This window comes from Coregonus clupeaformis, unplaced genomic scaffold, assembly GCF_020615455.1.
Source record: "Coregonus clupeaformis isolate EN_2021a unplaced genomic scaffold, ASM2061545v1 scaf0272, whole genome shotgun sequence".
Lineage (NCBI taxonomy): Eukaryota > Metazoa > Chordata > Actinopteri > Salmoniformes > Salmonidae > Coregonus > Coregonus clupeaformis.
The window spans coordinates 404,878-476,966 of record NW_025533727.1 but is presented as its reverse complement, the minus strand read 5'-3'; the positions used below and the strand labels follow the sequence as shown (position 1 = coordinate 476,966).

Here is a 72,089-nt window from a genome sequence, read left to right as displayed (position 1 = left end):
CATTTTAACCCACTTAACCACAACATTTCTCCAAGTTGTTACCATAGTTGTAAAGCCCTAGTTATTTCTGAAGATTATTATTCATTGAACGTGATTCATTTTAAGGTCAACCTTGTTGTGTGAACTCAACTCTTTTAATATGGTGAAAATATATTTATAATATATATTTTTCAAAAGGAACATCGAACATCTAATAGTTAAATCATAGTGTAAAAGCAGGTTGTACTCTTTTTGGCCAATTCCTGGTGTTTTTTGGTGGGAAACTAAGTGGGTCGAGCACAACACATCAACCCTGTTACTCATAGATAGACAGGCTAGAAATGTTTAAACATATTTTTGTGAAGCTTGCGTTCAATTGCCCCTCCCTGTTGAACATAACAAGCTTCCATTCCCCCTGTCACAAAGCGATTTATGGCTGATTTAAGAGGAAATCCTCAACCCTGTTACGATCAACCCTGTTACGGTCAACCCTGTTACGATCAACCCTGTTACGGTCAACTCTGTTACGGTCAACCCTGTTACGGTCAACCCTGTTACGATCAACCCTGTTACAATCAACCCTGTTGCTTCATTAGGCACTTAACAGGCACTTACTATAGTCTTTATTTTTTATTTTTTTAGACGTGTTGAGATGTAAAGACGTGTTTCTTATTAAGTTGAACATGTGCTCTTCATGACAGAATGTTAAAATTAGGTGAAATCAAAAAAGTATTTTACACTACCCAAAAGGGACTCGTTTCGTGGAATGACCCAAATGGGTCATTTTCAGACCATGCCAAAGAGATCTGGAAAAAAATGACAAGGAAACAAATTATATGAATCAAATTCAATTAATCAATTTCAGTTGAGCAATGATAAGTGTATCGCCATGTCATTGATATGAACTTTTCAGCACAGCTAATCCTTCAGTGTCCATGGCTAGCCTCTATTGTTTCACCTTAGCTGTTGTAGTTAGTACAGGAGAAAGCCTAGGCTGACTTCATAACCTCTGGATCTATGGAAGCTCAGGTGGATTGGGTCAATATGGCCTCTCTCAACACAGGTTGATGCATCACAGGGGGACAGCATGCTCTGTCATCTCGGAAATACCTCGCTCAGCCCCCCCATTCAATCCCATTCACAGAGATACATGGAGATATTTTTAGTAGTATTGATTTTCACCAGGGACATGGGTATTAGGGTTAAAGGCAGGATAATGAAGCAGAAAAGTGTATTTAAACAATTATTAGGTTTTATGTGATTATTGGGAGAGCTGATTCACTCTCTAAACAGCACTGAATAATGTTTCTAATTCAAACACTGAGAATATAAACATAAAGCATGCCTTTATTTCTTAAATAAATATCGGAGTGACAGTCAATATACTGGCCAAACCTCATCCTAAATTTCCTTTGTTGAAAAAAAGAGATCTGCAAATTGATGTCAGAAATATTTTTTCAGATTTATAGTCCTTTATATTCCTGCCACTGGCCAAAACCCAAGGGTGTAAAAAAAAAAAAGACCAGAGCAATAATGCCTTACTACCGCTAATGGAACCGGAATGTTAAATTATGTAAATGAGTTCTAGAACCCATTAGGAACATGGCCAGTTTTAATAAATTGGGTATCCCGTTCTACTTCTTATCAAGCCAGTTGGCACGGTAATGCATGGGAGAGGTACATTTAATTTAATGTTAATTGCTCTTCGTAATGTTATTCCTGCCTCTGTGACCTAATGAGAGATACCATAATATATTATTACAAGCTCTGGGAAGCCGTTTGGGGTTTTTAATTGGGGACAATAATAAAGTATGTTGGGGACACGTCTATACTAATCTGACAGGCCAATTAGAGGATAGTTTAAGTGGGTTCTCATTGTGTTGTCTGCGGTGTTGGCCTGAATGGCCTGTCCCATTGAAAATTCCTTGTTTGGTTGTTTTTTGACAGGTATTACAGGTATTTGGTCCTCTGTAGCTCAGCTGGTAGAGCACGGCGCTTGTAACGCCAGGGTAGTGGGTTCGATCCCCGGGACCACCCATACGTAAAAATGTATGCACACATGACTGTAAGTCGCTTTGGATAAAAGCGTCTGCTAAATGGCATATTAAGATATTATCTGTTATGATTTTGTGATGAATGAACCCTTGAAATAAGTTCTGAGTTTGGGGTTTGGAAATACATTTTATTTATTTATTATTGGACTGGTGTATTGTACTAAAGCAGACAACACTTTAAAGACTCCTCCTGCTGACAGCATGTCTGCCGGGCTTCATGGTAGATAAGTGTGTGCCCGATGTTGCCCGGTAGCTGCCCACCATTCTGACAACCTGACATCTAAAGGTAGCTACTAAGGCTTTCAGGAAACCATTTTGATTAGTCAACATCACCTTTGAGGAGCAACACTGCAAAACAACTGAACTGTCTGGGCTGGGAGAGAGAGAGAAGTACAGTCCTTAACCCACAACCTAAGCTGCTTTAGTGTGGAGGAGAATGTATGAATGCGTCCCAAATAGTACCATATACCCTTTATAGTGCACAGGGCTCTGGTCAAAAAGTAGTGCACTACGTAGGGGAATAGGGTACCATTTGGGTACACATATCTGTGTTGCTGCTGAAGTGTCATTTAGTCTGCAGATCCTCTTTAGCATAAAGAAAGCGTTGATACATACTGAAGACTATTGCAGTGTGGCTCAGTTTGATAATCTGATGCCTGCAGAACAAACCTTCCGCTGGGATTAAACCATAACACAGCTCTGTAATCTGTAAATCCCTCCGGGGTGGACCAGTCCTCTGGCCGGGGGGCATTTCCTCAAATTCCCAAAGTCCTCGTCCTCCTTGTCTCTGATCCATGGAGTATGGTGGTGGACTTCACATATGTAGGATTTTGGCACTCTCAGTGATGTCACGATGTCTTTCCTTAACTTTCACAAGAAGCAGTCGATTGCCTTTCATCTTTTTCTTACTGTTCACTTGATTCAGAATGTTTTAATGTTCATGGAGGAAAAAGAGTAGATAAGCAATTGGTAGACTGTTAACTTTTCAAAAGTAGCACTTTTAATGCACGAAAAACTCTTTGGGCATGACTTTTCCAAAATCTCTGACCTCATGCTCACTTGTTGAGACTGATTGGAGGCGATGCCTCATACATGAGCTGGGGAGATAGAGAGTTTCTCTTTGTTGGAAAGTTGCCTTTGCAAACCCTCTGTCTGTTCGTCACAGCCCCAGATGTATAAAGCCTATTACAGAGCCCGAATAGAAGTTACACAATTGGTAAACTTTTACTATTTCCAAAAATCTCTGAAACTCTTCTTACTTCTAGACGTTTAACATTTTTGCAGACTCTCTTATCCAGAGCAACTTACAGTAGTGAGTGCTTACACTTCCATACTGGTCCCCTAGTGGGAATCGAACCCACAACCCTGGCGTTGCAAGTGCCATGCTCTACCAACTGAGCTACACAGGACTCAGTTTTTGAGACTACTAGAGAGAGAGAGAGAGAGAGAGAGAGACAGACAGACAGACAGACAGAGAGAGAGAGAGAGAGAGAGAGAGAGAGAGAGAGAGAGAGAGAGAGAGAGAGAGAGAGAGAGAGAGAGAGAGAGAGAGAGAGAGAGAGAGAGAGAGAGAGAGAGAGAGAGAGAGAGAGAGAGAGAGAGAGAGAGAGAGAGAGAGAGAGAGAGAGAGAGAGAGATTGAGAGAGACAGAGAGAGAGAGCGAGAGAGAGAGACAGAGAGAGAGAGAGAGAGAGAGAGAGAGAGAGAGAGAGAGTAGAGATGGCTGGAGAGAGAGAGAGAGAGAGAGAGAGAGAGAGAGAGAGAGAGAGAGAGAGAGAGAGAGAGAGAGAGTAGAGATGGCTGGAGAGAGAGAGAGAGAGAGAGAGAGAGAGAGAGTAGAGATGGCTGGAGAGAGAGAGAGAGAGAGAGAGAGAGAGAGAGAGAGAGAGAGAGAGAGAGAGAGAGAGAGAGAGAGAGAGAGAGAGAGAGAGAGTACAGATGGCTGGAGAGAGAGAGAGAGAGAGAGAGAGAGAGAGAGAGAGAGAGAGAGTAGAGAGAGAGTAGAGAGAGAGAGAGAGAGAGAGAGAGAGAGAGAGAGAGAGAGAGAGAGAGAGAGAGAGAGAGAGTAGAGATGGCTGGAGAGAGATTGAGAGAGGGCAGTAGAAATCTCCATCTAAATATACAGCGAGGGGAAACCATCTCTATTCATTTCAATAAGGCACTCTGAAAACAAACTGAACATACCTGTTATTTGACTTGCATGGAGAAGCCTATATTATTATGGAGTAGCTTGTAGATGTAGTATTAACAAGAAATGAAGATTTTATTTCCTTATTCTGTCTGGACTAGCATTCTGTCATAATGCGACCTGGAATACAACCCTGTATTTCCCCAGTGGATTAGACTAGGTTTCACATTATTGCCAATCCTCCACCTTTCGCTGTGTGTTTTGTTGGAAATGTAAAACCTTGGTAGCAGTGAAGTGTGGTGTCACAATACATCTGGGCGTTTATTGCATGAGGGTATAGGTTTGGTTGGTACAGCTCACAGCCTAAACATCAGGAGGGTATATAAGGGTTGGTTGGTACAGCTCACAGCCTAAACATCAGGAGGGTATATAAGGGTTGGTTGGTACAGATCACAGCCTAAAGATCAGGAGGGTATATAAGGGTTGGTTGGTACAGCTCACAGCCTAAACATCAGGAGGGTATATAAGGGTTGGTTGGTACAGATAACAGCCTAAACATCAGGAGGGTATATAAGGGTTGGTTGGTACAGATAACAGCCTAAACATCAGGAGGCTATATAAGGGTTGGTTGGTACAGATAACAGCCTAAACATCAGGAGGGTATATAAGGGTTGGTTGGTACAGATAACAGCCTAAACATCAGGAGGGTATATAAGAGAGAGAGAGAGAGAGAGAGAGAGAGAGTTCATTTTTGTTACAAAGTTGTCTTTGCGTCTGTTTGTCTGTCTGTCAAAGCCCCATATGTATAAAGCCTCGTTCAGAGCCTGCCTGCCTGATGTTGAGACTTGGCTAGCTCTATAAAGACCTATTGATTTCATGATCCTTGGGCAAAGTAAAACGTCTGCTCTTCGTTGAGGAATTAGAGCCTGCACGTACCGCAGATACTTTCTCTCTCCTCTTCAATCACCAGGAGACTGAGATACCCTGGAGCTGTTAATGTCCATGAGCTGGTGACTTTTAGAGAACGGAAAAGAACAGCGGAAAACTCCTTTTGAAATGTCGATTGTCGAGTGAGTTAGAGAAGACTGGAGTCCGGAGTAGAGTTTCACCACAGACATTAGGTAGAGACGTTTGTCATTTGTAAGAAACTTTGCTTCAGTGTTGCAATACATTCTGCATCGCTCATTTCAGTCTGGTATGGCATATATACGGCATAACGTATTAAACTGATGCTAGAAAGGTCATGTATCACTTTCAGCCAGTAGTTTTGAAAAGTAGCGCTCGCGAGCCAAAAAAACGGGTCCCCGAAAGTTGTGTACAACATCATCCCATTTCATATGAGATGTTACGTCCTGCAAAACAACAACAAAAGTATGTATTATTGTTATATATCTTATTAAATTAACTACTTATATTAATTATCTTATAAGATGACACATTTCTAACATAAACTCTTAAGAATGTATCTGAGTTAAAGTCTCTCTGTATGAGTAGTGCATCTCAACACTTTCTCTTTGTGACTAGTGAGGTGCAATTAAAAGTCAATTAGTCCCTCGTTTAGCCCCGATCGAATTGTACACACTGGCAATTGATTGTAATGGAAATGACTTGACCACTATTTTCATAAGCTGACAGTGTGATGACGCCAATTTAATGGCTGCTCCATTCCCGGTTAATTGTGGTTGGTGATTGGTGGACCTCCGGAGTTCTGACTTCCATACTAATTAACTAATCATTGGCTACTAAATGATGCAACCTGGAATAATTTAATCAGACAGTGTAGAAACAGTGGTCGGATGTAGCAGGAATAGAATGTTGAAGCACTGTTGAAACAGAGTAAAAATATGACATCATTAGTCAGCAAAACTTAGTCCAAATGTGATGTTTGTCCACCACAATAAAGAAGAAAGGTACATCTTTTTCACTACAAAGGAAGCATAAGAGTGTAGAATCAACAACCCAGGTAATGCTAGTATAAACATGTGTTTAGATAGATTTTATGGCACAGAGAGATTTTGTGACATTCCTACACCAAACACTGAGGAAATCTACTGAGGAAATCTGCTGAGGAAATCTACTGAGGAAATCTGCTGAGGAAATCTAATGAGGAAATCTACTGTGGAAATATTATTATGTGATGTGGCGATTCATGAGGATGCCACACCACGAAGGCTTTAACCCCATTTCCACTGTAGATACTCTTATATGACATATAAGAGTCGTCTGAGAGAAGTCTGGCAGAATCTCCCACAAGCTGGTTTGGGAGGATGGCTTTGGATAGGTTATCTGTGCTTTAAGTTGAAGACTGCAGAGATCTCTCTCTCTCTCTCTCTCTCTCTCTCTCTCTCTCTCTCTCTCTCTCTCTCTCTCTCTCTCTCTCTCTCTCTCTCTCTCTCTCTCTCTCTCTCTTAATAGCACCTCACTAGTCACAAAGTGAAAGTGTTGAGATGCACTATTCATACAGAGAGCTAGTTCTGCTTTCAGACTTTCACTTAGATACATTCTTGAGAGAGAGAGAGCGAGAGAGAGAGAGAGAGAGAGAGAGAGAGAGAGAGAGAGAGAGAGAGAGAGAGAGAGAGAGAGAGAGAGAGAGAGAGAGAGAGAGAGAGAGAGAGAAAGAGAGAGATGGAGACATAGAGACATAGCGACATAGAGTTTCTCTTTGTTGGAAAGTTGTCTTTGCGTCTGTTTGTCTGTCTGTCAAAGCCCCATGTGTATAAAGCCTAGTTCAGAGCCTGCCTGCCTGATGTTGAGACTTGGCTAGCTCTATAAAGACCTATTGATTTCATGATCCTTGGGCAAAGTAAAACGTCTGCTCTTCGTTGAGGAATTAGAGCCTGCACGTACTGCAGATACTTTCTCTCTCCTCTTCAATCAGAGAGAGAGAGAGAGAGAGAGAGAGAGAGAGAGAGAGAGAGAGAGAGAGAGAGAGAGAGAGAGAGAGAGAGAGAGAGAGAGAGAGATTTCTCAGACAATACCCTCATGTCTACAGTCATTCCTTTTCAAATATTTGCTGAATGGAATTTATGCACATATTTTAATCCCCAAATAGAATATGAACGAACCCATAGTTTAATAATTAGCATTGTATAATTAGTTAAAATTAAAAGCTAATTATTATGTTGTGCCATTCCTTATTCATTGGTAGTGTATGTAACACACCATTATCAATATCCTACTACCTATTCTGATACACATACTGTAAAATGTTGATTTGAAGAGCAGCGAGAGCTCAAAAGGCATCACTGCAGCTGACGGCTTACTCCAGAAAGCTCTGCTCATGTAAAGTATCGGCTGCTGATATTGGCCCACTGTTTGTTGCACATGAATCCCAATGTTCCATTCAACACCTCCGGCTGCACTGTATTTCCCCTGTCCAGTCTGTAGCTACAGTGTGTTTGAGCGGTAGGGATGTACAGCCGGAGGAATGAATGAATGAATGAAGCTGGTTCTTCTGTTTGATGGTTCCGTAAGGTGATGTTCCCAATCTGTAAATAAAAAAAGACATGCTATAACCTTCATGCTATATTAGCTTTCCTAGATGAGGACCACAGAAAGGAAATCAGTGTGTGAAATTGACCAGAACCCGTCTAACCTATTTCAGCCCAGGGTTCTCCCCTAAGAATATAAGAAGGGTTACTGCAGCAGCTTGTGGACTGGCTGTGCCACGGTGGACTGGCTGTGCCACTGTGTAAAAACAAATAACATACTACTTTATTTGTTATCATTTAAAGCTCTAGATTGCAGGAAATAGCAGTTACAGGTCTTTAAAAAATGCTAAAATTACACCACCTTACTCATCAGCACCACCTTGTTAAAAATCCCTGTGGAGATCCCTGCAGCCATTATTTCAGCCCATATAAACTATTTCAGCCCATATAAACTATTTCAGCCCATATACGTAACCAATTTCAGCCCATATAACCTATTTCAGCCCATATAACCTATTTCAGCTCATATACGTAACCAATTTCAGCCCATATAACCTATTTCAACCCATATAAACTATTTCAACCCATATAAACTATTTCAGCCCATATGAACTATTTCAGCCCATATAACCTATTTCAACCCATATAAACTATTTCAACCCATATAAACTATTTCAGCCCATATAAACTATTTCAGCACATATAACCTATTTCAACCCATATAAACTATTTCAGCCCATATAAACTATTTCAGCCCATATAAACTATTTCAGCCCATATAAACTATTTCAGCCCATATAACCTATTTCAGCCCATATGAACTATTTCAGCCCATATAACCTATTTCAGCCCATATACGTAACCAATTTGTCACGGATACGGCCGAGGCTGCCCCTCCTCCTCGTTCGGGCAGGCTTCGGCGGTCGTCGTCACCGGAGTACTAGCTGCCACCGATTGATGTTTCTGTGTCTCACTAGTTCTGTCTGTATTGTTCACACCTGTTACCCATTAGGCTTATTCGTTTCCCTATATTACCTCTGTTTTCCCTCCTGAGTGTGTGCGTGATTATTCTTGTTACGTCGTCTGTTGAGCTGTTGTTTTTGCTCTTCCCTGCATGGAGGGTTTGCATTATTTACTTGGAGTCGAGTTTAATTTAATTCTCAGTTCTGTGTCCTGCGCCTGATTCCGTTTCCCCACTGCACCCAGACGCTGACAGAATCACGCACCTGTTATCGAGTCAGCAGGCACGCCCGATCCCAGCGCTTCGGTGGAGGAACGCATCCACCAGCACGCGACCATACTGCAGCGACTAGGTTCGCCTCTGGATCAAGTGATCCACACCATGGATCGATGGGAGAGAGTTGGGTTTTCCGCACCTCCTCTTTCGCCGAATTCTCTTCCATCATGGTCCTCAACCCCTGGGTCCAGTGGTCTTCGGCTCTCGCTCCCGAGGGAATACGATGGGACAGCTGCCGGGTGTAAGGGTTTCCTGCTCCAGGTGGAGCTTTACCTGGCCACCATCCACCCGGCTCCCTCGGGATACGAGAGCGTGTCCGCCCTCACCTCCTGTCTGTCGGGCAAAGCCCTGGAATGGGCCAACGCGGAGTGGGGTGGAATAGACGCTGAGTCAGTTCGCTATGAGGATTTTACCCGCCGTTTCCGGGCAGTTTTCGATCATCTGCCTGAGGGGAGAGCGGCGGGGGAGCGTCTGTTTCACCTCAGTCAGGGAAGGAGGAGCGCACAGGAATACGCCCTGGATTTCAGGACACTGGCAGCCAGCGCGGGATGGAACGAGAGGGCCCTGATTGATCACTACCGATGCAGTCTACGGGAGGACGTTCGTCGGGAGCTGGCCTGCAGGGACACTAATCTTAACCTGGACCAGCTGGTAGATTTATCGATCTGGCTGGATAACCTGTTGGCTACCCGCGGACATCCAGATCAGGGTCCGTCCAGTCCATCCCCCAGCACTTCCGAGTCCACACCTATGGAGCTTGGAAGTGCTGATGCGGAGAGGCCGAGCAAGGGGGTGGTCTCCTGCACCAACTGTGGCCGCAGAGGACACACTGCGGGCCGGTGCAGGAGAAGACCCTCATGGAATCGAGGCAGCCGGCAGGGTTCTGGGGGATCATCTCAGGTGAGTAGGCACCCAACTCACCCAGAGCTCCCTGTTGCTCACATGATGATTAATGTTATTTTCCCTGAGTTTTCCCCACATTCCCAGCATAGGGCGCTCGTAGATTCCGGCGCAGCTGGGAATTTTATGGACAGATTGGTTGCACATAGATTAGGGATTCCTATATTGCCGTTAGATGTGCCCTTCCCCATACGTGCCCTAGATAGTCGCCCATTAGGGTCAGGTATGGTTAGGGAGGTCACAGCTCCACTTCGGATGGAGACACAGGGGGGTCATGAAGAGAGAATTAGTCTCTTCCTCATTGATACCCCTGCGTTTCCCGTGGTGCTGGGCCTTCCCTGGCTAGCCACCCATGACCCCAGTATTTCGTGGCAACAGAGGGCTCTTAAGGGATGGTCACCTCAGTGCTCGGGAAGGTGTGTAGGTGTTTCCGTAGGGGCAACCACGGTGGAGAGTCCAAACCATGTCTCCCCAATGAACATTCCCTCAGAATATGCCGATTTGGCTCTCGCCTTCTGTGAAAGGAAGGCGACTCAATTACCACCCCACCGACGAGGGGATTGTGCGATAGATCTCCGTGAGGGTGCTGCACTTCCCAGGAGTCACGTGTATCCTCTGTCACAGGAGGAGACGGTGGCTATGGAGACATATGTCACCGAATCTCTGGGACAAGGATACATTCGGCCCTCCACTTCCCCTGCCTCCTCAAGTTTCTTTTTTGTGAAGAAGAAGGATGGAGGTTTACGCCCGTGCATTGACTATCGAGGTCTAAATCAGATAACCGTAAAATACAGCTATCCTCTTCCTCTCATTGCTAGTATGACGGAGTCATTGCACGGTGCACGCTTCTTCACAAAATTGGACCTCAGGAGCGCGTACAATCTGATCCGTATCCGGGAGGGGGACGAATGGAAGACGGCATTTAGTACCACCTCTGGTCACTATGAGTACCTCGTCATGCCGTACGGGTTGATGAATGCTCCCTCAGTATTTCAATCCTTTGTCGATTAGATTTTCAGGGACCTGCATGGACAGGGTGTAGTGGTGTATATAGATGATATTCTCATATACTCCGCTACACACGACGAGCATGTGTCCCTGGTGCGCAAGGTGCTTGGTAGACTGTTGGAGCATGACCTGTACGTTAAGGCTGAGAAATGTCTGTTCTTCAGACAGTCCATCTCCTTCTTAGGATACCGCTTGTCAGAGTCAGGGGTCGAGAGGGAGTGTGACCGCATTTCAGCCGTGCGTAATTGGCCGACTCCTACCACGGTAAAGGAGGTGCAGCGATTTTTGGGTTTTGCCAACTACTACCGGAGATTTATCCGGGGCTTTGGCCAGGTAGCAGCTCCCATAACCTCTTTGCTAAAGGGCGGATCGGTGCGCCTGCAGTGGTCAGCGGAGGCGAACAGGGCTTTTGGTCAGCTGAAGGCGCTGTTCACCACGGCTCCCGTGCTGGCTCATCCGGATCCGTCCTTGCAATTCATAGTCGAGGTGGACGCGTCCGAGGCGGGATAGGAGCTGTACTGTCTCAGCGCTCGGGTACGCCTCCCAAACTCCGCCCCTGTGCTTTCTTCTCGAAGAAGCTCAGCCCGGCGGAGCAAAACTACGACGTGGGGGATCGGGAGCTGTTAGCTGTTGTGAAAGCTCTTAAGGTGTGGAGACATTGGCTTGAGGGGGCTAAACACCCTTTTCTCATTTTGACTGACCACCGCAATCTGGAGTACATTCGGGCAGCGAGGAGACTGAATCCTCGTCAGGCAAGGTGGGCCATGTTTTTCACGCGTTTTGTGTTCACCCTATCGTATAGACCAGGTTCCCAGAATGCTAAGGCAGACGCTCTGTCCCGGCTATATGACTCAGAGGGTCGGACCAGGGAGCCTACTTCTGGCCATCCTGGCATTGGTCGGAGAGTGCGCTGTCTTAGTGGGAAGTACTGGTGGCCCACCTTAGCTCAGGACGTGAGGGTTTATGTTTCTTCCTGTTCGGTGTGCGCTCAGTGCAAGGCACCTAGACACCTGCCCAGAGGTAAATTACAACCTCTCCCCGTTCCACAGCGGCCGTGGTCACACCTATCGGTGGACTTTGTTACAGATCTTCCTCCATCACAGGGTAACACCACGATCCTGGTCTTTGTGGATCGGTTTTCTAAGTCCTGTCGTCTCATTCTTTTGCCCGGTCTCCCTACTGCCCTACAGACCGCAGAGGCCCTGTTTACACACGTCTTCCGGCACTACGGGGTGCCTGAGGATATAGTGTCTGATCGGGGTCCCCAGTTCACATCGAGGGTCTGGAAGGCGTTTATGGACCATCTGGGGGTCTCGGTCAGCCTGACCTCAGGTTTTCACCCCGAGAGTAATGGGCAGGTGGAAAGAGTAAACCAGGATGTGGGTAGGTTTCTGAGGTCGTATTGCCAGGACCAGCAGGGGGATTGGTCAGTTTACATCCCCTGGGCAGAAATGGCTCAAAATTCCCTCCGCCACTCCTCCACTGACCTGTCTCCCTTTCAGTGTGTACTAGGTTACCAGCCGGTCCTGGCACCGTGGCATCAGAGCCAGATCGAGGCTCCTGCGGTGGATGAATGGTTTCGGCGCTCGGAGGAGACATGGGACGCTGCCCATGAACGCCTGCAAAGGGCGATTAGGAGACATAAGGCGAGTGCCGACCGCCACCGCAGTGAGGCTCCGGTTTATGCACCGGGGGACCGGGTCTGGCTCTCGACCCGAAACCTGCCTCTTCGCCTGCCCTGCCGGAAGCTGGGTCGGCGGTTTGTGGGGCCCTTTAAAGTCCTGAGGAGGTTGAACGAGGTTTGTTACAGCTCCCCCCTGATACCGTATTAACCCCTCGTTCCATGTGTCTCTCCTCAGGCCGGTGGTAGCTGGTCCGCTCCAGGAGTCCGAGGTGCGGGAGGTTCCTCCGCCCCCATTGGACATTGAGGGGGCACCAGCGTACTCGGTCCGTTCCATCATGGATTCGAGGCGTCGGGTTGGAGGCCTGCAGTATCTCGTGGAGTGGGAGGGGTACGGTCCGGAGGAACGGAGCTGGGTTCCCAGGAGGGACATCCTCGATCCTCCTTGTTAAGGGGAGTTCCATCGCCGTCATCCGACTCGCGCCCTGCCCGCGTCCTCCTGGCCGTCCCCGAGGGCGGTGTCGACCCACGGCTGGAGCCGCGGGTCGGGGGGTACTGTCACGGATACGGCCGAGGCTGCCCCTCCTCCTCGTTCGGGCAGGTTTCGGCGGTCGTCGTCAACGGAGTCCTAGCTGCCACCGATCGATGTTTCTGTGTCTCACTAGTTCTGTCTGTATTGTTCACACCTGTTACCCATTAGGCTTATTCGTTTCCCTATATTACCTCTGTTTTCCCTCCTGAGTGTGTGCGTGATTATTATTGTTACGTCGTCTGTTGAGCTGTTGTTTTTGCTCTTCCCTGCGTGGAGGGTTTGCATTATTTACTTGGAGTCGAGTAAAGCCATTTAATTCTCAGTTCTGTGTCCTGCGCCTGATTCCGTTTCCCCACTGAACCCAGACGCTGACACAATTTCAGCCCATATAACCTATTTCAACCCATATAACCTATTTCAGCCCATATACGTCACCAATTTCAGCTCATATAACCTATTTCAACCCATATAAACTATTTCAACCCATATAAACTATTTCAGCCCATATGAACTATTTCAGCCCATATAATATATTTCAACCCATATAAACTATTTCAACCCATATAAACTATTTCAGCCCATATAAACTATTTCAGCCCATATAACCTATTTCAGCCCATATAAACTATTTCAGCCCATATAAACTATTTCAACCCACATAACCTATTTCAGCCCATATAATCTATTTCAGCCCATATGAACTATTTCAGCCCATATAACCTATTTCAGCCCATATAAACAATTTCAGCCCATATAACCTATTTCAGCACATATACGTAACCTATTTCAGCCCATATAACCTATTTCAGCCCATATGAACTATTTCAGCCCATATAAACTATTTCAGCCCATATAACCTATTTCAGCCCATATAAACTATTTCAGCCCATATAACCTACTTCAGCCCATATACGTAACCAATTTCAGCCCATATAACCTATTTCAACCCATATAAACTATTTCAACCCATATAAACTATTTCAGCCCATATTAACTATTTCAGCCCATATAACCAATTTCAGCCTGTATAACCTATTTCAGCCCATATACGTAACCAATTTCAGCCCATATGAACTATTTCAGCCCATATAACCTATTTCAGCCCATATGAACTATTTCAGCCCATATAACCTATTTCAGCCCATATAAACTACTTCAGCCCATATAACCTATTTCAGCCCATATCAACTATTTCAGCCCATATACGTAACCAATTTCAGCCCATATAACCTATTTCAGCCCATATGAACTATTTCAGCCCATATAACCTATTTCAACCCATATAAACTATTTCAACCCACATAACCTATTTCAGCCCATATAAACTACTTCAGCCCATATAACCTATTTCAGCCCATATGAACTATTTCAGCCCATATAAACTATTTCAGCCAATATAACCTATTTCAGCCCATATAAACTATTTCAGCCCATATAACCTATTTCAGCCCATATACGTAACCAATTTCAGCCCATATAACCTATTTCAACCCATATAAACTATTTCAACCAATATAAACTATTTCAGCCCATATGAACTATTTCAGCCCATATAAACTATTTCAGCCCATATAACCTATTTCAGCTCATATAACCTATTGCAGCCCATATACGTATCCAATTTCAGCCCATATAACCTATTTCAGCCCATATGAACTATTTCAGCCCATATAAACTATTTCAGCCCATATAAACTACTTCAGCCCATATAACCTATTTCAGCCCATATCAACTATTTCAGCCCATATAAACTATTTCAGCCAATATAACCTATTTCAGCCCATATAAACTATTTCAGCCCATATAACCTATTTCAGCCCATATACGTAACCAATTTCAGCCCATATAACCGATTTCAACCCATATAAACTATTTCAACCCATATAAACTATTTCAGCCCATATGAACTATTTCAGCCCATATAAACTATTTCAGCCCATATAACCTATTTCAGCCCATATAACCTATTGCAGCCCATATACGTATCCAATTTCAGCCCATATAACCTATTTCAGCCAAGCCCATATAAACTATTTCAGCCCATATAACCTATTTCAGCCCATATAACCTATTTCAGCCCATATCAACTATTTCAGCCCATATCAACTATTTCAGCCCATATAAACTATTTCAACCCACATAACCTATTTCAGCCCATATACGTAACCAATTTCAGCCCATATAACCTATTTCAGCCCATATGAACTATTTCAGCCCATATAAACTATTTCAGCCCATATTAACTATTTCAGCCCATATAACCTATTTCAACCCATATAAACTATTTCAGCCCATATGAACTATTTCAGCCCATATGTCAGAATGCTGTAGGTGGGTGTAGTGGAATCAAGCGCAGGACATCGAAGTATAGTCCAAAAGACTTTAGTGCAATTCCCAACAAGGAAAATCGAACAAACTTGCCCGAAGGCGAAACTACGCACGAAGGCGACAAAACAAAAGGCGCACTAAACATGTGCGTAAACGCTCCAACACAGTGGAGTAAAGCTCAACCGAGCGAATAAGCAATATACAAGCACAACACACGACAGAAATAAATCAATCACACACAACACTAGACAAACACAACGAGAAACTTATAGGACACTAATTACACTAAACGAGAACAGGTGTCACAACAAACAGACAAAAGCAAACGAACATAGAAACATACAACGGTGGCAGCTAGTATTCCGGAGACAACGAACGCCGAAGCCTGCCCGAACAAGGAAGAGAGGCAGCCTCGGCCGAAACCGTGACAGTACCCCCTTGACGCGCGGCTCCAGACGTGCGCCGACTCCGGCCTCGGGACGACCAGGAGGACGCGGAGCAGGGTGCGTCGGGTGCCCACGATGGAATTCCGTCAGGAGAGACGGGTCCAAAATGTCCTTCCTCGGCACTCCAGCACCGTTCCTCCGGACCGCACCCTCCCACTCCACTAGATATTGGAGACCCCCCATCCGACGTCTCGAATCCAAGATGGACCTCACGGAGTACGCCGGTGCCCCCTCGATGTCCAATGGGGGCGGAGGAGTCTCCCTGATCTCACTTTCTTGGAGTGGGCCAGCTACCACCGGCCTGAGAAGAGACACATGGAACGAGGGGTTAATACTTTTATATTCAACAGGTAGTTGTAATTTGTAACACACCTCGTTCAACCTTCTCAGGACTTTAAATGGCCCTACAAACCGCCGACCCAGTTTCCGACAGGGCAGGCGGAGGGGCAGGTTTCTGGTAGAGAGCCAGACTCGATCACCAGGTGCGTACACCGGTCCCTCACTGCGGTGGAGATCGGCGCTCGCCTTATGACGTCGGAGGGCCCGCTGCAGGTGGACGTGTGCAGCGTTCCATGTCTCCTCCGAGCGCTGTGCCCACTCATCCACCGCAGGAGCCTCTTTCTGGCTCTGCTGCCAAGGTGCCAGAACCGGCTGGTAACCCAACACACATTGGAAAGGGGTTAGGTTAGTGGAGGAATGGCGTAGGGAATTCTGGGCCATCTCGGCCCAGGGAACGTACCTTGCCCACTCCTCCGGCCGGTCCTGGCAGTATGTTCTAAGAAACCTACCCACATCCTGGTTCACGCGTTCCACCTGCCCATTACTCTCCGGGTGGTAACCCGGGGTGAGGCTCACCGAGACCCCCCAACCGCTCCATAAAGGCTCTCCAGACCCTGGAGGTAAATTGGGGACCTCGATCAGACACAATATCCTCGGGTACCCCGTAGTGCCGGAACACATGGGTGAATAGTGCTTCGGCAGTTTGCAGGGCGGTAGGAAGGCCCGGCATGGGGAGCAAACGACAGGCCTTAGAAAACCGGTCCACAACGACCAGTATAGTGGTATTCCCCTGTGAAGGAGGAAGGTCAGTAAGGAAATCCACCGAGAGGTGAGACCATGGTCGTTGTGGAACGGGCAGGGGTAGTAACTTACCCCTAGGCAGATGTCTAGGCGCCTTACACTGGGCGCACACCGAGCAGGAGGAAACATAAACCCTCACATCCCTTGCCAACGTGGGCCACCAGTACTTGGCACTAAGACTCTGGCACTGTCCGGCCGATACCAGGGTGTCCAGAGGAGGGTGACGTGTGAGCCCAATAGATCAATCGATCCCGAACCTCGAGCGGAACGTACTTCCGACCTTCCGGGCATTGCGGTGGACTAGGGTCGAGCTCAGCATCGACCTCCCACACTACCGGTGCCACCAGACACGACTCCGGCAGTATGGGAGTGGGCTCCACGGACCTCTCCTCCGTGTCATACCGCCGAGACAGCGCATCTGCCTTACCGTTCTGTGACCCAGGGATGTACGTGATCTTAAATGTAAACCGGGTCAAAAACATATTCCATCTTGCCTGGCGAGGGTTTAGCCTCCTCGCTGCCCGGATGTACTCCAGGTTACGGTGGTCCGTCAAAATGAGGAAAGGGTGTTGAGCCCCCTCAAGCCAGTGCCTCCACACCTTTAGGGCCTGTACCACGGCTAACAGCTCCCTGTCCCCTACGTCATAGTTTCGCTCCGCCGGACTGAGCTTCTTGGAATAAAAAGCACAGGGGCAGAGTTTAGGTGGCGCGCCTGACCGTTGTGAAAGCACGGCTCCTATACCGGCCTCAGACGCGTCCACCTCTACCTGAAATGGCAAAGAGGGATCCGGATGCGCCAGCACCGGGGCCGAGGTAAACAGGTCCTTCAGCCTCCCAAACGCCCTGTCCGCCTCGGCAGACCACTGCAGACGCACCGGACCCCCCTTCAAAAGAGACGTGATGGGAGCTGCCACCTGTCCAAAACCCCGGATAAACCTCCGGTAGTAATTCGCAAACCCCGAAAACTGCTGCACCTCCTTCACAGTGGTTGGTGTTTGCCAATTACGCACAGCTGACACCCGGTCTACCTCCATCTTCACCCCTGACGCAGACAACTGATACCCCAAAAAGGAGACCGACTCCTGGAAAAACAGACACTTCTCTGCCTTAACATACAGGTCGTGCTCCACCAGCCTCCGCAACACTCTGCGCACCAGGGCCACATGCTCGACACGGGTAGGCGAGTACACGAGAATGTCATCTATGTACACAACCACCCCCTGCCCCTGCATGTCCCTGAAGATCTCATCCACGAATGATTGGAAAACTGACGGAGCGTTCATCAACCCGTATGGCATGACAAGATACTCGTAATGGCCCGAGGTGGTACTAAAGGCTGTCTTCCATTCATCGCCTCCCTGATGCGCACCAAGTTGTACGCGCTCCTGAGATCTAATTTAGTGAAGAAACGCGCCCCCATGCAATGACACAGTCATGGTCGCAATCAGCGGGAGTGGATAACTGTACTTCACCCTGATCTGATTGAGACCACGATAATCGATGCACGGGCGTAAACCACCATCCTTTTTCTTCACAAAAAAGAAACTCGAGGACGCAGGGGGAAGTGGAAGGCCGTATGTATCCTTGTCTCAGAGATTCGTCTATGTAAGTCTCCATAGCTTTCTTCTCCTCCTGAGACAGAGGATACACATGGCTCCGTGGGAGCGCAGCTCCTGCCTGGAGGTCTATCGCACAATCTCCCTGCCTATGGGGCGGCAACTGCGTCGCCCTCGACTTACTAAACGCAATAGCCAAATCCCCATACTCAGGGGGAACGTGCAATGCGGGCACCTGGTTTGGACTCTCCACCGAGGTAGCCCCTACGGAAACGCCCAAACATCGACCCACACACTGGGCAGACCACTCCATCAGAGCCCTCTCCTGCCACGAAATAAATGGGTTATGGGTACTCAACCAGGGCATGCCCAGCACCACCGGATACGCAGGCGAGTCGATCAGAAATAGCTGAATCATCTCCTGATGACCCCCCTGCGCACACATCCTAAGTGGCGCAGTGACCTCCCTGATCAAGCCCGCACCCAACGGACGGCTATCTAGGGCATGAACGGGAAAGGGACATCAACAGGGAGAAGGGGAATCCCTAAGGCTAAACAAAACTTCTTATCAACAAAATTCCCAGCCGCGCCTGAATCTACCAGCGCCTTATGCTGGGAATGAGGTGCTACCTGTGGAAAACGCACAGGTATACAGAAATGTGCAACAGAGAGCTCTGGGTGAGTGGGGCGCCTACTCACCTGGAAGGAATCCCCAGTGCGGGACCTGTCGTCCTCTCCCCTAGGAGGCCATCCCCAGCACCTAGCCGCGGTGTGTCCTCCCCCGACCACAGTTGGTGCAGGAGATGGACCCCCTCGTAAGCCGACCCCTCCTCTCTCTAGCGCCAGCGCCCCCGAGCTCCATGGGGAACGGCTCGGGAGGCGCTGGAGGGTGAAATGGACGGACCCCCTCGGAACGTCCGCGGGTAGCTAGCAGGTTATCCAGCCTGATGGACATGTCGACCAACTGGTCGAACGAGAGGCTGGTGTCCCTACAGGCCAGCTCCCGACGGACGTCCTCGCGTAGACTACATCTGTAGTGATCGATGAGAGCCCGCTCATTCCACCCTGCATCCGCCGCTAGAGTACGGAATTCTAGGGCGAACTCCTGGGCACTCCTCTTCCCCTGCCGGAGGAAGACCAGACGCTCCCCCGCCGCTCCCCTCCGGGGATGGTCAAACACCGCCCTGAAGCGGCGGGAGAACTCGTCGTAGGTGATGGTGTCCGCGTCGATCCTCCTCCACTCCGCGTTGGCCCATTCCAACGCCTTCCCGAAAGGCAGGAGATCAGGGCGGACACGCTCTCATGTCCCGAGGGCGCCGGGTGCACGGTGGCCAGGTACAGCTCCACCTGGAGAAGGAATCCCTGACACCCGGCCGCGGTCCCATCGTAGGCTCTCGGGAGCGAGAGTCGAACTCCTCTGGGTTCCGGAGCGGGAATGGGCTGACTGGCCGATGGTGCTGGCAGAGAGGATGGCGGTGGAGGAGTCCCCCAGCCTCGGATGGTGGTGATCACCTCCTGCAGTGCGGACCCCATCTGCAGGATCTGGTCACTCTGTTCACGGACCTTGTCCTCCAGCGTCGCCTGGGCTGCTGCGGCTCCTGCTGATTCCATCTTGAAGGTGTGTGATTCTGTCAGAATGCTGTAGGTGGGTGTAGTGGTGGAATCAAGCGCAGGACACCAAAGTATAGTCCAAAAGACTTTAGTGCAATTCCCAACAAGGAAAATCGAACAAACTTGCCCGAAGGCGAAACTACGTACGAAGGCGACAAAACAAAAGGCGCACTAAACATGTGCGTAAACGCTCCAACACAGTGGAGTAAAGCTCAACCGAGCGAATAAGCAATATACAAGCACAACACACGACAGAAATAAATCAATCACACACAACACTAGACAAACACAACGAGAAACTTATAGGACACTAATTACACTAAACGAGAACAGGTGTCACAACAAACAGACAAAAGCAAACGAACATAGAAACATACAACGGTGGCAGCTAGTATTCCGGAGACAACGAACGCCGAAGCCTGCCCGAACAAGGAAGAGAGGCAGCCTCGGCCGAAACCGTGACACCATATAAACTATTTCAGCCCATATAACCTATTTCAGCCCATATGAACTATTTCAACCCATATAAACTATTTCAGCCCATATAAACTATTTCAGCCCATATAACCTATTTCAGCCCATATAAATTATTTCAGCCCATATAACCTATTTCAGCCCATATAAACTATTTCAGCCCATATAAGCTATTTCAGCCCATATACGTAACCTATTTCAGCCCATAAAAACTATTTCAGCCCATATACGTAACCAATTTCAGCCCACATAATCTATTTCAGCCCATATATGTAACCAATTTCAGCCCAGATAAACTATTTCAGCCCATATAACCTATTTGAGCCCATATACGTAACCAATTTCAGCCCACATAAACTTTTTCAGCCCATGTGAACTATTTCCAGTTATCTCTGTGGCATTGGTCTAATCCCAGATGAAATTTCCTTCCCAGCATGCCATGCTCCATAAATCAATCCAATCGGTGGTCACGGACGACGTTGTTTTTCCTCGGGAATGAAGACATAGTAAAGTTGATTAGGTCTGATGGAAGTGACAAAGCCAGTGGTGCGATGCGGCAGCGGTTGTTGCAGATCGGAGCAGAGAGAGAGAGAGAGAGAGAGAGAGAGAGAGAGAGAGAGAGAGAGAGAGAGAGAGAGAGAGAGAGAGAGAGAGAGAGAGAGAGAGAGAGAGAGAGAGAGAGAGAGAGAGAGAGAGAGAGAGAGAGAGAGAGAGAGAGCGCGCGTCCAAAAAACGGCACCTTATTCCCTATATAGGGTCTGGTCAAAAGTAGTGCACTATGTTGGGAAGAGGGTAGCCGTTTGGGACGCTGACAGGACGTTTTATCAGGGCCAGTATGTTGTGTATAGTGTAATATTTATGACAGGTCCTCGTCCTCTCACAGGTCATTGTGCTATTGGCTGTCTTTTCCTATCAACTTTACACACGTCTGAAATAACCTGGGATATGATGAATGGACTTCATTTTGAATCCCAATTTTTACCAATACAACAAACACTCTGTCTACTACCGTAGATACACTGACGTGTTCTTCGTTGTGGGCGGAAAAGCACCTGCACCTGGAACGGAAGATTTTGTTTTGAGTGGGAGGTTTCGTATGGAAATGTAACTGTAAATTCACCATCTATACTGACTCCACAGTAGCTGAAGACAAGAAAACAAAGATACATATCAAACATAACGAGGTGTTGAAGGCCGATCAACATTTCCTTGGCTTGGTCCTCTATCATACAGCAGATTCCCTTTGACGTGGGAAACTAAAATGAAAACATACAATATCTCAACGGAGCTCAGATCGTTCACTGCTCTACTTTCATTTTTTATTCGTGTCCAGTAGAATTAAATGGCGAAGGCGGTATCTGTCAATGATTTCATTCACTGGGGAAATAATGACGTTTTATTTTCAACCCCGGGCAATACATATGACTTGGTAAGGTCATAAACCAATCGATTCTCTTATTCTTGCTCTGAAAAAAAAAATACACTGAGTGGACAAAACATTAGGAACACATCGTTTCGCCCTCAGAACAGCCTCAGTTCATCGGGGGCATGGACTCTACAAGGTGCAGAAATTGTTCCACATGGATGCTGCTCTTTCAGCTCAGGTTCAAAAGACCTCTGGTCAAAGGACAAGCCCTTTCTCACCACATACAACTTCAGATTTGCTATTATAAAACCCATTTCTGTTTGGTTTTATTGATATGCGGTTTCGGTTCAGTAGCTCTGATGTGCGTCATTAATAGTCTTCCTGTCTGAAACACCCTCCAGGCTTACAGTGTTCCTACCCAGCCACGCTGGACACCATTGATTTTTCCTCAACACTTTGTGTCTGTCACCCATACTTGTAGACAGTGACTGGTTATAGCAGCCAGTTTTCCACCGGCACTGAACAGAACAGAACAGAAAGTCCCAACAGCCCTATAGGATCTAGAATGTGTGGTTGTTGATCGTACAACCAGTTAGGAAGGACAGGGTTGTGTTACATCTGTTTGGATTCATACCGCTATTACTGTGATGTTATTGAAGAGAGCGACATTAAAGAGATGGCCTCTCCGTTCGGGCTGATCTGTGACCCACCAGCACCTCCCCATTGGTCAGAGGGGAATAAGGCAACCTAATTATACTTTATTGACACACACACACACGGATGAACTGTCCATGGAAAGGTAGTGGTTCTGAAACAGGAGAAACAGAGGTAATGAATCCACTGTTACACCATACTATAGCTGATAGTACAAGCAGAGCAACAAGCCTGTTAACAAGAGAAGCACTGGATGAAAACACACATGCATACCTGAACATATTACATATTACACACAACGACAGCGTCCAACCATACTAACTACTATCTACGAAGAACAATGTACACATGTTACACAACTCACTTTGTGCACACGCACACCATCCCACAATAACAGAGTCCAGCTGTTGTTGTGCAGGACAGAAGGTTCCTGCTCTCTCTGTGACTGCTTGAAGGAGACTGAGAGGGGGGAGGCAGGAATTGGGGATCTGGGACCCAAGATGTGATTGGCTGAACCCCGTGGTGCGATAAGGCCCCTGGCAACCATGACCCCCTAGCAAACAATCGGTTTAGCTGGGGACGGAGGTGTGAAGGGCCAGTTTACAAACCATAGCCTAGCCTGCTGGGCTGCAGAGGGGGACCGCAGGAGTTGAAAAGTTACAGAGTTTGTGTCCCTGAGAGAGGGCTGTGAGAATGAGATGTCACCGGCAGGGAATTGGTAACAGCCATTAATCATGATATTGGGATTATAGATCATTCGTAACATATGACAAGAAACCAGCAATCACTCCACATCTCAATCTATCACCTCGGTCGATCACTCCACATCTCAATCTATCACCTCGGGTCAATCACTCCACATCTCAATCTATCACCTCGGGTCAATCACTCCACATCTCAATCTATCACCTCGGGTCAATCACTCCACATCTCAATCTATCACCTCGGGTCAATCACTCCACATCTCAATCTATCACCTCGGGTCAATCACTCCACATCTCAATCTATCACCTCGGTCAATCACTACACATCTCAATCTAATGGATCAGATACTTCTAAATGTATTGTGTAAGCTGAACACATTCCTCTGTTCGATTTCTCCTTAAGTAGAAGGATTGCTTCTTCATCAGGTGTCTTTCTAGACAAACTGGGGTAATAAATATAGATTCAAGTTTTTTCTCCAGCGAAATGTTGCAGCAAATCACCTCAAAGATTTCCCCTCAATCTCCCCATCACCTCGGTCTGTAAGCTTCCCCCATCACCTCCCCCATCATCTCGGACTGTAAGCCTCCCCATCACCTCGGTCTGTAAGCTTCCCCATCACCTCGGTCTGTAAGCTTCCCCATCACCTCAGTCTGTAAGCTTCCCCATCACCTTGGTCTGTAAGCCTCCCCATCAGCTCGGTCTGTAAGCTTCCCCATCACCTCGGTCTGTAAGCTTCCCAATCACCTCGGTCTGTAAGCTTCCCCATTACCTCGGTCTGTAAGCTTCCCAATCACCTCGGTCTGTAAGCTTCCCCATCACCTCGGTCTGTAAGCTTCCCAATCACCTCGGTCTGTAAGCTTCCCCATCACCTCGGTCTGTAAGCTTCCCCATTACCTCGGTCTGTAAGCCTCCCCATCACCTCGGTCTGTAAGCTTCCCCATCACCTCGGTCTGTAAGCCTCCCCATCACCTCGGTCTGTAAGCTTCCCCATCACCTCGGTCTGTAAGCTTCCCCATCACCTCGGTCTGTAAGCTTCCCCATCACCTTGGTCTGTAAGCCTCCCCATCACCTTGGTCTGTAAGCTTCCCCATCACCTCGGTCTGTAAGCTTCCCCATCACCTCGGTCTGTAAGCCTCCCCATCACCTCGGTCTGTAAGCTTCCCAATCACCTCGGTCTGTAAGCCTCCCCCATCACCTCGGTCTGTAAGCTTCCCCATCACCTCGGTCTGTAAGCTTCCCCATCACCTTGGTCTGTAAGCTTCCCCATCACCTCTGTCTGTAAGCAATCAGATAACAACTTTATACTGCAGGATCTGGAACCTACGCTTGTAGATATCCATCCATGAGGATCCTAGCTGTGTTCGTCAAGCACCAAGGAACATTCCTATTTATACTGTATACAGGGAAAGGTGCGAGAGAGAGAGGGGAGGGGAGAGAGAGAGAGGGGGGAGGGGAGAGAGCGGGGGAAAGAGAGTGGGGCGAGATAGAGAGGGTGAAAGGGAGACAGAGAGAGAGACAGAGAGAGAGAGAGAGAGAGCGAGAGAGCGAGAGAGCGAGAGAGAGAGAAGGTGAGAGAGATAGATAACCCACCTCACAAATCACAGATATGTAGGGATGAACAGCTGCTGGCCAAATCCATCTAGAAATTGACTTTCCTTACTTTTTATTTCCAAAGGAATTTAAGGCCTGTTTTCCAGGATGGAACGAGAGGAGACATGCAGGAAGGAACGAGAAATCGCATCCAGGAAGGAACTAGAGGAGCCATCCAGGAAGGAACGAGAGGAGACATCCAGGAAGGAACGAGAGGAGCCATCCAGGAAGGAACGAGAGGAGACATGCAGGAAGGAACGAGAGGAGACATCCAGGAAGGAACTAGAGGAGCCATCCAGGAAGGAACGAGAGGAGACATCCAGGAAGGAACGAGAGGAGCCATCCAGGAAGGAACGAGAGGAGACATCCAGGAAGGAACAAGGGGAGAAATGCAGGAAGGAACGAGAGGAGACATGCAGGAAGGAACGAGAGGAGACATCCAGGAAGGAATGAGAGGAGACATGCAGGAAGGAACGAGAGGAGACATCCAGGAAGGAACGAGAGGAGACATGCAGGAAGGAACGGAAATCGCATCCAGGAAGGAACTAGAGGAGCCATCCAGGAAGGAACGAGAGGAGACATCCAGGAAGGAACGAGAGGAGCCATCCAGGAAGGAACGAGAGGAGACATCCAGGAAGGAACAAGGGGAGAAATGCAGGAAGGAACGAGAGGAGACATGCAGGAAGGAACGAGAGGAGACATCCAGGAAGGAACGAGAGGAGACATCCAGGAAGGAATGAGAGGAGACATGCAGGAAGGAACGAGAGGAGACATCCAGGAAGGAACGAGAGGAGACATCCAGGAAGGAACGAGAGGAGACATCCAGGAAGGAACGAGAGGAGACATGCAGGAAGGAACGAGAGGAGACATGCAGGAAGGAACGAGAGGAGACATCCAGGAAGGAACGAGAGGAGACATGCGGACAATACTTCACAAGCTGACTGTCACAGTAGCCTCCAGGGTCTCAGGCAGGAGTGACCTGATGAGGGGGATCACAGAGAGATCATAATTACCTCTAGGATAGAGTGGACAGAGCTGATGACAAGATACTCGTAATGGCCCGAGGTGGTACTAAAGGCTGTCTTCCATTCATCGCCCTCCCTGATGCGCACCAAGTTGTACGCGCTCCTGAGATCTAATTTAGTGAAGAAACGCGCCCCATGCAATGACACAGTCATGGTCGCAATCAGCGGGAGTGGATAACTGTACTTCACCCTGATCTGATTGAGACCACGATAATCGATGCACGGGCGTAAACCACCATCCTTTTTCTTCACAAAAAAGAAACTCGAGGACGCAGGGGAAGTGGAAGGCCGTATGTATCCTTGTCTCAGAGATTCGTCTATGTAAGTCTCCATAGCTTTCTTCTCCTCCTGAGACAGAGGATACACATGGCTCCGTGGGAGCGCAGCTCCTGCCTGGAGGTCTATCGCACAATCTCCCTGCCTATGGGGCGGCAACTGCGTCGCCCTCGACTTACTAAACGCAATAGCCAAATCCCCATACTCAGGTGGAACGTGCAATGCGGGCACCTGGTTTGGACTCTCCACCGAGGTAGCCCCTACGGAAACGCCCAAACATCGACCCACACACTGGGCAGACCACTCCATCAGAGCCCTCTCCTGCCACGAAATAAATGGGTTATGGGTACTCAACCAGGGCATGCCCAGCACCACCGGATACGCAGGCGAGTCGATCAGAAATAGCTGAATCATCTCCTGATGACCCCCTGCGCACACATCCTAAGTGGCGCAGTGACCTCCCTGATCAAGCCCGCACCCAACGGACGGCTATCTAGGGCATGAACGGGGAAAGGGACATCAACAGGGAGAAGGGGAATCCCTAAGGCTAAACAAAACTTCTTATCAACAAAATTCCCAGCCGCGCCTGAATCTACCAGCGCCTTATGCTGGGAATGAGGTGCTACCTGTGGAAAACGCACAGGTATACAGAAATGTGCAACAGAGAGCTCTGGGTGAGTGGGGGCGCCTACTCACCTGGAAGGAATCCCCAGTGCGGGACCTGTCGTCCTCTCCCCTAGGAGGCCATCCCCAGCACCTAGCCGCGGTGTGTCCTCCCCGACCACAGTTGGTGCAGGAGATGGACCCCCTCGTAAGCCGACCCCTCCTCTCTCTAGCGCCAGCGCCCGAGCTCCATGGGGAACGGCTCGGAGGCGCTGGAGGGTGAAATGGACGGACCCCCTCGGAACGTCCGCGGGTAGCTAGCAGGTTATCCAGCCTGATGGACATGTCGACCAACTGGTCGAACGAGAGGCTGGTGTCCCTACAGGCCAGCTCCCGACGGACGTCCTCGCGTAGACTACATCTGTAGTGATCGATGAGAGCCCGCTCATTCCACCCTGCATCCGCCGCTAGAGTACGGAATTCTAGGGCGAACTCCTGGGCACTCCTCTTCCCCTGCCGGAGGAAGACCAGACGCTCCCCCGCCGCTTTCCCTCCGGGGATGGTCAAACACCGCCCTGAAGCGGCGGGAGAACTCGTCGTAGGTGATGGTGTCCGCGTCGATCCTCCTCCACTCCGCGTTGGCCCATTCCAACGCCTTCCCGGAAAGGCAGGAGATCAGGGCGGACACGCTCTCATGTCCCGAGGGCGCCGGGTGCACGGTGGCCAGGTACAGCTCCACCTGGAGAAGGAATCCCTGACACCCGGCCGCGGTCCCATCGTAGGCTCTCGGGAGCGAGAGTCGAACTCCTCTGGGTTCCGGAGCGGGAATGGGCTGACTGGCCGATGGTGCTGGCAGAGAGGATGGCGGTGGAGGAGTCCCCCAGCCTCGGATGGTGGTGATCACCTCCTGCAGTGCGGACCCCATCTGCAGGATCTGGTCACTCTGTTCACGGACCTTGTCCTCCAGCGTCGCCTGGGCTGCTGCGGCTCCTGCTGATTCCATCTTGAAGGTGTGTGATTCTGTCAGAATGCTGTAGGTGGGTGTAGTGGTGGAATCAAGCGCAGGACACCAAAGTATAGTCCAAAAGACTTTAGTGCAATTCCCAACAAGGAAAATCGAACAAACTTGCCCGAAGGCGAAACTACGCACGAAGGCGACAAAACAAAAGGCGCACTAAACATGTGCGTAAACGCTCCAACACAGTGGAGTAAAGCTCAACCGAGCGAATAAGCAATATACAAGCACAACACACGACAGAAATAAATCAATCACACACAACACTAGACAAACACAACGAGAAACTTATAGGACACTAATTACACTAAACGAGAACAGGTGTCACAACAAACAGACAAAAGCAAACGAACATAGAAACATACAACGGTGGCAGCTAGTATTCCGGAGACAACGAACGCCGAAGCCTGCCCGAACAAGGAAGAGAGGCAGCCTCGGCCGAAACCGTGACACCATATAAACTATTTCAGCCCATATAACCTATTTCAGCCCATATGAACTATTTCAACCCATATAAACTATTTCAGCCCATATAAACTATTTCAGCCCATATAACCTATTTCAGCCCATATAAATTATTTCAGCCCATATAACCTATTTCAGCCCATATAAACTATTTCAGCCCATATAAGCTATTTCAGCCCATATACGTAACCTATTTCAGCCCATAAAAACTATTTCAGCCCATATACGTAACCAATTTCAGCCCACATAATCTATTTCAGCCCATATATGTAACCAATTTCAGCCCAGATAAACTATTTCAGCCCATATAACCTATTTGAGCCCATATACGTAACCAATTTCAGCCCACATAAACTTTTTCAGCCCATGTGAACTATTTCCAGTTATCTCTGTGGCATTGGTCTAATCCCAGATGAAATTTCCTTCCCAGCATGCCATGCTCCATAAATCAATCCAATCGGTGGTCACGGACGACGTTGTTTTTCCTCGGGAATGAAGACATAGTAAAGTTGATTAGGTCTGATGGAAGTGACAAAGCCAGTGGTGCGATGCGGCAGCGGTTGTTGCAGATCGGAGCAGAGAGAGAGAGAGAGAGAGAGAGAGAGAGAGAGAGAGAGAGAGAGAGAGAGAGAGAGAGAGAGAGAGAGAGAGAGAGAGAGAGAGAGAGAGAGAGAGAGAGAGAGAGAGAGAGAGAGAGAGAGAGAGAGAGAGCGCGCGTCCAAAAACGGCACCTTATTCCCTATATAGGGTCTGGTCAAAAGTAGTGCACTATGTTGGGAAGAGGGTAGCCGTTTGGGACGCTGACAGGACGTTTTATCAGGGCCAGTATGTTGTGTATAGTGTAATATTTATGACAGGTCCTCGTCCTCTCACAGGTCATTGTGCTATTGGCTGTCTTTTCCTATCAACTTTACACACGTCTGAAATAACCTGGGATATGATGAATGGACTTCATTTTGAATCCCAATTTTTACCAATACAACAAACACTCTGTCTACTACCGTAGATACACTGACGTGTTCTTCGTTGTGGGCGGAAAAGCACCTGCACCTGGAACGGAAGATTTTGTTTTGAGTGGGAGGTTTCGTATGGAAATGTAACTGTAAATTCACCATCTATACTGACTCCACAGTAGCTGAAGACAAGAAAACAAAGATACATATCAAACATAACGAGGTGTTGAATGCCGATCAACATTTCCTTGGCTTGGTCCTCTATCATACAGCAGATTCCCTTTGACGTGGGAAACTAAAATGAAAACATACAATATCTCAACGGAGCTCAGATCGTTCACTGCTCTACTTTCATTTTTTATTCGTGTCCAGTAGAATTAAATGGCGAAGGCGGTATCTGTCAATGATTTCATTCACTGGGGAAATAATGACGTTTTATTTTCAACCCCGGGCAATACATATGACTTGGTAAGGTCATAAACCAATCGATTCTCTTATTCTTGCTCTGAAAAAAAAAAATACACTGAGTGGACAAAACATTAGGAACACATCGTTTCGCCCTCAGAACAGCCTCAGTTCATCGGGGGCATGGACTCTACAAGGTGCAGAAATTGTTCCACATGGATGCTGCTCTTTCAGCTCAGGTTCAAAAGACCTCTGGTCAAAGGACAAGCCCTTTCTCACCACATACAACTTCAGATTTGCTATTATAAAACCCATTTCTGTTTGGTTTTATTGATATGCTGTTTCGGTTCAGTAGCTCTGATGTGCGTCATTAATAGTCTTCCTGTCTGAAACACCCTCCAGGCTTACAGTGTTCCTACCCAGCCACGCTGGACACCATTGATTTTTCCTCAACACTTTGTGTCTGTCACCCATACTTGTAGACAGTGACTGGTTATAGCAGCCAGTTTTCCACCGGCACTGAACAGAACAGAACAGAAAGTCCCAACAGCCCTATAGGATCTAGAATGTGTGGTTGTTGATCGTACAACCAGTTAGGAAGGACAGGGTTGTGTTACATCTGTTTGGATTCATACCGCTATTACTGTGATGTTATTGAAGAGAGCGACATTAAAGAGATGGCCTCTCCGTTCGGGCTGATCTGTGACCCACCAGCACCTCCCCCATTGGTCAGAGGGGAATAAGGCAACCTAATTATACTTTATTGACACACACACACACGGATGAACTGTCCATGGAAAGGTAGTGGTTCTGAAACAGGAGAAACAGAGGTAATGAATCCACTGTTACACCATACTATAGCTGATAGTACAAGCAGAGCAACAAGCCTGTTAACAAGAGAAGCACTGGATGAAAACACACATGCATACCTGAACATATTACATATTACACACAACGACAGCGTCCAACCATACTAACTACTATCTACGAAGAACAATGTACACATGTTACACAACTCACTTTGTGCACACGCACACCATCCCACAATAACAGAGTCCAGCTGTTGTTGTGCAGGACAGAAGGTTCCTGCTCTCTCTGTGACTGCTTGAAGGAGACTGAGAGGGGGAGGCAGGAATTGGGGATCTGGGACCCAAGATGTGATTGGCTGAACCCCGTGGTGCGATAAGGCCCCTGGCAACCATGACCCCCTAGCAAACAATCGGTTTAGCTGGGGACGGAGGTGTGAAGGGCCAGTTTACAAACCATAGCCTAGCCTGCTGGGCTGCAGAGGGGGACCGCAGGAGTTGAAAAGTTACAGAGTTTGTGTCCCTGAGAGAGGGCTGTGAGAATGAGATGTCACCGGCAGGGAATTGGTAACAGCCATTAATCATGATATTGGGATTATAGATCATTCGTAACATATGACAAGAAACCAGCAATCACTCCACATCTCAATCTATCACCTCGGTCGATCACTCCACATCTCAATCTATCACCTCGGGTCAATCACTCCACATCTCAATCTATCACCTCGGGTCAATCACTCCACATCTCAATCTATCACCTCGGGTCAATCACTCCACATCTCAATCTATCACCTCGGGTCAATCACTCCACATCTCAATCTATCACCTCGGGTCAATCACTCCCACATCTCAATCTATCACCTCGGTCAATCACTACACATCTCAATCTAATGGATCAGATACTTCTAAATGTATTGTGTAAGCTGAACACATTCCTCTGTTCGATTTCTCCTTAAGTAGAAGGATTGCTTCTTCATCAGGTGTCTTTCTAGACAAACTGGGGTAATAAATATAGATTCAAGTTTTTTCTCCAGCGAAATGTTGCAGCAAATCACCTCAAAGATTTCCCCTCAATCTCCCCATCACCTCGGTCTGTAAGCTTCCCCCATCACCTCCCCATCATCTCGGACTGTAAGCCTCCCCATCACCTCGGTCTGTAAGCTTCCCCATCACCTCGGTCTGTAAGCTTCCCCATCACCTCAGTCTGTAAGCTTCCCCCATCACCTTGGTCTGTAAGCCTCCCCATCAGCTCGGTCTGTAAGCTTCCCCATCACCTCGGTCTGTAAGCTTCCCAATCACCTCGGTCTGTAAGCTTCCCCATTACCTCGGTCTGTAAGCTTCCCAATCACCTCGGTCTGTAAGCTTCCCCATCACCTCGGTCTGTAAGCTTCCCAATCACCTCGGTCTGTAAGCTTCCCCATCACCTCGGTCTGTAAGCTTCCCCATTACCTCGGTCTGTAAGCCTCCCCATCACCTCGGTCTGTAAGCTTCCCCATCACCTCGGTCTGTAAGCCTCCCCATCACCTCGGTCTGTAAGCTTCCCCATCACCTCGGTCTGTAAGCTTCCCCATCACCTCGGTCTGTAAGCTTCCCCATCACCTTGGTCTGTAAGCCTCCCCATCACCTTGGTCTGTAAGCTTCCCCATCACCTCGGTCTGTAAGCTTCCCCATCACCTCGGTCTGTAAGCCTCCCCATCACCTCGGTCTGTAAGCTTCCCAATCACCTCGGTCTGTAAGCCTCCCCATCACCTCGGTCTGTAAGCTTCCCCATCACCTCGGTCTGTAAGCTTCCCCATCACCTTGGTCTGTAAGCTTCCCCATCACCTCTGTCTGTAAGCAATCAGATAACAACTTTATACTGCAGGATCTGGAACCTACGCTTGTAGATATCCATCCATGAGGATCCTAGCTGTGTTCGTCAAGCACCAAGGAACATTCCTATTTATACTGTATACAGGGAAAGGTGCGAGAGAGAGAGGGGAGGGGAGAGAGAGAGAGGGGGGAGGGGAGAGAGCGGGGAAAGAGAGTGGGGCGAGATAGAGAGGGTGAAAGGGAGACAGAGAGAGAGACAGAGAGAGAGAGAGAGAGAGCGAGAGAGCGAGAGAGCGAGAGAGAGAGAAGGTGAGAGAGATAGATAACCCACCTCACAAATCACAGATATGTAGGGATGAACAGCTGCTGGCCAAATCCATCTAGAAATTGACTTTCCTTACTTTTTTATTTCCAAAGGAATTTAAGGCCTGTTTTCCAGGATGGAACGAGAGGAGACATGCAGGAAGGAACGAGAAATCGCATCCAGGAAGGAACTAGAGGAGCCATCCAGGAAGGAACGAGAGGAGACATCCAGGAAGGAACGAGAGGAGCCATCCAGGAAGGAACGAGAGGAGACATGCAGGAAGGAACGAGAGGAGACATCCAGGAAGGAACTAGAGGAGCCATCCAGGAAGGAACGAGAGGAGACATCCAGGAAGGAACGAGAGGAGCCATCCAGGAAGGAACGAGAGGAGACATCCAGGAAGGAACAAGGGGAGAAATGCAGGAAGGAACGAGAGGAGACATGCAGGAAGGAACGAGAGGAGACATCCAGGAAGGAATGAGAGGAGACATGCAGGAAGGAACGAGAGGAGACATCCAGGAAGGAACGAGAGGAGACATGCAGGAAGGAACGAGAAATCGCATCCAGGAAGGAACTAGAGGAGCCATCCAGGAAGGAACGAGAGGAGACATCCAGGAAGGAACGAGAGGAGCCATCCAGGAAGGAACGAGAGGAGACATCCAGGAAGGAACAAGGGGAGAAATGCAGGAAGGAACGAGAGGAGACATGCAGGAAGGAACGAGAGGAGACATCCAGGAAGGAACGAGAGGAGACATCCAGGAAGGAATGAGAGGAGACATGCAGGAAGGAACGAGAGGAGACATCCAGGAAGGAACGAGAGGAGACATCCAGGAAGGAACGAGAGGAGACATCCAGGAAGGAACGAGAGGAGGCATGCAGGAAGGAACGAGAGGAGACATGCAGGAAGGAACGAGAGAAGACATCCAGGAAGGAACGAGAGGAGACATGCGGACAATACTTCACAAGCTGACTGACAAATGGTGATGTCACAGTAGCCTCCAGGGTCTCAGGCAGGAGTGACCTGATGAGGGGGATCACAGAGAGATCATAATTACCTCTAGGATAGAGTGGACAGAGCTGATGTTATCCAACACCTTTTTTTACAATCACAGGAAGGAGATGATCAACTGACATCTAGCTTTAATTTATACCTCCACCTGCCAAGAGTAGGCCTGTACTGATCACTGTAGACTGATCTTCGCTTTGTCAAGGGACGGACACCAGCAGAAAGCAGAAATGGGAGATTACCATTCCCTATTGGAATAGAATTACCTTGAAGAGATCATCAAATTGAAATGAATTACTTTCCTGTTGAAATGAGAAGGGTCGATGTCAGTTTACTGAGCTTGAATGAATGACACGTCTACCGTCTATGGATTTTAATTTCTGACATGCATTCGGTTGTATTGATCTGGGCCAGGCATTGTGTGTGGTAAATTGATTCTGTCCCCCGGTCACACGGAGAGAGGCTGAAATAAGTGTGTGTGTGTGTGTGTGTGTGTGTGTGCGTGCGTGCGTGCGTGCGTGCGAGGCTGACATGCATGATAACATTTGCACGTGCACATCTATCAAGGGGTAAAATAATAAGGGTTGTCCATGATAGTACAACTACACATAGATCAAAGCTGACTCACTACCATATGGTTTGTGAATGAGTTTCTTTTTATGTGGCATGTATGAATGTCCTGACAATTCATAATACTCTATCCATACAGCACTACTACATGCTGATGGGAACTACAAGTGCAGGACTACAAGTTCCCTACTTCCGTATCTTACAAGGGTTCCATACTTCCGTATCTTACAAGGGTTCCATACTTCCGTATCTTACAAGGGTTCCATACTTCCGTATCTTACAAGGGTTCCATACTTCCGTATCTTACAAGGGTTCCATACTTCCGTATCTTACAAGGGTTCCATACTTCCGTATCTTACAAGGCTTCCATACTTCCGTATCTTACAAGGGTTCCATACTTCCGTATCTTACAAGGGTTCCATACTTCCGTATCTTACAAGGGTTCCATACTTCCATATCTTACAAGGGTTCCATACTTCCGTATCTTACAAGGGTTCCATACTTCCGTATCTTACAAGGGTTCCATACTTCCGTATCTTTCAAGGGTTCCTTTCTTCCATATCTTACAAGGGTTCCATACTTCCATATCTTACAAGGGTTCCATACTTCCATATCTTACAAGGGTTCCATACTTCCATATCTTACAAGGGTTCCATACTTCCGTATCTTTCAAGGGTTCCTTTCTTCCATATCTTACAAGGGTTCCATACTTCCGTATCTTACAAGGGTTCCATACTTCCATATCTTACAAGGGTTCCATACTTCCGTATCTTACAAGGGTTCCATACTTCCATATCTTACAAGGGTTCCATACTTCCATATCTTACAAGGGTTCCATACTTCCGTATCTTAAAAGGGTTCCATACTTCCGTAACTTTCAAGGGTTCCTTTCTTCCGTATCTTACAAGAGTTCCATAATTTAAATCCCTTTTACGTGTTGTTGAACATTGTGAATCTATAATTTCTCCCAGAATGCATTGCCTATAAAAAGCACTTGAGATCCAATTCAAAACGTACCAACCACATCCTACAGTGAGACAGAACAATAGCTTTGAGTTACACTGCCTGTACCTTTATGTGAGGGTCTGAAGTCCTTAGAGGTGTGTATGTTTCCAGTGTGCTCTACCATTCAGACAGAGCTGTGATTGATCACCTGTAGTGGAACAATACATCGTTGTCTGAGCTCTGAGCTCCCCTAGCCTGTCTGTTAGTCTGTGGCAAATGGCACCCTTTTCCCCTACGCAGTGCACTACTTTTGACCAGAGCCCTGTAAAGGGAATAGGGTACCATTTGGGACACAAGCTGAGTCGACCTCCGCTGTAAAATGGAGCTGTACAACGTCTCCTCTGAGGATCCTCCTCAACATCCTGAAGAAAACCACCAACACTGTTTATTTAACATGTTCTTAATGCATCCATTACATTTAATGTACAGTTAATATTTTATTTAAAATACATTTGACTGCATTTTTTTTTTAGAAAGAGCTATTAATATTTCTAAATAAAATACGCTTTTTGGTGGATATGAAATCAGATATTAAAGCTTCTTATTTTTATTGTGAGATTTTGGAGCCATTTATTTTAAACTATACAACACTAAACAGCACAGACAATGCAACACAGGTAGGCAGGTAGCTTAGTGGTTAAGAGCGTTGTGCCAGTAACCGAAAGGTCGCTGGTTCTAATCCCCGAGCCGACTAGGTGAAAAATCTGTCGATGTGCCCTTGAGCAAGGCACTTAACCCTAATTGCTCCTGTAAGTCGCTCTGGATAAGAGCGTCTGCTAAATGACTAAAATGTAAACACTGGAAGAAAACAGACCTCTCCTGTAAATAACATTTAATGTATCCAGCGATTATGATAATTTTGTAAAGCAAAAAAAAGTATTGCTCTGATTCAGTTCAGCCGTGTAAAGATCAGTGGATAGAGTTGTAGTTTGTAATGACGGTAGAAGCTTCCGAAGAAGGGTTTCTTAAGGTAATTACCGTCCTCTGAGCTCCATGAGCCTAACTTGATAAATTCAGAAGGGCATTTGCCCTTCACGCTGGACCATTTGCTCCAGGCTCACCTCTGTTTAGGGCCCTAATCTAATGCCATCTGTCTGCTCAGAAAGATTTGTAAAAAAAAATAATGTTTGTGAAAAATGAGTGTCCCCTAATAAAAAAATACGGTCAGCTCCATTTATTGGACCTCAGAGAATTTCTTCTTTGAGGCCTGAGAGGAAAAGTTAATGTAGTCAATTATGTCTGAGTGATTCACCGCGGCAAAATACCAGTTCTACGTTAGTGGCTCATTGTACAGTATGAAGACTATCAGGGCTACAAAGTGGGGATTCCAGTGTATTTCAATGAATGAAAAATCGATATTTGTTTTGAAAGAAATTATATATATATATTTCTATAAAAGAGGGGAGGGGAAACATATGTTTCCTATACCCATCAGTGTCCTATACTCATCAGTTTCCAATACTCATTAGTTTCCTATACTCATCAGTTTCCTATACTCATCAGTTTCCTATACTCATCAGTTTCCTATACCCATCAGTTTCCTATACTACTCAGTTTCCTATACTCATCAGTTTCCTATACTCATCAGTTTTCTATACTCATCAATTTCCTATACTCATCAGTTTCCTATACTGATCAGTTTCCTATACTCATCAGTTTCCTATACTCATCAGTTTCCTATACCCATCAGTTTCCTATACTCATCAGTTTCCTATACCCATCAGTTTCCTATACTCATCAGTTTCCTATACCCATCAGTTTCCTATACTCATCAGTTTCCTATACTCATCAGTTTCCTCTCCTCCTTTTTTCTTTCCTCCTCCCATCCATCCATCCATCCATCCATCCATCCATCCATCCATCCATCCATCCATCCATCCATCCATCCATCCATCCATCCATCCATCCATGCTTTCTATCCTTCAGCCAGCCAGCCAGCCAGCCAGCCAGCCAGCCAGCCAGCCATCCATCCATCCAGCCAGCCAGCCAGCCACCCTCCTCATCTCCTTTCCTCTCCTCTCTGCTCCTCTCCTCCACCCTCCCATCCATCCATCCTCTACTTCCTCCAATCAGCCCATCTCTCTCCAGCAGATACCAGGCTCCTTCACATGTCCTCCAGTATCTCTCTGTACATCTCAGTTCCCTCCAGTGTCTCTCTGTGTGTCTCAGTGTCCTTCAGTGTCTCTCTGTGTCTCAGTGTCCTCCAGTGTCTCTCTGTGTATCTCAGTGTCCTTCAGTGTCTCTCTGTGCCTCAGTGTCCTCCAGTGTCTCTCTGTGTATCTCAGTGGCCTCCAGTGTCTCTCTGTGTGTCTCAGTGTCCTCCAGTGTCTCTGTGTGTCTCAGTGTCCTCCAGTTTCTCTCTGTGTGTCTCAGTGTCCTCCAGTGTCTCTCTGTGTGTCTCAGTGTCTTCCAGTGTCTATCTGTGTGTCTCAGTGTCCTCCAGTGTCTCTCTGTGTGTCTCTGTGTCCTCCAGTGTCTCTCTGTGTGTCTCAGTGTCCTCCAGTGTCTCTCTGTGTGTCTCATTGTCCTCCAGTGTCACTCTGTGTGGCTCAGTGTCCTCCAGTGTCTCTCTGTGTGTCTCAGTGTCCTCCAGTGTCTCTCTGTGTGTCTCAGTGTCCTCCAGTGTCTCTGCCCACGTTCCTCCTTTCCAAACCGCCTCCCAAAATGGAGAAGCTGGACGCCACTATCCAGTCAGCTGTCAGCTGAAGTGAGCGCCCACATTTTGCATTCAGGTCTCACTCTGAGGACGGAGCACAAATTGGACTTAAGTGCTCCAGAGACTGAGTGACACTGGTTCCAACACAAGGAGGCCATTCAACGAGTCCATTCTCAGTTAGATAGTGAGGGGAAGAAAAAAAATGTGTTTGGAATTGTCTGAATGAGAGGCAAGGTGTTGAGAGAGAGAGAGAGAGAGAGAGAAAGAGAGAGAGAGAGAGAGCGAGAGAGAGAGAGAGAGAGAGAGAGAGAGAGAGAGAGAGAGAGAGAGAGAGAGAGAGAGAGAGAGAGAGAGAGAGAGAGAGAGAGAGAGACGAGAAACACACACTTTGGCTGGGAAGATATACTGTAGAGCAATTATCTTGAAGCCGCTATACTATACTTACCACCCCCTGTCAGGACCCCTGTGCTGAGATGAGGCTGTGGAACAATGCATTAACCTGACAAGAGAGAGAAATATACCAGCCAGCTGCCTTCCTTCCTGTAGACCTGATGACCACTCCACAGCCCTCTACAATCCCTCTATTGGCCAGCCAGAAACACAACTAGCAATCCCACTGATTGTAAAGTGGAGAACAGAGATATGTTCAGCTTGAACCTCAAATGTCACAGCAGCTCTGAATAGGGACTCAGTTATTATAATGGCAAATACTCAAGTTATGGTAAATACTCAAGTTATGGTAAATACTACAGTTATGGTAAATACTACAGTTATGGTAAATACTACAGTTATGGTAAATACTACAGTTATGGTAAATACTACAGCTATGTTAAATTCTACAGTTATGGTAAATACTACAGTTATGGTAAATACTACAGTTATGGTAAATACTACAGTTATGTTAAATTCTACAGTTATGGTAAATACTACAGCTATGGTAAATACTACAGCTGTGTTAAATACTACAGTTATGGCAAATACTACAGTTATGGTAAATACTACAGTTATGGTAAATACTACAGCTATGTTAAATACTACAGTTATGGTAAATACTACAGGTATGGTAAATACTACATTTATGGTAAATACTACAGTTATGGTAAATACTACAGTTATGGTAAATACTACAGCTATGTTAAATTCTACAGTTATGGTAAATACTACAATTATGTTAAATTCTACAGTTATGGTAAATACTACAGTTATGGTAAATACTACAGTTATGGTAAATACTACAGCTGTGTTAAATACTACAGTTATGGCAAATACTAAAGTTATGGTAAATACTACAGTTATGGTAAATACTACAGTTATGGTAAATACTACAGCTATGTTAAATACTACAGTTATGGTAAATACTACAGTTATGGTAAATACTACAGTTATGGTAAATACTACAGCTATGTTAAATTCTACAGTTATGGTAAATACTACAGTTATGGTAAATACTAGAGTTATGGTAAATACTAGAGTTATGGTAAATACTACAGCTATAGTAAATACTACAGCTATGTTAAATACTACAGTTATGGTAAATACTACAGCTATGGTAAATACTACAGCTATGTTAAATACTACAGTTATGGTAAATACTACAGTAATGGTAAATACTACAGTTATGGTAAATACTACAGTTATGGTAAATACTACAGTTATGGTAAATACTACAGCTATGTTAAATACTACAGTTATGGCAAATACTACAGTTATGGTAAATACTACAGCTATGGTAAATACTACAGCTATGTTAAATACTACAGTTATGGCAAATACTACAGTTATGGTAAATACTACAGTTATGGCAAATACTACAGTTATGGTAAATACTACAGCTATGGTAAATACTACAGCTATGTTAAATACTACAGTTATGGTAAATACTACAGTAATGGTAAATACTACAGTTATGGTAAATACTACAGTTATGGTAAATACTACAGTTATGGTAAATACTACAGCTATGTTAAATACTACAGTTATGGTAAATACTACAGTTATGGTAAATACTACAGTTATGGTAAATACTACAGTTATGGTAAATACTACAGCTATGTTAAATACTACAGTTATGGTAAATACTACAGTTATGGTAAATACTACAGTTATGGTAAATACTACAGCTATGTTAAATTCTACAGTTATGGTAAATACTACAGTTATGGTAAATACTAGAGTTATGGTAAATACTAGAGTTATGGTAAATACTACAGCTATAGTAAATACTACAGCTATGTTAAATACTACAGTTATGGTAAATACTACAGCTATGGTAAATACTACAGCTATGTTAAATACTACAGTTATGGTAAATACTACAGTAATGGTAAATACTACAGTTATGTTAAATACTACAGTTATGGCAAATACTACAGTTATGGTAAATACTACAGCTATGTTAAATACTACAGTTATGGCAAATACTACAGTTATGGTAAATACTACAGCTATGGTAAATACTACAGCTATGTTAAATACTACAGTTATGGCAAATACTACAGTTATGGTAAATACTACAGTTATGGCAAATACTACAGTTATGGTAAATACTACAGCTATGGTAAATACTACAGCTATGTTAAATACTACAGTTATGGTAAATACTACAGTAATGGTAAATACTACAGTTATGGTAAATACTACAGTTATGGTAAATACTACAGTTATGGTAAATACTACAGCTATGTTAAATACTACAGTTATGGTAAATACTACAGTTATGGTAAATACTACAGTTATGGTAAATACTACAGTTATGGTAAATACTACAGCTATGTTAAATACTACAGTTATGGTAAATACTACAGTTATGGTAAATACTACAGTTATGGTAAATACTACAGTTATGGTAAATACTACAGCTATGTTAAATACTACAGTTATGGCAAATACTACAGTTATGGTAAATACTACAGTTATGGTAAATACTGTACTACACCTGCTTTATTTTCCACCTCTCAACAAAGCTATGCGTCTCTCTCAGCCTTGATCAATGACAACATTGGTCCATTGCAGTCTTAAATAGCAAGACGGTTGTACAATAGTCTCTCCACAACACACCAGTACACATTGTTAGCTCTCTCTGTTGGATGCTCTTCAAGTTTCTAACGAATATACCACAGAAATATATCAAATATATCACAGAATGTCAGCCTCCTATTCCAGGCCTCATGCAGCGTACGTATGCATGTAGCTGTACAGCCCCAAACTAAAGAGCAGTCAATAGGGTTGGTTGTATAAGGAGAACGTCCTAAAGAGCAGTCAATAGGGTTGGTTGTATAAGGAGAACGTCCTAAAGAGCAGTCAATAGGGTTGGTTGTATAAGGAGAACATCCTAAAGAGCAGTCAATAGGGTTGGTTGTATAAGGAGAACGTCCTAAAGAGCAGTCAATAGGGTTGGTTGTATAAGGAGAACGTCCTAAAGAGCAGTCAATAGGGTTGGTTGTATAAGGAGAACGTCCTAAAGAGCGGTCAATAGGGTTGGTTGTATAAGGAGAACGTCCTAAAGAGCAGTCAATAGGGTTGGTTGTATAAGGAGAACGTCCTAAAGAGCAGTCAATAGGGTTGGTTGTATAAGGAGAACGTCCTAAAGAGCGGTCAATAGGGTTGGTTGTATAAGGAGGACGTCCTAAAGAGCAGTCAATAGGGTTGGTTGTATAAGGAGAACGTCCTAAAGAGCAGTCAATAGGGTTGGTTGTATAAGGAGAACGTCCTAAAGAGCAGTCAATAGGGTTGGTTGTATAAGGAGAACGTCCTAAAGAGCAGTCAATAGGGTTGGTTGTATAAGGAGAACGTCCTAAAGAGCAGTCAATAGGGTTGGTTCTATAAGGAGAACATCCTACCGGGAAACATGACTACTCATCAAACTATAAATGATGTATCCATTTGAAGTTTAGTCAATTCTGTGGTTACTGTGAGAATGTAGGCCACCCACCATTATGTAACTGTATAGCATTTTCCAATGGTATCCAGCTCTCTAGAAATATTAGTTCTATTATTCTGCTATGCCATCTCTTCATGAAGTTATTTTCAATTTCTCATAACCTTTGGTATTGGACAGATCAGTTAAACAAAGGTTGATTTCATTCGTTAGCTGTGTAATACTGAGACACGCCCAATATCGATTTGTTGGGAGAAGAGGTGTGATCTGAAGGCTGAATCTCCCAGCTGTAGCTGCCTATAACATCTCTGACCATCACAGGGCAGTGGGCAGAGTGGGAACGTATTATGATGACTTAAATCTGATCTTCAACACCATGTATAACACAAGGGTAGGTGACGTTACCATGCTTCTATAGTGGCCACAGTCATTTATAACTTACAATAATGTATTTAGCATATAAAGCAATGTCTGTATAGCGTTCATTAATAATAACTATGTAAATATCAATTGACATAACATAAAAGTGTATTTACTAAACTTCATAATCCTATCACACCATGCACATCACATCCATGAGGGGCCAGTATGAAAAAGAAATAATAATAATAATAATAATATTGTATGCACTCACTAACTGTAAGTCGCTCTGGATAAGAGCGTCTGCTAAATGACTAAAATGTAAAAATGTAATGGTGTCTGGAGATATCAGAAGATAAATTACTTCTGTACAGGATGCTAATGACATCTCAGCTCTTTGTAATGGTTGACTAATGCAGACACTTGAGTCCCATAGTAATGAACTACAAATGGTTGTAAGGAGAGACGAGAGAGAAAGAGAGAGAGAGAGAGAGAGAGAGAGAGAGAGAGAGAGAGAGAGAGAGAGAGAGAGAGAGAGAGAGAGAGAGAGAGAAAATGGAAATATTTCCATTCAGGGTTTTCTTTCTTTATGGAAAACCAGGAAGAAACGGAATGGTCAGCACCCCAGAAACTGGCTTTGTCAAGTCCAAGACTCCTTCTCCGCTCAGAATAGAAAAAGGCACCACTGGGCTGTATCACAACCGGCCGTGATCGGGAGTCCCATAGGGCGGCGCACAATTGGCCCAGTGTCGTCCGGGTTAGGGGAGGGTTTGGCCGGGGGGGGCTTTACTTGGCTCATCACGCTCTAGCGACTCCTTGTGGTGGGCTGGGCGCCTGCAGGCTGACCTCGGTCGTCAGGTGATCGGTGTTTCCTCTGACACATTGGTGCGGCTTGCTTCCGGGTTAAGCGGGCGGGTGTTAAGAAGCGCGGTGTGGCGGGTCATGTTACGGAGGACGCATGACTCGACCTTCGCCTCCCGAGCCAGTTGGGGAGTTGCAGCGACGAGACAAGATCGAAAATTGTGGAGGATAAGGGGGTAAAATACCCACAAAAAAAAATTATTAAAAAGGCACCATTATTCCTGGTGAGGATCAGGTGAGCTAGGGTTAAAGGTGACGGAGACTGAGTTCGCATCCGAAATGGCACCCCCGAGTCCCTAAGTAGTGCACTACCCCAAGGTGCCCTGGTCAAAAGTAGTGCACTTCATAAGGGATTAGGTGCTAAATAGGCTGCCATTTAGGGCACATCCAGAGAAAGTGTTCTAGGAATGAAAGGGAAACAGCTCAGGAAGGAGGATAAAGAGAGAGCCTGTTTAAAATTCTGACGCCTCACCATAAAGCAGGATTTCCGAGCCACTTGGGGCTCTGGGAGGACTTCAACAGATGCTCCCAGTAAATGTGGGCTTTGTCATTTCTGACAAGCCTTGCCAAATGGAAATGTCATCAGCAGCCACACTACACCATGCTGTTAATATTCAAACCGTTGAATAAGAGAAAAGGTTTTTATGTTTTTTTTCTTTTTTCTTGCTTTAGGCAGCTGCATATTCTGATGATCCGTGTATTTTCTAAGACAATTCTCTGAAACCTATATCAATTACACACTCTAATGTAAAAGGCACATATGATTCAGTTCTATGGATTTCTTAAATGTGAGCTTTTCAGAATTCTAAAACATATTTAATTCTACCCTTACATTAAATACTGTGAACTTATTCACAGCTTGATCATAATATTTTGAGTTGTAGAAGGCTTCATGAAAGAGCGCGCACATACAAAAGAATATGTGAAAATATCCACCAACACATTATTTCTGTGGTAGAATCAACAATTCCACGCTATATCCTCTTTATTATAAAGCCAATCCATTTTAAATGAAGCATTTAAGATCTTAGCAGCGCATCTCTTTCTTTGGTTTCATAATGCAAAACCAAACAAATATCACAACTCCACAAACGTTGACATTGACATCATGAATAGGCCTTATTGTACCCTTCTGCTATAACTTATTTAGTTTTCAAAAATATATATATTGATTTGGGTGAATTTGAACAACGTAAGCATGGCACAAAACCACTACAAATCTCTGTCTTCATACTTTGATGGCTATCTGAAATGAAGACTTGTAATTCCATTTGAAATGTATGTTATTGTGAATAGATTTTGTTAACCCTGAGATTGAACTCAAGTGAGCAAGGGCAAAAACCAACTAAAGCAATTCCAAGCTTTGGATAAATTCTATTAAATTACGATGGTCTTCTACGTTGCAACTGTCTATTGTCTGACTGTGTTGCAACTGCAGTTCATTTAGAGATACAGTTTATTATCACACTGTTTTACTTGTTTATCAAAAAAATCTATGATTCCAAGAACTGGATATATAGACAGGACTAAACGTAGGGTTCTAGATTCCAAGAACTGGACGTATAGACAGGACTAAACGTAGGGTTCTAGATTCCAAGAACTGGATGTATAGACAGGACTAAACGTAGGGTTCTAGATTCCAAGAACTGGATGTATAGACAGGACTAAACGTATGGTTCTAGATTCCAAGAACTGGATGTATAGACAGGACTAAACGTAGGGTTCTAGATTCCTAGAACTGGATATATAGACAGGACTAAACGTAGGGTTCTAGATTCCTAGAACTGGATATATAGACAGGACTAAACGTAGGGTTCTAGATTCCTAGAACTGGATATATAGACAGGACTAAACGTAGGGTTCTAGATTCCAAGAACTGGATATATAGACAGGACTAAACGTAGGGTTCTAGATTCCAAGAACTGGATATATAGACAGGACTAAACGTAGGGTTCTAGATTCCAAGAACTGCATATATAGACAGGACTAAACGTAGGGTTCTAGATTCCTAGAACTGGATATATAGACAGGACTAAACGTAGGGTTCTAGATTCCAAGAACTGGATATATAGACAGGACTAAACGTAGGGTTCTAGATTCCTAGAACTGGATATATAGACAGGACTAAACGTAGGGTTCTAGATTCCTAGAACTGGATATAAAGACAGGACTAAACGTAGGGTTCTAGATTCCAAGAACTGGATATATAGACAGGACTAAACGTAGGGTTCTAGATTCCTAGAACTGGATATATAGACAGGACTAAACGCCACCACTACAGACAAGCTGAACAACGTCTTCAAGGACAACTGTCTGGGAGAGCTGCACCAGGGACACAGCACAGTGAGTTGTGGGCTGCATCCATAAACCACCACGACTACCATATATGCTTCATTTTTCTCCAGGCAGCTATTTCCCAGGGGACATTTGAAATGCCTCGTCAATTGAGGCAATGTTCCCTTTCACTGGACTTGTTTTGTGTACCTAAAAGCTGGGAGTCACATTCATCTTTGAAATAACCCAATCCCTTTTCTGGCTGGCCTGCTGGGCATGTTGCTAGAGTGTTCTATTTGTATTGTGTGTTGGAGCGAAGGACACTCTGTTTTGTCTGTTCTGTCTGGCCTAACAAACTGACATGCTACACATCAGAGGGTTAGGGATCTAATATGTTTATAGCCTAACTCATTTATTTGTTGTCACCTAATATTTGTAGCGTTTGTGATTGACCAACCTAATGTACTTTCCCTGTGAATCCATATAACTGCTTTCATATTCTGCTTGTTGCAGAACTGATCCAATCTACAATGAGACATTTGGCATAACGGATTGGTGAAAGAGAAACTCTTAGCTTTTATAAAGGCCCAAATGAAGAGCTCATCTGACACAGTATCACCAATGACAGTAACACCAATGACAGCATCATCAATGACAGCATCACCAATGAGAGCATCACCAATGACAGTAACACCAATGACAGCATCACCAATGACAACATCACCAATGACAGCATCACCAATGACAGCATCACCAATGACAGTAACACCAATGACAGCATCACCAATGACAGTATCACCAATGACAGCATCGCCAATGACAGCATCACCAATGACAGTATCATCAATGACAGCATCACCAATGACAGCATCACCAATGACAGTATCACCAATGACAGTATCACCAATGACAGTATCATCAATGACATTAACACCAATGACAGCATCACCAATGACAGCATTAGCAATGACAGCATCACCAATGACAGTGTCACCAATGACAGTATCACCAATGACAGTATCACCAATGACAGCATCACCAATGACAGTATCATCAATGACAGCATCACCAATGACAGTATCACCAATGACAGCATCACCAATGACACCATTAGCAATGACAGCATCATCAATGACAGTATCACCAATGACAGCATCACCAATGACAGCATCACCAATGACAGTAACACCAATGACAGCATCACCAATAACAGCATCACCAATGACAGCATCACCAATGACAGAATCACCAATGACAGTGTCATCAATGACAACATCACCAATGACAGCATCACCAATGACAGCATAACCAATGACAGTAACACCAATGACAGCATCACCAATGACAGTATCACCAATGACAGTAACACCAATGACAGTATCATCAATGACAGCATCACCAATGACAGCATCACCAATGACAGTATCACCAATGACAGCATCACCAATGACAGCATTAGCAATGACAGCGTCACCAATGACAGCATCATCAATGACAGTAACACCAATGACAGTATCACCAATGACAGTAACACTAATGACAGTGTCATCAACGACAGTATCACCAATGACAGCATCACCAATGACAGCATTAGCAATGACAGCGTCACCAATGACAGCATCATCAATGACAGTAACACCAATGACAGTATCACCAATGACAGTAACACTAATGACAGTGTCATCAACGACAGCATCGCCAATGACAGCATCACCAATGACAGTATCATCAATGACAGCATCACCAATGACAGCATCACCAATGACAGTATCACCAATGACAGTATCACCAATGACAGTATCATCAATGACATTAACACCAATGACAGCATCACCAATGACAGCATTAGCAATGACAGCATCACCAATGACAGTGTCACCAATGACAGTATCACCAATGACAGTATCACCAATGACAGCATCACCAATGACAGTATCATCAATGACAGCATCACCAATGACAGTATCACCAATGACAGCATCACCAATGACACCATTAGCAATGACAGCATCATCAATGACAGTATCACCAATGACAGCATCACCAATGACAGCATCACCAATGACAGTAACACCAATGACAGCATCACCAATAACAGCATCACCGATGACAGCATCACCAATGACAGAATCACCAATGACAGTGTCATCAATGACAACATCACCAATGACAGCATCACCAATGACAGCATAACCAATGACAGTAACACCAATGACAGCATCACCAATGACAGTATCACCAATGACAGCATCACCAATGACAGTATCATCAATGACAGCATCACCAATGACAGCATCACCAATGACAGTATCACCAATGACAGCATCACCAATGACAGCATTAGCAATGACAGCGTCACCAATGACAGCATCATCAATGACAGTAACACCAATGACAGTATGACCAATGACAGTAACACTAATGACAGTGTCATCAACGACAGTATCACCAATGACAGCATCACCAATGACAGTATAATCAATGACATTAACACCAATGACAGCATCACCAATGACAGCATTAGCAATGACAGCATCACCAATGACAGCGTCACCAATGACAGTATTACTAATGACAGTATCACTAATGACAGCATCACCAATGACAGTATCATCAATGACAGCATTACCAATGAGAGTATCACCAATGACAGCATTAGCAATGACAGTATCATCAATGAACTTAACACCAATGACAGCATCATCAATGACAGTATCACCAATGACAACATCACCAATGACAGCATCACCAATGACAGCATCACCAATGACAGTAACTCCAATGACAGCATCACCAATGACAGTATCACCAATGACAGCATCACCAATGACAACATCACCAATGACAGCATCACCAATGACAGCATCACCAATGACAGTAACACCAATGACAGTAACACCAATGACAACATCACCAATGACAGCATCACCAATGAGAGCATCACCAATGACAGTAACACCAATGACAGCATCACCAATGACAACATCACCAATGACAGCATCACCAATGACAGCATCACCAATGACAGTAACACCAATGACAGCATCACCAATGACAGTATCACCAATGACAGCATCGCCAATGACAGCATCACCAATGACAGTATCATCAATGACAGCATCACCAATGACAGCATCACCAATGACAGTATCACCAATGACAGTATCATCAATGACATTAACACCAATGACAGCATCACCAATGACAGCATTAGCAATGACAGCATCACCAATGACAGTGTCACCAATGACAGTATCACCAATGACAGTATCACCAATGACAGCATCACCAATGACAGTATCATCAATGACAGCATCACCAATGACAGTATCACCAATGACAGCATCACCAATGACACCATTAGCAATGACAGCATCATCAATGACAGTATCACCAATGACAGCATCACCAATGACAGCATCACCAATGACAGTAACACCAATGACAGCATCACCAATAACAGCATCACCAATGACAGCATCACCAATGACAGAATCACCAATGACAGTGTCATCAATGACAACATCACCAATGACAGCATCACCAATGACAGTAACACCAATGACAGCATCACCAATGACAGTATCACCAATGACAGCATCACCAATGACAGTATCATCAATGACAGCATCACCAATGACAGCATCACCAATGACAGTATCACCAATGACAGCATCACCAATGACAGCATTAGCAATGACAGCGTCATCAATGACAGCATCATCAATGACAGTAACACCAATGACAGTATCACCAATGACAGTAACACTAATGACAGTGTCATCAACGACAGTATCACCAATGACAGCATCACCAATGACAGTATAATCAATGACATTAACACCAATGACAGCATCACCAATGACAGCATTAGCAATGACAGCATCACCAATGACAGCGTCACCAATGACAGTATTACTAATGACAGTATCACTAATGACAGCATCACCAATGACAGTATCATCAATGACAGCATCACCAATGAGAGTATCACCAATGACAGCATTAGCAATGACAGTATCATCAATGAAATTAACACCAATGACAGCATCATCAATGACAGTATCACCAATGACAACATCACCAATGACAGCATCACCAATGACAGCATCACCAATGACAGTAACTCCAATGACAGCATCACCAATGACAGTATCACCAATGACAGCATCACCAATGACAACATCACCAATGACAGCATCACCAATGACAGCATCACCAATGACAGTAACACCAATGACAGTAACACCAATGACAACATCACCAATGACAGCATCACCAATGACAGTATCATCAATGACAGCATCACCAATGACAGCATCACCAATGACAGTATCACCAATGACAGCATCATCAATGACAGTAACACCAATGACAGTATCACCAATGACAGTAACACCAATGACAGCATCACCAATGACAGTATCACCAATGACAGTAACACCAATGACAGCATCACCAATGACAGTATCATCAATGACAGCATCACCAATGAGAGTATCACCAATGACAGCATTAGCAATGACAGTATCATCAATGAAATTAACACCAATGACAGCATCATCAATGACAGTATCACCAATGACAACATCACCAATGACAGCATCACCAATGACAGCATCACCAATGACAGTAACTCCAATGACAGCATCACCAATGACAGTATCACCAATGACAGCATCACCAATGACAGCATCACCAATGACAACATCACCAATGACAGTAACACCAATGACAGTAACACCAATGACAACATCACCAATGACAGCATCACCAATGACAGCATCATCAATGACAGCATCACCAATGACAGCATCACCAATGACAGTATCACCAATGACAGCATCATCAACGACAGTAACACCAATGACAGTATCACCAATGACAGTAACACCAATGACAGTGATTAATAGTAAACTCCCCTGGTTTTATTTTAGTACCACACGAAAAGCACAGGACCCAATCACTTTCTGGCCTCGTGGGCATGTTGTCGGAGTCGTCTATTTGTCCTGTGTGCTAGAGCACAGGCCATTCTCTCTGGCCTTGACAAACATCACAGGGTTAGGGTTAGTATTCTGGCCTATAGATTAAACTCATTTATTTCAGTCGCCTTATTAACTGTTGTCAATCCAAATTCATTGCTTTGTGTTAAAAAATATAATGTACTTTTAGCGAGGATGAAACAACATTTGATATCATCTCATTGTAGTACGCCACCTCATGTAATCAGCCTGGAAATCAATGGCCTATAAGTGCTCTGCTTGCTCGCTGCATACAGTTTAATCTATGACATTTGCCATAATAGATTATGACAGCCTAAATGAAGAACTAAGGTAAGTATTTGAGACAGAATCACACCAAATGCACAACATATTTTACATAAAAGGTAACATTTACTTGTTGCATTCGTTATCATTTGTTAGCATTTATTAGTCAATAAATCTATGGTAGGCCTATTTCTAGCAATAAAATAAATGATAATCTCTCAAGGTTTTGTTTTAAAATATTTATTTAGTCACAGCATAAAATAACGAAACGTTCTTCTGGCTACACAGACTGGGGACTATATAATACCATTAAATAAACAAGTCCAGACATTATTCAGTTCCATTATTTAGATATACTTTTATTCAAGACAGAAAGACGTCAAACTTTCTTGTTCAATTTCGAGTTCCTTAAAAGACACCCAGTGTTCGCAGTATTTTTCAACATGAAAAAAATAAGTGTTCCGAATATTATAACTTTTTGTTTTCATTTATCGGGTGGTGTACCCTCAGCACCCCTACATCCTGTGGCTATGGCGATAGACAACAACAACAACAACAACAACAACAACAACAACAACAACACACACACACACACCCTTCTGCGTTAATTATTGATCATGCAGATAGCAGAGCAGAGAAGGCCACATGAAGATAGATTTAGACATGTCATTTAACAGTTCCATTTTAGAAATAAAAAAAACGGTTTTTATTTATCCCGGGAAAAGGGAGCGGGGTTAGGGGCTGGAAATCCTGGTAAAATCTCGGTAACCCGGTTCCCTGCCACTTTTACCCTAATTCCATCCTGTTTTACTTTAGTGTCACTTTTCATACCTCAATTTGGTCCGGTAGGTAGGTGGGTAGTAATATTAATCTACGACCTCAGTGATTGGATGTGGCGATAAATGATCTGAGAGGGAGACTATTCTCCTGAGGTCCATTTCCTGACAAGGCTCCAGATTATGTCCCACCACAGTTCCATCATCGCTCCCAGAACCCAGCCTGCATCCCAAATCACATTCTATTCCCTATTTAGTGCACTGCTTTTTTGACCATAGCTACCATAGAGCGCTATATAGGGAATAGGGTGCCATTTGGGACGCAATCCCTGGCCTCAAAGTCATAAGACCACAAAATGGAAGGAAAAGGACATTTGGAGCAGAAATCAACCTACTAGAAACCAAATTATTTTTCACTGCCTGGCAGTCCTGGACCATTGGGGACCATTTTGTAATTCCTTCGTACGTTAAGGAATTCATTATTTGAAACCGTTCTGCCAGAGCTCTAGACATCCCAATATGACTTTCTGCAGTGGGCCTAGTCTGCTGTCTCTCTCTCTCTCTCTCTCTCTCTCTCTCTCTCTCTCTCTCTCTCTCTCTCTCTCTCTCTCTCTCTCTCTCTCTCTCTCTCTCTCTCTCTCTCTCTCTCTCTCTCTCTCTCTCTCTCTCTCTCTCTCTCTCTCTCTCTCTCTCTCTCTCTCTCTCTCTCTCTCTCTCTCTCTCTCTTTCTCTCTCTGTCTCTCTCTATTCCCTTTATAGTGCACTACTTTTGACCAGCGCCATATGGTGGCTCCGGGGGGGGGGAGAAAAAATAGTGCACTATAAAGGGAATAGGGTGCTATTTGGGATACAGGCTGGGTTTCCATTTCCAGTGTGCTGCTGACATTGATCTATCCTTGGGTGTATACCTGCAGGACCAGGCCAGACTCTAAACTATGGTCTGTGGACATAAAAAAAAAAAACAGATGTAAGAATCAGACAACCTCTCATGTTGACCTGTAAATTGGGTGTACTGTAATACTGCAACAGCCACCAACAGGGTGACTAGCTGAGTGTAGATCGAGCGTCCTAACAAGAGTGATGAGTTTATAAGAAATGAGTGTCGCAAAAAAAAGTACTTCTTTAGATTTATAATACATAATATATACAAAAGTATGTGGACACCCCTTCAAATTAGTGGATTCGGCTATTTCAGCCACACCCGTTGCTGACAGGTGTATAAAATCGAGCACACAGCCATTCAATCTCCATAGACAAACATTGGCAGTAGAATGGCCTTACTGAAGAGCTCAGTGACTTTCAACGTGGCACCGTCATAGGGTGCCAACTTTACAAAAAGTCAGTTGAAAATGTCTGTCCTGCTAGAGCTGCCCCGGTCAACTGTAAGTGCTGTTTTTGTGAAGTGGAAACGTCTAGGACCAACAACGGCTCAGCCTCGAAATGGTGGGACACACAAGCTCACAGAACGGGACCGCCGAGTGCTGAAGCATGTAGCGCGTAAATATAATCTATCCTCTGTTGCAACACTCACTACCGAGTTCCAAACTGCCTCTGGAAGCAACGTCAGCACAAGAACTGTTCGTCGGGAGCTTCATGAAATGGGTTTCCGTGGCTAAGCAGCCGCACACAAGGCTAAGATCACCATGCGCAATGCCAAGCGCCAGCTGGAGTGGTGTAAAGCTCGCCGCCATTGGACTGGGGCAGTGGTAACGCGTTCTCTGGAGCGATGAATCACGCTTCACCATCTGGTAGTCCGACGGACGAATCTGGGTTTGGCGGATGCCAGGAGAACACTACCTGCCCCAATGCATAGTGCCAACTGTAATGTTTGGTGGAGGAGGAATAATGGTCTGGAGTTGTTTTTCATGGTTCAGGCTCCTTATTTGGGGAAGGCCCTTTCCTGTTTCAGCATGGACAATGCCCCCATGCACAAAGCGAGGCCCATGCAGAAATTGTTTGTTGAGATCGGTGTGGAAGATCTTGAATGGCCTGCACCAGAGCCCTGACCTTAACCCCATCGAACACCTTTGGGATGAATTGGAACGTCGACTGCGAGCCAGGCCTAATCGCCCAACATCAGTGCCCGACCTCACTAATGCTCTTGTTGGCTGAATGGAAGCAAGTCCCCGCAGCAATGTTCCAACATCTAGTGGAAAGCCTTCCCAGAAGAGTGGAGGCTGTTATAGCAGCAAAGGGGGGACCAACTCCATATTAAAGCCCATGATTTTGGAATGAGATGTTTCGACGAGCAGGTGTCCACATACTTTTGGTCATTACACACAATAACTGGCCTGGAAAGCTATGGTCTCATCTTACTGGTGTAAATGTGTCCCGTGACCAGATTACAGCAATATTCAGATTAGATTGTAAACATGTCACTCTTGACCGCCACCTGTGTGGCATCAGTTGCAGTCTGAGACGCTTTCATAACTAACTCTTAGTCATACAGCAGAGGTTGAACACACGGCACATATCAATGCTGTCCTATGCCAAGCTCTTGTCGTGGTTAAACCTCAAGTCATTTCCTTTGTACCATACATATTGAACTACAGCATGACCTGAATCATACCCTACAGTGTAGTTAGATGACATGTAGTAATATCCTTGCTAAGACATAGGAATATATATGTGACAGGGATCGTGTGTGTAAACTCCAGATCACCTTTACTCCACACACAGAAATGCATACAAGACCCTCCCTCACCCTCCCTTTGGCAAATCCGACCATAACTCTATCCTCCTGCATCCTGCAAAAAACTAAACCAGGAAGTACCAGGGACGCGCTCAATACGGAAGTGGTCCGATGAAGCGGATGCTAAGCTACAGGACTGCTTCGCTAGCACAGACTGGAATATGGTCCGGGACTCATCCAATAACATTGAGGAGTTTACCACATTAGTCACCGGCTTCTTTAATAAGTTCATCGTCCCCACAGTGACCGTACGTACATACCCAACCAGAAGCCATGGATTACAGGCAACATCCGCAATGAGCTAAAGGCTAGAGCTGCCGCTTTCAAGTAGCGGGACACTATCCGGACGCCTTGACCTCCGACAAGCCCTCAAACAGGCAAAGCGTCAATACAGATCTAAGGTTGAATCCTACTACGCCGGCTCTGACGCTCGACAGATGTGGCAAGGCTTGCAAACTATCAGGGATTACAAAGAGAAACCCAGTCGCGAGCTACCCAGAGACACTAGCCTACCAGATGAGCTAAATGCTTTCTATAATCGCTTCGAGGCAAGCAACACTGAACCATGCATGGGAGCACCAGCTCTTCCGGACGACTGTGTGATCTCTCTCTCTCTCTCTCTCTCTCTCTCTCTCTCTCTCTCTCTCTCTCTCTCTCTCTCTGTAGCCGACATGAGTAGGACCTTTAAACAGGGCCAGACGGAATATTAGGAGGCATAATCAGAGCATCCGCTGACCAGCTGGCAAGTGTCTTTACTGACATTTTCAACCTATCCCTGACCCGGTCTGTAATACCAATTTGTTTCAAGCAGGCCACCATAGTCCCTGTGCCCAAGAACGCCCCGTAGCACTCACATCTATAGCCATGAAATGCTTTGAAAGGCTGGTCATGGCTCACATTAACACCATCATCCCAGACACCCTGGACCCACTCCAATTCGCATACCCCCCTCAGATCTTTAAAAAGTTCCACAGCTGCACCATTGAGAGGATCCTGACTGGCTGCATCACCGCTTGGTATGGAAACTGCTTGGCATCCGACCGCAAGGCACTACAGAGGGTAGTGTGTACGGCCCAGTACATCACTGGGGCCGAACTCCCTGCCATCCAGGACCTCTATACCAGGCGGTGTCAGAGGAAGGCCCAAACATTTTTCAAAGACTCCAGCCACCCAACCCATAGACTGACCTCTCTGCTACAGGACGGCAATTCTGGAACCAAAAGGACCCTGAACAGCTTCTACCCCCAATCTAATAAGACTGCTAAACAAGGCTGCTAAATAGCTCATCAAATGGCTACACGGACTACCAGCATTGACCCATTTTTGCAGTAACTTTCTTGCACTGGCTCACACTGCACACACACTGGACTCTACCCACACACTCACACATACTTACACTGACATCCCAACACACACCGACTGGTCCTCGTACTGGTACTCCCTGTATATAGCCATGTTATTACCTCATACCCCTGCACATTGACTCAGTACTGGTACTCCCTGTATATAGCCATGTTATTACCTCATACCCCTGCACATTGACTCTGTACTGGTACTTCCTGTATATAGCCATGTTATTACCTCGTACCCCTGCACATTGACTCAGTACTGGTGCTTCCTGTATATAGCCATGTTATTACCTCGTACCCCTGCACATTGACTCAGTACTGGTGCTTCCTGTATATATCCATGTTATTACCTCGTACCCCTGCACATTGACTCAGTACTGGTACTTCCTGTATATAGCCATGTTATTACCTCGTACCCCTGCACATTGACTCAGTACTGGTACTTCCTGTATATAGCCATGTTATTACCTCGTACCCCTGCACATTGACTCAGTACTGGTACTTCCTGTATATAGCCATGTTATTACCTCGTACCCCTGCACATTGACTCAGTACTGGTACTTCCTGTATATAGCCATGTTATTACCTCATACCCCTGCACATTGACTCAGTACTGGTACTTCCTGTATATAGCCATGTTATTACCTCGTACCCCTGCACATTGACTCAGTACTTCCTGTATATAGCCATGTTATTACCTCGTACCCCTGCACATTGACTCAGTACTGGTGCTTCCTGTATATAGCCATGTTATTACCTCGTACCCCTGCACATTGACTCAGTACTGGTGCTTCCTGTATATAGCCATGTTATTACCTCATACCCCTGCACATTGACTCAGTACTGGTACTCCCTGTATATAGCCATGTTATTACCTCGTACCCCTGCACATTGACTCAGTACTGGTGCTTCCTGTATATAGCCATGTTATTACCTCGTACCCCTGCACATTGACTCAGTACTGGTACTTCCTGTATATAGCCATGTTATTACCTCGTACCCCTGCACATTGACTCAGTACTGGTACTTCCTGTATATAGCCATGTTATTACCTCATACCCCTGCACATTGACTCAGTACTGGTACTTCCTGTATATAGCCATGTTATTACCTCGTACCCCTGCACATTGACTCAGTACTGGTACTTCCGGTATATAGCCATGTTATTACCTGGTACCCCTGCACATTGACTCAGTACTGGTACTTCCTGTATATAGCCATGTTATTACCTGGTACCCCTGCACATTGACTCAGTACTGGTACTTCCTGTATATAGCCATGTTATTACCTGGTACCCCTGCACATTGACTCAGTACTGGTACTTCCTGTATATAGCCATGTTAATTTTACTCATTATTGTTGTTCGTTATTCACTGTATATATATCTATTTATTCATCTTTAACTCTGCATTGTTGGAAAAGGACCCGTAAGTAAGCATTTCACTGTAAGTCTACACCTGTTGTTTATGAAGCATTTGACAAATAATTAATATTTTTGTTTTATTTGGTATAGTCTGCAACGTATCTTTTTCATTCATGAAACAAAATAATGAAATGTGTGCAGCTGAGTGTCTGGAAGAGGTAGTCGGTCCATAGCAATGAGGTAATGGTTAAGAACAAGGTACATCAGTAGCTGTATGAGATAACACTGCCATCTTGTGTATTGCACTGAAAAGGACTTCCTGTAAGGACCACATCCATTGACACATTTCTTCCTCTCCCTCTGAAGTAGGCATAGCAATGATGTCATTCGGTCCACACTGAAGAATCAGTCTGCTGTGATGTCCTGCATGCTGTGTTTGAGTGTGTGTGAGTGGAGGGACTGGTAGTGGATGGAGTGGTAGTTGATGTCTCAACAGGTTTTTTTCACGTTGATGGGCATTCTTTACAACACAGCTAGGCTCACCACCATCACCATGACATCCTATTGTACAGGGGGCCTGCGGGAGGGAGGGAGGGAGGGAGGGTGGGAGGAGAGAGGGATGGAGTGAGGCATCTAGCATTCTCTCTATTGTGTACAGGGGGGCCATAGAAGGGAGGGATGGAGGAAGGGAAGGATGGAGGGAGGGAGGCGTCTCTCTCTCTCTCTCTCTCTATCTCCTCTCCAACCCCGTTTATACCCGGCGCTAACATGCATCCATCCTTTTTCCTGACTGTGTCCACGTCCTGATTGTGGCCACATTTTGTAGACAGGTGTAGGCGATCAAAAGACACTTATTGTGATCAGATCTTCCTGCCCGCCTCCGGAGGTAGTCAGACACGCCTTGTGTCTGGATATCTCCCAAGAGAAACCATTTCAGTCATCATCATCCCATCTTCTGAAACCATTGACAGGTGGCACCATTGACTTACAACATCAATGTAGCTTAAAATAAATACATGAATATTATTCAGTACGAAAGTACTGTGCATACATTTTTAAGTACAGGTGGTCCCGGGGTTCGAACCCACTACCCTGGCATTACAAGCGCCATGCTCTACCAATTGAGCTACAGAGGACCACAGGGAGGGCCCAAGATATCTGGTCACAATGTATGGACACAGTGAACAGATAAAAGACAGTCAGAATGTGGATAAGCATGTTAGCACCAGGTGTAAACGAGGCTTCTGTGTGTGTTCTCTAATGGCCATAACGAGAGGACAGGCCATTCATTATATGGGGGAAGGTAGCGGAGGACTACAATTAAGTAGAAAAACACCGGGCGCTTGTAAAGGGCGCTAGGTAATGTGACATCTGGATGATGGATTCAAGGGAAATGAGACTCGCATCGCGGGGGACTTGCACGCACACACACACACATAAGCACATGGCACACACATACAAACACACACACACACACACATACAAACACACACACACACACACACATACAAACACACACACACACACACATACGCACACAGGGCCGAGAGCGCCGTCCTTATTATCCCCAGCCAGTTGAAAATCTATCATCGAAGTAAATTAGAGTAGCTAGCTAGCGTTAGCTGAGGATAGGGTAGTGCTGCGGTGCGGTTAGCTTCAGGGAGTCTGTCAGATCTGCTCTGGTTGTATTTAACACAGGCCACCCACCGGTGGAGGGCTTGGCTTTCTTATTGATGACTGGTAGCGGAGTTATAGGCTGCACGCCTATGACACTGTCTAACCATGTTCTCCTGGAAAACATGAAACCAAGCTCTGAGAACTATGTTTGAGTGGAGCGGGGTTCTTCAGCTGTAGTAGTGTGAAGAAATGGAACATTCAACTCACTAAAATGGAGTTAAGTAGACAACTCCTTGTGCCAACTCCTTGTGCCAACTCCTTGTGTCAACTCCTTGTGCCAACTCCTTGTGCCAACTCCTTGTGTCAACTCCTTGTGCCAACTCCTTGTGCCAACTCCTTGTGCCAACTCCTTGTCACTCATTGTATTGTCTCACTCACACTGCACAAACAGATCTGGCTGATTAAAGTGCAGTATGGGTCAGGTTGTTTTGAGGTATCCAGGACAAAATGTACTGTGGAACAACTTGACTTCTCAGGAGGTCATTGTTCAGTGTATTTAACGAACACGCTCTGAGGGGGTGCTTTTGGCTACCCAGACTATTTGCATTGTTCCCCCCCCCTCTTTTACGCTGCAGCTACTCTCTGTTTATAATCGATGCATAGTCACTTTACCTCTACCTACATGTACATATTACGTCCATTACCTGGACTAACCGGTGCCCCCGCACATTGACTCTGTACCGGTACCCCCTGTATATAGCCTCGCTACTGTTATTTTACTGCTGCTCTTTAATCATTTGTTATTTTTCTAATTATTTTTATTTTAATTTTTTTTACATATCTATTTTTTAATGAACACTTATTTATCTTAAAACTGCATTGTTGGTTAAGGTCTTGTAAGTAAACATTTCACTGTCAGGTCTACACCTGTTGTTTTCGGCGCAAGTGACAAATACAATTTGATTTGATTTGATTAAGTGATAAACATTTAGCTTCTTTTGGCTTTTAATGAACAATTAGCCAATTAGCTCAAATGATGTTAATATTACTATTCTAAATCTTAGATTGCAGAACAGCAAATCTACAAATTGGCTAATTTGTGTTCATTAGTGAGTTTCTTTCTTCTCAGTTGCCATGGAATTGGAAGTGTGTCACAAGACTACTGTCTGTTGCAAAGCAACACACACACAAACATACACATACTCACAAAACACACACACACACACACACACACATGCACACATACAGTTGAAGTCGGAAGTTTACATGCACTGAGTCATTAAAACTCGTTTTTCAAACACTCCACAAATTTCTTGTTAACAAACTATAGTTTTGGCAGAGAGCAAGAGGAGTAGGAGGAAGAGGAAGAGGAAGAGGAAGATGAAGAAGAGGACGAGGGCAAAGAAGAGAAGGAAGGAGAGCCATGAGAGAGGCTGGACTGAGAGTCTAGCCCAACTTGAGTCGATTTACAGTGGCGTCCATAATTCGAACCTTCAGAAATGAGAACAGGTATGCAACTATCTAATGACTATTTTAGCATTGCAGTAATGTACTGTAAAATACGTATGACTGCATAGTATTGCATAAACATTTGTAACTCTAAGCCATCCATTTACTGCACTGCATTGAATGAATGAGGTTGGTTATCATGCTGTACAACATTTTTGCTGTGCCATTTGAGAGAAACTCTGACAGAGTCAAGAATCTGCGACATTACTTTGTAGAGGTATGTATGCAACACTACTTCCAGTACTTCAGACATACCATATTTACTCATCTGTATATCCTTTTGTCTGTTACAGAGAGTATTGGAGATGGATGCCCATGTAATTCGCCATGAATTTATTTATGTGGATGAGGTTGGCTTCAACCTCACCAAAACCAGGTGCCGCGGAAGAAATGTAATAGGACAGAGGGCAATTACCAATGTCCCTGGACAGCGTGGCGGTAATATAACTATGTGTGCTGCCATCACTCAAAACGGGGTCCTCCATCACAATGCCACACTGGGTCCGTACAACACCGGCCATATCCTCACTTTTCTGGATGCAATTTACACAATGCTTGTCCCTGATCCAGATCAGGAGCCTGCTAGATTTGTGGTTATATGGGACAATGTTAGTTTTCACCGGGCTGTTCTGGTCCAAAACTGGTTTGCCACCCATCCACAATTTGTAGTTTTGTACCTACCCCCATATTCACCTTTTCTAAATCCCATAGAGGAATTCTTCTCAGCCTGGCGCTGGAAATTGTATGATCGCCAACCCTATGCCCGCATGCCGCTTCTCCAGGCAATGGAGGACGCATGTGGGGACATAGAGGTTGCCTCTGTCCAAGGTTGGATACGCCATGCTAGGAGATACTTCCCTCAATGTTTGGCAAGAGAAAACGTATCTTGTGATGTGGACGAAGTATTGTGGCCAGACCCAGCCCGGAGAAGAGATGAAGCGTAGCTTAGCACTGGTGACTGCCCCCCTACCATTTCCTGGACTGCACCCCGGGACCCCCACACACAATTGTGTTCTTTACTGTATTCTAAAGAATATACTTTTGGTTTACATATGTTTATGGTTTTGTTGTATGCTACTGTATACAACAGTAATGTTTGGCCTAATAAATATTTTCTGTTTCTACATTGCATTGGTGTTTACAGTGTACTTGTTACCCCTCTCAGCAGATTACTTTCACTGTAGAACATTGTATTGAAATGTAGATATAAGCCTATGAAAGACCAAAGAGCTTTAGATTTAGAACAACAGTGTTTACATGGTATATCCAAACATGTACTATTATGAAAGAAGTGTTTGCCATTTGATGCAAATGCTTCATTCTGACATGTGTTTATGGCATTTTGAATGCAGTGTTACATTTTAAAGGAGATGTGAGGCATTTTGCATTTTGTGTGTGCAGTTTTGGGAATTGTGTGTAGAGTTTTGAAAAAAGGAGACATAGTTTTGAAAACGTGTGTAAGCAGTTGGAAAAAACTGTAAGCGGATGCTAAGCTACAGGACTGTTTCGCTAGCATAGACTGGAACATGTTCCAGGATTCATCCAATGGCTTTGAGGAGTTTATCACATCAGTCACCGGCTTCATTAATACAGTGACCGTGCGTACATATCCCAACCAGAAGCCATGGATTACAGGCAACATCCACACTGAGATAAAGGCTAGAGCTGCTGCTTTCAAGGAGCTGGACGCTTCTAAGAAATCCCGCTACGCCCTCCGACGAACTATCAAACAAGTGTCAATACAGTGCTAAGATCGAATCCTACTATGCTGGCTCTGACGCTCGTTGGATGTGGCAGGGCTTGTGTTACAAAACCCGCCTGCCGAGGGCGCTGTGGGACTAACTTCCAGCGTGTGTGTTGTTGTTTATGTCCGGCTTGCTTCTTCAGCCAATCAGACTGGCCCCATGCGCCCCACACTCTGCCAATGCATCCTCTGATTGGTCAGATGCTCCTAAATAGCCCAGCATTGGCCAGTCGGATCCGTTGCATGCTCTCTCAAGCATATAAGTATTAGCAGGGCCTGAACTGTGTTTTTTCCAGTCTGAGAACATTTTTACATTTTTACATTTTAGCCATTTAGCAGACGCTCTTATCCAGAGCGACTTACAGTTAGTGAGTGCAAACATTTTCCTAATTTTTTTCATACCATTTTTTTCATACAATTACAAATACACAATAGCATCAAAACATAAATAGGATATACAACATAAATATGATAACACGTATATAACATAGATGTGGTCCTCTGTAGCTCAGCTGGTAGAGCGCGGCGCTTGTAACGCCAAGGTAGTGGGTTCGATCCCCGGGACCACCCATACGTAAAAATGTATGCGCGCACGACTGTAAGTCGCTTTGGATAAAAGCGTCTGCTAAGTGGCGTATTATTTATTTATTATTATAACATATAGTAAACGTGGGTGGACATGTGTAAACAAAGTAAGTTGTTGTTACTGTTGTTATCATTGCAGTATGTGCTAGAGTAGCAGTTTTTTTTCTATGTAGTTCTCATTCCTGTCATTATAATGTTACTACTGACACAGTCTGCAATGATTAGTCACTGATTACGACTTCCTGTTTCCTGTATATTTAAATATAGTCCTTGCTCTTGTTTGTTGCTGTGCAACAGCCCATTTGTATAATATACAGCCCTTGCCATTAATCTTTGTGTGTTATTGCCATGCTAGTCATTCGTCTGGTGTTACTATGTTATACATGGTTATTAGGTCATTATTAGATACAGTCCTTGTTGTTCTATCCCATGTTCCATTCTATCCTGCTCTACATACTGCATGTCTATTCAGACCCGTGTATTTATCTCCTGTATAGCATATTTATTATCTCTCTGTTTCTGTCCATTACAGAACCCTCCCCATATACATCCCCACGTTCATCTTCCTCAGTGTGTTTAAATAAAGTTCCTATGTGTGTTAACTCTTGGGATGGTTTATTCCCTTCTAACCGGGGGGGCGGTGTCAGTGAGTCACAAAGCAGTAAAATACGTAGAGCCAGGTCGCGCTCTTTCATTTTATAAACTATACCAGATTACAAAGGGAAACCCAGCTGCGAGCTGCCCAGTGTCGTGAGCCTACCAGACAAGCTAAATGCCTTCTACGCTCGCTTCAAGGCAAGCAACACTGAACCATGCATGAGTGCACCAGCTGTTCCTGACGACTGTGTGATCACGCTCCCCGTAGCGGATTTGAGTAAGACCTTTAAACTGTTTAACAAGGCCGCAAGACCAGATGGATTACCAGAACGCGTACTCAGAGCATACGCTGACCAGTTGGTATTTGTCTTCACTGACATTTTAAACCTCTCCCTGACCCATTCTGTTATACCTACAAGTTTCAAGCAGGCCACCATAGTTCCTGTGCCCAAGAATGCCAAGGTAACCTGTCTAAATGACCCACTCCAATTTACATACCGCCCCAACAGATCCACAGATGATGCAAATCTCTATTGCACTCCACACTGCCCTTTACCACCTGGACAAGAGGAACACCTATGTGAGAATGCTGTTCATTGACTACAGCTCAGCGTTCAACACCATAGTGCCCTCCAAGCTCATCACTAAGCTAAGGATCCTGGGACTAAACACCTCCCTCTGCAACTGGATCCTGGACTTCCTGACGGGCCGCCCCCAGGTGGTAAGGGTAGGTAACAACACATCTGCCACGCTGATCCTCAACACGGGGGCCCCTCAGGGGTGCGTGCTTAGTCCCCTCCTGTACTCCCTGTTCACCCACGACTGTGTGGCCGCGCACAACCCCAACACCATCATTAAGTTTGCTAACGACACGACGGTGGTAGGCCTGATCACCGACAGCAATGAGACAGCCTATAGGGAGGAGGTCAGAGACCTGGCCGTGTGGTGCCAGGATAACAACCTCTCCCTTAACGTCAGCAAGACTAAGGAGCTGATCGTGGACTACAGGAAAAGGAGGGCCAAGCATTCCCCCAATCACATCAACGGGGATGTAGTGGAGCGGGTCGAAGTTCAAGTTAGTTAAATAGTTAACCAAATAGCTACCCAGACTATCTGCATTGACCCTTTTTAACTAACTTTTTTGAATCATCACATCACGCTGCTGCTACTGTTTATTATCTGTCCCTTTATTCCTAGTTTTATCTTCATATCTACCTCAACTACCTCGTACCCCTGCACATCGACTCAGTACTGGTACCCCGTGTATATAGCCATGTTATCGTTACTCATTGTGTATTTATTATTACTTGTATTAGTATGTCTTTTACTTTTCTATTATCTCTCTATTTTCTTTCTCTCTGCATCGTTGGGAAGGGCCCGTGAGTAAACATTTCACTCTCGGTCTACACCTTTTCACTCTACACCTTTTCTTGACAAATAACATTTGATTTGATTTGACACACGCTGTCTGTTGCAGAGACAGCGATCCTCAGTAGGACCCAAGGGAGTAACACGGTTGTTGCTTAGCAAATCTCCATTACCGTCTGTGGTATTGTGACAGTTAGAGTGAATAAATATTCATTCTGTGGGCAGCGTCCCAAATGGAGTCCTATTCCCTATATAGTGCGCTGTTTTTGACTAGGGCCCATAGAGCTCTGGGCAAAATAAGTGCACTATATAGGGAATAGGGTGCCATTTGAGACACAGAGGTCGTGTCCTTACTAGATGGACGCCAATGGGCGTACAGTCATTCTACAGACTGCAAAATGCCAACTATCTGAATAATAACGTTATTACAGGCAACAACTGGAAACTGTAACTTATAGTGAAACAGAGTGCTGCTTAAATGGAATATAAAGATTAAAATGCCATTTATTTTTTGCTTTTGACATCTTGACATTTAGAAGACTGGTTATGCAAATTAAACAATGCCATTCACTCATAGATCATGTTGCAATTTAGATTGTACAGCTATAAAATAGCTGTATCTAATGTTGGTGATTTAATTATACTGTTTGTAATGTCCTTGATTATAACAGCATTTTACAGCATTTTACAGCATTTTACATCAGTGTTTACAACTGTGGAAGTGGAAGTATTTCTTGTATGGTTTTTGACTATAGATGAACAACAGAACAGAATAGCTAAGGTGTTACACGACAGACAAATTAACATCAACAATGACCTGAGGGAAATATGTAAATAGAGGGTCTGCCTATATAAATGGAGATTAAGTTAACTGGAGGAAATTACATTTTGAGAAATGCTTATATGTTCTGTCAACATGAAATGCAATACCCGTCTATCATGTCACATTTCACATACACAGTTTTCCATTTGATTTATTTGGGATTTATCCGGATAATCCAACATTCCATGACTGACATGAATGTTACAGGCCTGCTAACACATCAAAAGCTCACTATGATATTTTGCTGTACACAAAGTAGACCAACAAAACTTTTATAGTTCATAAAGTCCCTTCACGGAAGATGTTCTTGATTCCTCAGCGACAGACAGGAAAGACATCCTTGATTCCTCAGCAACAGACAGGAAAGACGTCCTTGATTCCTCAGCGACAGACAGGAAAGACGTCCTTGATTCCTCAGCGACAGACAGGAAAGACGTCCTTCATTCCTCAGCGACAGACAGGAAAGACGTCCTTGATTCCTCAGCAACAGACAGGAAAGACGTCCTTGATTCCTCAGCGACAGACAGGAAAGACGTCCTTGATTCCTCAGCGACAGACAGGAAAGACGTCCTTGATTCCTCAGCAACAGACAGGAAAGACGTCCTTGATTCCTCAGCAACAGACAGGAAAGACGTCCTTGATTCCTCAGCGACAGACAGGAAAGACGTCCTTGATTCCTCAGCGACAGACAGGAAAGACGTCCCTTGATTCCTCAGCAACAGACAGGAAAGACGTCCTTGATTCCTCAGCGACAGACAGGAAAGACGTCCTTGATTCCTCAGCGACAGACAGGAAAGACGTCCTTGATTCCTCAACAACAGACAGGAAAGACGTCCTTGATTCCTCAGCGACAGACAGGAAAGACGTCCTTGATTCCTCAGCGACAGACAGGAAAGACGTCCTTGATTCCTCAGCGACAGACAGGAAAGACGTCCTTCATTCCTCAGCGACAGACAGGAAAGACGTCCTTGATTCCTCAGCAACAGACAGGAAAGACGTCCTTGATTCCTCAGCGACAGACAGGAAAGACGTCCTTGATTCCTCAGCGACAGACAGGAAAGACGTCCTTGATTCCTCAGCGACAGACAGGAAAGACGTCCTTGATTCCTCAGCAACAGACAGGAAAGACGTCCTTGATTCCTCAGCGACAGACAGGAAAGACGTCCTTGATTCCTCAACGACAGACAGGAAAGACATCCTTGATTCCTCAGCGACAGACAGGAAAGACGTCCTTGATTCCTCAGCGACAGACAGGAAAGACGTCCTTGATTCCTCAGCGACAGACAGGAAAGACATCCTTGATTCCTCAACGACAGACAGGAAAGACATCCTTGATTCCTCAGCGACAGACAGGAAAGACGTCCTTGATTCCTCAGCGACAGACAGGAAAGACGTCCTTGATTCCTCAGCGACAGACAGGAAAGACGTCCTTGATTCCTCAGCGACAGACAGGAAAGACGTCCTTGATTCCTCAGCGACAGACAGGAAAGACGTCCTTGATTCCTCAGCAACAGACAGGAAAGACGTCCTTGATTCCTCAGCGACAGACAGGAAAGATGTCCTTGATTCCTCAGCGACAGACAGGAAAGACGTCCTTGATTCCTCAGCGACAGACAGGAAAGACGTCCTTGATTCCTCAGCAAGAGACAGGAAAGACGTCCTTGATTCCTCAGCGACAGACAGGAAAGACGTCCTTGATTCCTCAGCGACAGACAGGAAAGACGTCCTTGATTCCTCAACAACAGACAGGAAAGACGTCCTTGATTCCTCAGCGACAGACAGGAAAGACGTCCTTGATTCCTCAACAACAGACAGGAAAGACGTCCTTGATTCCTCAGCGACAGACAGGAAAGACGTCCTTGATTCCTCAGCGACAGACAGGAAAGACGTCCTTGATTCCTCAGCGACAGACAGGAAAGACGTCCCTTCATTCCTCAGCGACAGACAGGAAAGACGTCCTTGATTCCTCAGCAACAGACAGGAAAGACGTCCTGATTCCTCAGCGACAGACAGGAAAGACGTCCTTGATTCCTCAGCGACAGACAGGAAAGACGTCCTTGATTCCTCAGCGACAGACAGGAAAGACGTCCCTTGATTCCTCAGCGACAGACAGGAAAGACGTCCCTTGATTCCTCAGCAACAGACAGGAAAGACGTCCTTGATTCCTCAGCGACAGACAGGAAAGATGTCCTTGATTCCTCAGCGACAGACAGGAAAGACGTCCTTGATTCCTCAGCGACAGACAGGAAAGACGTCCTTGATTCCTCAGCAACAGACAGGAAAGACGTCCTTGATTCCTCAGCGACAGACAGGAAAGACGTCCTTGATTCCTCAGCGACAGACAGGAAAGACGTCCTTGATTCCTCAACAACAGACAGGAAAGACGTCCTTGATTCCTCAGCGACAGACAGGAAAGACGTCCTTGATTCCTCAGCGACAGACAGGAAAGACGTCCTTGATTCCTCAGCGACAGACAGGAAAGACGTCCTTCATTCCTCAGCGACAGACAGGAAAGACGTCCTTGATTCCTCAGCAACAGACAGGAAAGACGTCCTTGATTCCTCAGCGACAGACAGGAAAGACGTCCTTGATTCCTCAGCAACAGACAGGAAAGACGTCCTTGATTCCTCAGCGACAGACAGGAAAGACGTCCTTGATTCCTCAGCGACAGACAGGAAAGCATTTAAACCAGTTGCCTGTACTGTAGCAGGCATATTTAATCCCACCAGGTAGCTAGCTAGTGTGAGATATGGTACGAACATCATTAATAATATTTAATACGACAGGGTAGCTAGATACCGTGAGATATGGTACGAACATCATTATAATATTCCAGCTTTTTATTGACATCCTGGCTCCGCCTGAGGAGAGTAGACCAGGCGGTATGGTTCGGGAAAGGGGGAAGGAGACGGGAGGCAGGACCATCATCATCATCATCATCATCCCTTTTGGCTGTGTCCCAAGTCGTACCCTATTCTCTATATAATGACTGCAATCCATAGGGCCTCTGGTCGAAAGTAGTGCACTAAATAGGGAATAGGGTGCCATTTGGAACGCAGTTTTATCACACATAGATGTATGCTAATCCTTCCTGCCTGGGCCGATGTGTTAAGCAGGAGAGGCCCTGTGGCCTTTTCATCACGCGTGTGTGTGGGTGTGTGTGTGTGTGTGTGTGTGTGTGTGTTGGGTAACTGCCTTTCTCTGCCAGCTCGGAGCAGCAGACAGACTGACAGGCTGATAATCTCATTACTAGGATGAGTTACCTCTGAGGCATCACAGGATTGGGGTGTGTGTGTGTGTGTGGTGTGTGTGTGTGTGTGTGTGTGTGTGTGTGTGTGTGTGTGTGTGTGTGTGTGTGCGTGATGTGTGTGTGATGTGATGGTTAGAGAGGAGAAGTCAACACAGGCTTACGTTAATTACACCGGAGGAGACAGGTGATAAATTTACACATTCAAATGTGGGAATGTGGGATGTCATATTTGCGTGTGTATACAGTGAGTGTGTGTGTGTGTGTGTGTGTGTGTGTGTGTGTGTGTAAAAATATGTGTTCTAGTTCACATTGAGTGAGGTGTTTATTAAGTGATAATGCCGGAGATGCCGTGGTTTGGAGTATATATTGGCACAGGTGTTATTAGGCCCAAAACCGTGCCAAAATATTATCACTTTTTTACAACGATTACCAACATATTAAAATAATGATTGACATTATCATAGAAAACGTTATTTTGATGAATTCACACTATTTAATTCCACGAGGATGTAGTCCTGAGGTTGCTTCCCAAGCCGGCTGCTCGTTCTTCGATTGCATTGTTTTTAGCCAAGGTTCACTGGTCGTTAGCTCGATTGGCAGGTTGCTATGGCAAACAAAAATGGTTGCTATAGAGGATCTCCCCCCTTGCTAGCTAGCCAACTACACAGCTAGCACAATCACTTCAGACCAGGGATGGGCAACTTTGATGGGCGTGGGGGCCACAAAAAATCGGAACTAATCATACGGGGAAGCAGTGGCTCGCGCGTCTGCCTACCTACATCCATACCCACACATGCAGACAGAGCCGGCCCTAGCCTTTTGGGGGCCCTAAGCAAAATGTTTAAACTGTTGCAGCTTTAAAGCACATTTCCTGCAAGTCTAGATATTTTGCCATAGGGGTGGAGAGAAATGTTTGCAGTTTTCAATATTATTATCTGAGTGAGACTAACAAAATCAATGGGGGCCCACCGGTCGGTAATTTGGAGATCAAGTTTATAAATGGTCTGGGCTGGGCTGATGAGACCGTGGATAGCGTAGTGGGATGAATCACTAAACAGGCAGATCGCCATCATAGCCTTATCCAGTGGTAAATCGAGGAACAGTCACCGGCTGGTATGCGGTTTTAACCAATCAGCATGCAGGATTAGACTCACCTGTCGTATAATTATAATGGGGCCATACTTACCAATTTTAGAAAAAGTTTAAGCATCAGCCAATTAAAATCGTTGACATAGTTGCACGTGATCAAAGGCTACATGTTAGCTGTTCCCATGACATAACCTGGCCCATTTAGCCCTATGCTATCCTCACCAGGTGGCTGTGATTATGTCCGGTTCAAATTCCATATCAGCCAATTAAAATCGTCAACATATACTGAACTAAAATATAAACGCAACATGCAACAATTTCAAAGATTTTACTGAGTTACAGTTCATATAAGGAAATCCGTCAATTGAAATAAATAAATTAGGCCCTAAACTATGGATTTCACATGACTGGGAATACAGATACGCATCTGTTGGGATACACTACATGACCAAAAGAATGTGGACATCTGCTCATTGAACATCTCATTCCAAAATCATGGGCATTAATATGGAGTTGGTCCCCCCCTTTGCTGCTATAACAGCCTCCACACTTCTGGGAAGGATTTCCACTAGATGCTGGAACATTGCTGCGGGGACTTGCTTCCATTCAGCCACAAGAGCATTAGTGAGGTTGCACACTGCTGTTGGGCGATTAGGCCTGGCTCGCAGTCGGCGTTCCAATTCATCCCAAAGGTGTTCGATAGGGTTGAGGTCAGGGCTCTGTGCAGGCCAGTCAAGTTCTACCACACCGATCTGGACAAAACATTTCTGTATGGACCTCGCTTTGTGCACGGGGGCATTGTCATGCTGAAACAGGAAAGGGCCTTCCCCAAACTGTTGCCACAAAGTTGGAAGCACAGAATCGTCTAGAATGTAATTGTATGATGTAGCGTTAAGATTTCCCTTCACTGGAACTAAGGGGCCTAGCCTGAACCATGAAAAACAGCCCGAGATCATAATTCCTCCTCCACCAAACTTTACAGTTGCCACTATGCATTCGGGCAGGTAGTGTTCTCCTGGCATCCGCTAAACCCAGATTCGTCCGTCGGACTGCCAGGTGTTGAAGAATGATTCATCACTCCAGAGAACGCGTTTCCACTGCTCCAGAGTCCAATGGCGGCAAGCGTTACACCACTCCAGCCGACGCTTGGTATTGGGCGTGGTGATCTTAGGATTGTGTGCGGCTGCTCGGCAATGGAAACCCATTTCATGAAGCTCTCGACGAACAGTTATTGTGCTGATGTTGCTTCCAGAGGCAGTTTGGAACTCTGTAGTACGTTTTCAACCGAGGACAGGCGATTTGTACTCGGCGGTCCCGTTCTGTGAGCCACTTTGCGGCTGAGCCGTTGTTGCTCCTAGACGTTTCCACTTCATAATAACAGCACTTACAGTTGAAAAGGGCAGCTCTAGCAGGGCTGTGTGTTTGATTTGATACACCTGTCAGCAATGGGTGTGGCTGAAATAGCCGAATCCACTAATTTGAAGGGGTGTCCACATACTTTTGTATATATAGTGTACCTTTAAAAAAAAAAGTAGGGCCGTGGATCAGAAAATCAGTCAGTATCTGGAGTGACCACCATTTGTATCATGCAGCACGACACATCTTCTTCGCATAGAGTTGATCAGGCTGTTGATTGTGGCCTGTGGAATGTTGTCCCACTCCTCTTCAATGGCTGTGCGAAGTTGCTGGATATTTGCAGGAACTGGAACACGCTGTCGTACAATCCAGAGCATCCCAAACATGCTCAATGGGGTGACATGTCTGGTGAGTATGCAGGCCATGGAAGAACTGGGACATTTTCAGCTTCCAGGAATTGTGTAGAGATCCTTGCGACATGGGGCTGTGCATTATCACGCTGAAACAATGATCCTGAAACAGTTCTTCTCACAGAAACTTCTGTAAAGTCTGAACGTTTTGAGCTACAAACTTTATGACCCATCTATGAAAAGCTGAGACTCTCACAAACAAGCACATGTTTTGCTCACAAGCCACACAAGATTTGTTAGAAGGTAAGGAGTTCTTCTACATAGAACATCATAGGAAATCCCAGGACATAGTGTCTATAATACTGTAATAAGCTCACATAGTTACTGTAATGTCACAAACTGCAAACTCCACACAGCTGTCACTGACTAGTTGGATATTCCTTTTTCCACTGAGCAAACAATTTCTGTACTTACAGCATTCATATAAATGTAATGTTTATCAGGTTTTTGCTTGGCTGACCTTATTTTTTATTGCCATTTGTCAATAGAAACTCATGAATGCAACTGTTAATGTCACATAGTTTTGTGTTCTTCTTGTAGCCCTGGTTGTCCTGAAAAGATACATGGTAAAACACTTCAATGTGAGGCTAAATATGATGGCAGAGCAAGCAGATGAATGAAAGTAGTGAATTTCAGCTTTTTCACTGTGGGATTTCATGAACTTCCATTAAACAGTCTCTCTCAGATCCCCTCAAGCTCTCTGTCTCTGTCTCTGTCTCTGTCTCTGTTTCTGTTTCTGTCTCTGTCTCTGTCTCTGTTTCTGTCTCTCTCTCTCTCTCTCTCTCTCTCTCTCTCTCTCTCTCTCTCTCTCTCTCTCTCTCTCTCTCTCTGTCTCTCTCTCTCATCCCCCAATTTCCAATTTGAGAGGCCCTGTAGGGTAAAAAGGAATCTTCAGATGATGCAAGACGTGTGGACTCTTGTTAAATGTAAGTCACTGAAAGGTTATTCTTCATTTCTCACACCTCTAGATGGAATAGTTTTACCATACAGTTGCACTATACATCAGCAAATGCTAGCTATGGATTCTCATATTATTATTATGACATAATTGTCACAGAGAAAGACACCTGGAATGACGATAACAGACTTTTGGCAGAACCATTTTCTGCTGTCAGTTAAATCAAATCAAGTATTTCCTATCTACATTTAAGTTGTAAGTAGGCACCATCATACTTTCATACCTTCTGGGCTTATTTCACATTACTTTCTAATTCATTTACATCCCCAGAGCCCTGAATATTGGATATTTGATCACCCACTCAAATTCCCAAAATATCTCCCATCCATATTCTATATAACTAATGCGTTTTGCCAGTTGCAT

At 45.3% G+C, this 72,089-nt stretch overlaps 1 protein-coding gene across 1 annotated transcript; it reads left to right on the top strand.

The window, feature by feature from the left end:
* The first annotated feature begins 35,879 nt into the window (after window positions 1–35,879).
* LOC121543744 (putative uncharacterized protein DDB_G0282133) lies at window positions 35,880–49,883 on the top strand. The gene is made up of 3 exons (XM_041853897.1): window positions 35,880–35,915; window positions 37,559–37,635; window positions 45,587–49,883. The coding sequence occupies exons 1-3, from the start codon at window positions 35,880–35,882 to the stop codon at window positions 49,881–49,883; spliced, it is 4,410 nt and encodes a 1,469-aa protein (XP_041709831.1).
* Window positions 49,884–72,089: the final 22,206 nt, after the last annotated feature.

What these genes read in the sequence shown, in the direction of transcription:
- LOC121543744 (XM_041853897.1), top strand. Translation starts at nt 35,880, where the DNA reads ATGACGGTAGAAGCTTCCGAAGAAGGGTTTCTTAAG. An exon ending in CCGAAGAAGGGTTTCTTAAG is followed by an intron (nt 35,916 to 37,558) that starts GTAATTACCGTC and finishes TGTGTGTCTCAG; the next exon opens with TGTCCTCCAGTGTCTCTGCC. An exon ending in AAGCTGGACGCCACTATCCA is followed by an intron (nt 37,636 to 45,586) that starts GTCAGCTGTCAG and finishes CATCTGACACAG; the next exon opens with TATCACCAATGACAGTAACA.